Raw genomic sequence first — 72,089 nt, forward strand, 5'->3', positions numbered from 1 at the left:
TTTTTTTTTCCAGGGTAGGGAAGTGGACACCTCTGCTCCTCACACACAAAAAATGCTAGTACTTCTCACTCCAGTACCTGTATCTCTGAAAAGTGGCTCTCACTGCAAAAAAAAAGTGCAGTGATAAAATGGATGAATGTCTCTTAATTTGTGTGCCCAAATAAGATATAAAAGTACCAAAAAGTGAAGAGAATATGGCAGCATACACATAGATTCAGGAGAAAGTGCTCTCCTTTCTTTTAGATGTGGCGACAAACCTTGCAGCTCTCATCTACAATTCAAGAATGAGATATCAACCCACACCTGAAAATTCAAAAAAGCATAATCCAGTGACAGAAAGGAACAGAAGCACACCTGTGTCCTTGCTGTTTGTATGTATATATATATATATATATACACACATATATATATATGAAAGAAGGCTGTATTTAGCATCTTCCTGCCCACTGAGGTGTACCTTGCAGGCTCTAAAGAGTAGTTTCAGAACAGAAAAGCAGGAGTTATCCTTTGGAGTCTTTATGTGTCTTTCTCCTGTCCACAGTGTAACTCTCCACATGCTAACTAATGCCACTAAGGAGGTGGGGGCTCTGTAAAGATCATTCTGGTTTCTATTGTTCTCCATAGTCACAGGAAAATGAACACAGCCTCTCAAAAAGTTCCCTCCCACGGGAAGATACTCAAGGAGAGAAAATTGCTATGAATTTGCCCTCTACTTCAGATACTTGCTCACACAGTTCTGAAGTTGTCAAATGTTATTATTACATGTAAAATAGCAAAGGTTTGATAGTGCCTCTTGTCCCCTGGGACAGGGTTGTCTGCATATTGCTGACGGGGCTTTAGGCACCTGTGTAGGCATGAACATTACCTGACAACAGCAGGCACATCTGGATCACTGGACCTAAGCAGTGCCATAGGATAGTCTCAGACAGAGCTACAACTTCATGGCCAGCAGCCAGAGCGCTGAACTGCTCTGCAGATGTTATGGTCTGAGGCATGTAGGGAACAGCTGCACCCTGGTCTGCATTCTGTAGCTGGCTCCTAGAAAACCAGCATGGCAGTGCCTGCCTTTCCAGGGGAAATAAGTGCAAAAAATCATCTTTGCATTTTGTTCCAAGTGATCAGAGAAAGAACACAGTTAATTTTCTGCCCATCATTCTTTTTCTTATTTCCTTGAATCTGACATAACATGCTCATGCTCCACATGCTTAGAAACTGGCTGGGCAAAGAAACAAATTACAATTTGATGAGGTGGGAGAAAGGAAGAAATTCTGTTCCTAGTTGTTTGCAAAATGCTCTGTCCCTTCCTAGTTCCATTATGGTCCAACATTTTTCTGGCAAGCTCTGCAGAAGGGCTCACTTGCTGTGATGCTTTGTGTGTCACACCTACCTGGCAGGTACCTGCTGCAACGGGGAACGCAGAGATCTGCCTTGGACTTCTGGTTCTGCTCATGTGCTTGAAGAGAGAGGTCCACAAAGAAGAACAGTTCGGGAGATAAGGTTGGCTCCAGACCCATGAAATCCTGGTGACTGGACAGAAAGTTTTCTTTTAAATGTGGCAGGCATCTGAATGTCTCCATATGAGATTAATGGGGACCAAAGCTTTTTCAGTCTAAATCAGCATAGTTTAGTTAATTTTAATGTTGTTAGTCTGATTTTCAGCAGAAACTTTAGTCCTAAAAAGTATTTTCTTATATACATGGATCAAGGCCAGAATAAAATGTTATTTGTGCCTCAGATCAGGCCTTGAAGGAATATGAAGGAAATGAAGGGGGGAAAGGCTGGATTACAGTATTCTGCAATGAATAACTTTGCACACATCAAAAACAAACAAACAAACAAACAAAAAAAAGAAAACCTGAGTCCAAAATAAAGCAAGTACCTGTATAACAAAAGTGTGCTGAAGAAGGATGTATTAAATAGCATCAAGTACATTGCTGAAGCACAAAAAAGGGAAGAAGAAAAGCCTCAGCCCTAACTGGCAGCAAATAAAAGGTTGTTAACCACATGGAGATCTGTCTTTGGGCACTGCCAAATTGAAAACTGGATGGAACACAATTTTGAAGATTATAACTGGAGAGATGATTAGAGGCATGGGGGAAGCTTTTTCAAGGACTTACTAAGGAAATGGGATTGTAATTAGAAAAGGAAATGGAATCAAGAGAAGATTTCTTAAAGGTGAGCTGAAAAGGCTTTTGTAAATAGTAAAAACACGTTCAGAAGCCACATTGACATCACAACATTGCTGCAAGTTCACTTGTAATTTTAAGCCTGCAAATGAGTGAGAATTGCATTTTAAATCTAATTAGGTGAAAATTTGTCTCTCTTTTGCAGCTCTCTCAGAAGCGGAGTGTAAGATTCCATGCTCAACGTGAGAAAATTGAGATGATCTCTCGGCCCTGGGGTGGCCTGATGCAGCCAACACTTGCAGATGTGCTTAGTTTCATGTGCATATTTCCCCACTGATTTCACTGATTTGAATTTGAACAAGACTGGAACACCAAGTGAACCTCGAGCTCTCTTTTCAGCCCTTGCTTCTCCCATAAAGATAAAGCAAAGAGAAGAAAAGATATCTGAGATTCTGATAGGTTATAAATTAAAGATTTTTATAATTAAAGATTATATACTTATATAAAAATATAAAAATCTTATATAAAGATTATATACTTATATAAAAAGGTACTTTTACAGCAGCCATCCAGATCACCAGCCTACCCTGAAGGTCCAAATGTAGAGGTAATGAAGAGAGGTGGAGGTAAACTGCAACTTATGAGCAGTTCAACAGCTGGTCTTGCATGGGGACTGCATCACACAGGACATCTCCTCCCTGGAGCAATAGGACTTCACAGCTGTGGGCGAAGACAGACCATAAGGGGAACTGATGCTGAGATCCCCACTGTCATTTGGGATGCAACAGAGCCAACCCTGTCCATTATGAGCCTTGGGTTGCTCTGCTCGTCCTTTCTGGTTTGTGCTGAAGATAAGCATCTTGGGGAATCAAAAGCCAATCCATATATTTGTCTGGATAACAGCTGGGGAAAAACAAAACAAAACGAAACAAAACAAAATCAGAAAATGAGTTTCCATGACTCTGCCCTGGTGAATTTCACATCTTAATAGTGGCTTTAGTGGTCCATGGGATCTGCATAGGGTGTCTGCCCTAGAACAAAAGCTAGCTTCAGAGATTTGCAGGCTGGAGAACTACTATTTTCATGTAGCTCTAATACAAACTGTTAAGAAGTCAGGGTGACTGCAGTCTGTGTTCTTGTGAGGGCTGTGACTAGTAGTGGTCATGAGAGCGTGTCTTACAGGTACACCACAAAGAAAGCAAGATGAAAAGGCAAGCAAAATTCATCAATAAAGTCCGCAAAGCATCTCCAGTTCATACTTCATTCACCTCACCTCAAACTTGGCTCTTCAGGTACTGTTTGTGCAACAAAGACATTTCTTATCAGAAAGCAAATCAGTATTACTTGCCCAAGTACACCTTGCAGATTTCTTTCCCCCGGGCAGACGTACAAACGTGTTGTTTCATTGCATAATAGAAAGATGGAGGGGAAGGGGGATTTTATGCTTTTTGGCTTCAGCTGACATGCCTCTGTATTAGCGCACTGCAGATTCCTAAAATACATTTGGGATAAATTATGGGACTGAATTGAAGTGTGTAAACTTGTCCACAGCAAACACATTTCCTTGTGGAGTGTATTTGTAGTGAATATAATTATTGTTTGAGTTCAAAGAAAAGTGCATTTTTATTTGCAGTATCCTGCCTTTGGGGTGGGGAAAACTTCATAATTCAGTGAGTCTAACACAAGAGCAAATATTGGGAGGTTTAGGATTGACATGGCCTATCTTGGGCATATCTGGCCTTGAACACTGACCTCGGCAGGCAATATCAGACCATCTCTGAACAGGCTGTGTTGTCGACATCGTCTGCTGAGGTACCTTGCAGAGATACTAATTGGGTCCTGGAAGCAATATAGTTATGGCAGCATGTTGCTGTGTCAAGCTAATTAGCAGTGCTTCTAATGAGCGCAGGTGTGGTAGCAGGTTGACATGGCTCTGGTGCTTCCAGTCCAGAGTGAGCCTGGCTCCTCTGCCCAGAGCTTTGTGGCATGGCAGAGCTGTTGACTGCCTTACATTGGAAGGGCATTGAGCCTTTCAGGGCAAAACTTGGTTCCTTTGAAGTGAGAGGAAGATTTTGTAACATACATGCATACATATAGTGCCTTAGATTCTTCATATGTGAAGCTGGGCATAATGAAACACACCTGACTTTGCAAATCACTTCAAATCCACAAATGAAAAGTGCTGCCTGATGGCAGTGTCAAAGTATTTTGTAAATTTTTATTCTTTGTTATCATTCTTTTCTTTGCTATACAACATGTGTGCTGAGACAGAGGTTGTGAATTTGAACCTGACAAGAAAAAAGACACAAGGTAGAAAAACATCGGAAGGAGAAGCAAAAAGCCACTGAGCACTGAACAAAATATGAGCTGAGTTTGTATTATTTATACAGTTTTGTATTCTGCCTACTGCTGAGCACATGAAAGTTGAATATTCCTTGTGCTTTGGAACAGGGAGAAAGTAACAGCAGAAACTGAAACAGGATGGTTGGAAGTGCAGGTGGGAGAATAATTTATAATGGATAATTTATTCAACAATTTTTTCCTCTTATCTCTTCACAAATTATTCTAAAACAGATTGCTGCTTTCTCAAATTCACTTGTTATGTGAAATTATTTACTGAACAATTCTTTTAAGTTGTTTGTGAATTTAAATTGTAGAAAGTTGGTATGCTTTTGATTTGACAAAAAGGTTCCACTGAGCCTGCTCTGGTGAGCTGACTGGAGGGATACCTCCTTCTCTGGACTTTATCTGCCTCCAACAAGCTCCATGCAGGTTTGGGTCCTATTCCAGTGGGGCAGCTTCCTAGAAAGGAGCTAAATCAGCATTTTTGTCACCAAGTCCAAATTCCTGACCGTGCTGTTTCTTAATGTTTTCCAACCCAGGGAGAAAAAAAGCTCTTTTAACATTTAATGAGTGACTCCAAAAGCCTCCTGCCCAAAAGACTATTTTCCAGCCATTTCATCTGCTCTGACAGAAGTCTAGTCCCCCTTTCCCCAGCCTGTGCCTTCCTGAAGTCTTTCAGCCTTTGCAGGCACAGCCACACCATCCCTGGTTGCTCTGTTCTTCCTCAGCCACCCTTTACTCCTACCACAGACAATTGTCTGGGGAAGTTTCTGAGACCCCTAGGAGCCAGAAGCTGGGTGGATTGGATGTAGGAGTTGCTGAACGTATTGGTCTGATGATCCTGGAGAAAGCATTCGAATAAAAACTTTTTTCTCCCTGTCAACTGAACTGAAGTTGTTCCTTCCCTTATGGTACAGTACGAGGAGAAGAGGCTGTTAGCGGAGGCTCTAACCATGTGGCTAGCCCACGTGCCAGGTGGCTATTTTGTCACTGTGCCATCAGCATCCGAGTCCCCTTCCCCTTAAAACAGGAACAGTTGTGCCCATGCTGGCCTGGGGGTACATCCAATTTTCAGCAGTTGCAGTGAGGGGTAGAGAGGTTTTCCTGTGTACACGCTATTAACGATCTGTCTGCAGAACGTGCCAGTTGCTTCCCTTTGTGTGGGATGGTAAGAGATCAATTAGAGCAAGAAAGTTCACAGCCCACTTAAGAAGCAATATTCCCCTTTTATCTCATCTCTTTCTCAGATTTCTACCCTTTTACAGCTGTGTGGCTGGTGTGCTAAATGCTAATGTGAAAATACTTTATCCAGTGCCAAGCAGACATTCTTGTGGAAATGAGTTCTCCCTTCTCACATTCGCCTCCTGCTTTCTCACCTCCCTATCCTGTTGATCAGATCGTCCCTTGGTATTTAGGGACAATCTTTTCCGTATTTGGATGACTGCCCAAGCTGAGAGCTTGATGCTTTACCTGCTTAGTTCAGAGCAGGTTTGCCAAGTTTCCTTTATTTTTACAGGCAGGCAAGGAATTAAATTGAAATAGTTGAGTTTTTGATCACAAAAAGAGGTAAGTGTTCATTATTGGATCAGCAACTGAAATGGCTGAATAGACTTTGCTGGATAAAATATTCAGCATTTTTTTCCCTTTCAGTCATTCACATTTGTTTGTGATTTCCCTCTGCCCTTTTAAACTTGCTCTTCTCACTGATTATTAGTCTAATTGTATCTAGTCTACTTAGGTTCTTATATTAAGCTCATCACTGTGGTGTCTGAACATCAGATCAATGCCATGTAATTACAGTCACACAGAGCACAATCAACAATTATCAGTGATCACTTTTCAGATCTTGCAACAAAGAAATGTTATCTGAGACATTGCTGCAGGATTTCAGATTTCCAAATATTTGCACTTCTAATTAAGCAGATGGAAGACCTGCTGGTAATGAGAAAGCAGGTCTCAGAACTTCTTCCATAGCTAATTTCTGCCCAGACCAAAATAAATTATGCTGCAACAATTCTTTTCCAAGGTAAATAACACAACACGCCACTTGGCAAAGTGCCCAACAACAACAAAAAATCCAAAGACATGTTTAAAGGTATTGCACTCAGTGGGAGATTTTCACACCACAGTAATAAATGCAACACAGCAAAAACCTACAGCTAGCAGAAGGGAATGACTTCTTATCTAACTGCTCTGGAGGATATTTGCTGATCAATCCTATGAAAGGATGATATGCTTCTCTGTGTGTCCAGGGGATGAAATAACAAGCCTGAAGGCAATAATGCTCTCATATCATGTTTGAGAATTTTACAAATACAGCATGAGGCTCTGTGACTCAGTCTGAATGGAATTTTTCTTAGCACATGAATTTTACATGATATTTCAATACTAGTTCTTTTGGGCAGCTTTCCTAACGCAGTGAGATGTTAGCTTTTAGGTGCTTTTTTATCATATTGGTAAATACCCTGACACATTTTCTGAAATGTGTGAGGAAGACTAACAAACCTGAAAATTTGAAAATTACAAGGATATTTGGTTTGTCTCATTTTTACCTCTGCAAACTTTCCTGATTTTTTTTTTCTTGGAAGAAAGCATCAAAGAAAAAAAAACAGTTTAGTGCATTCTTCATATGTTTTCTTTTCTTTCCGTTTTTTTTTTTTTTTTTTTATGGTCTCACCTTAGTCTTCAAATTATGCTTCTGGTTAAACAAATATCCTCATGTTCCAGATTAATTAAAAAATATCAAATAGATAGGTAGCTTTTCTGCTTTTTAACAACAACAGAAATCCATTTCTTTTTGTTGTTTTCAGATCTCTAAAAGCAACAATTCTTGTAATTATCAAATTTCCATATAGAAAACTGGTATGCATGTGGGGGTGTAATAGCACAATCTGATATTCCTGTAGCACCAGTTTTCTATAAATAGGGAAATCTGTTATTTATCACTGGAACTATTCATTAAAATAAAAAAATATATATATACAGTATGGGCATCTGTTCCTAGATCTTTAGTTGATTGACAGTTTTTAATCCATTTACTTAATGCTAAGTGGAACTTGCTGGAATCGTAGCCTTTTTAAGGGATCTTTTCAACTTATTTCTGATGTGTTCGTATGCCCTTTCTCATGATCTTTGGAAATTTATCAATGTAGTTATTTATTTATTTATTTTAAAGCTTTACTCACAGAGTCAGGTGAGTACATGGAAACTGAAGTACTTTGTTTTTAAAAAGTGTTTTTTATTTTATAGAAGAAAGTTGTAAATGTGATTCTATTAAGGATCGAAAAGAATCTAAAATGAAAAATATAATATATATATATATTTCTATTTGTAAGACATTGGGGAGTCTGGCAAAAGGTTTTTGAATATTTGGATTTTGTAACAATTTTAACAATATGCTATTTTGGATATCTGCAGTACTGTTGAGATTGTACTGACCTTTGCCATAGCATTACATATTATTAGCTCTTTATGATAGGGGCTACAAGGGGGCTATATCACTTCAGCATGTTTACTGCACTTTTATTTTAAGCATAAACCATCCACTGTTACTGATGGAGGTACCTAAGGACAATGTGTATAGGGCACCTATGTGTTAGCATTTGTGTTTTACATCCATGTCTTAAATCCTCATCTTAACATTTTGTCAGGGATTTTCATTGCTGCTGTCTCAGTACAATAGCCAACACCTCAGCAGTGGAGCAGCACTTACGTTGCAGACAAATCCAGGTGAATACTAGCAAATATTATAGAATATTTTCGTATCTTGGTAATTTCAAGGCTTTCATCCTGCATTTGTCCTTTTAATTTCTCAGATGAAAGATTTTAAATCTGCCTGGCCTTAATGTCTGTATTTGCTGGTGTCAACTGGCAGACAAACTGGGAGAGATTTTGTCCCTCCACCTCTCCCCTGCTGATTTACGTGGATGGGGGTGTTGATCACTTTCTGTTGTCAGCATTTGTTTTCTTTTCTACTTGAGGCATATCTTAAGTGTAGAGTAATAAATAACATAATTCCAGCTCTTATGGCTTCAGATGGCACAGTGCCCTCTGCTCGAACTCTTTGGAGAGGGAAATACTCCAGCTTACCGTCAGAGTTTCATTTGCAAGCTTTACTTTACCTTAGTCTTATTTTAAAAATTTCAAAGCTTTGCCTCCACAAATCAGGTTAAACTGTACATTACAAGGGAACTGCTTGACCTTGAAGCAATCCTTTTTGAGGCAGAGGTGACGAAGGGGTTGGCAGGCAGGATTTATTGTGCTCTGAGGAATGCAGAGGGAGCACATGAACATAAATATACAGAGAAACAGGAGCGGGAATCACAGATGGATCTGGCAGATAAGGCTTGGGCCTGTATCCATAAGTAGGTCAAAAGTGTGATGGTATCATCTCCAATGGAAATACAATTCAAAATCTGGTTTGGATGGTATATGATGCCAGACAAGCTTCATTGGACATATGAAACATTATCTCCATTATTCTGGTAAGACTGCAGAGTAAGTAGGATAGTCAACATATATTATAGGCTTGAGAAACTTGGAGCAAAATATATAAGGTAACTGGAAATATTGCACAGAAAACCCTCCCACTGAACAGTGCCAAAATCATGTGGAGCTGTGCGCTAAAGGACTTGAAGAGCTGCTCACTAAAGCCAGTAGCAGCAGGAGGCGGCTGGTGGCAGAGTTATTTGTCCACTTAAGAATACATGGACCTGACACGTATGAGCTGACTCCGTTGGTTCTTGTTCCACAAAGCAAGAGGAATAAAAGAGAAGCATAAAGGTTGGATGTTTTTAACAGTTAGTCCAGGCCCTTGCAAAAAGGTGAGAGTCTCCTTGTCAAGGGTGAGTGGGAGATGTGTTCGTATGCACATTTAGGGAAACAATCTGTGTTTGCTGGATTTGTTTTTCCAGTGCATTCCCTAAAGTGATTATCTGACATTACTGTGATCAAGTCTTTTAGTGCTCTAGCACTTTTCTTACTAGGACAAATGCAGTGAAAGTCAGAATCCTTTATTATTATTTTTTTTTCCCAACTTGCTTTTTAATAACTTGTTGCCAGGTAGAAACCCCTAACAAGCCCTCCCCATTTCTAATCCGATTCTACCCCCTGTGCTGGCTGCCCATCTTTGCCTTCTGCGACTCTCTGATCTCTCTTTGGTCTGCAACTCTGTCATCCTTCTTTCAAGGTCTTCAGGGTTTCAGCTGGCCCAGAGAGAAAGGGAAAAAAAATCATGCTGAAAACATTGAAAGAGAGTAGTAGTGGAGAGAAATGAAAGGAGATAAGTAGGCGTGGGAAAAGGAGACAGAACAAGCACAGCTGAAGAGTCAGAACAGACTACATATTTATTTTCTTTAAAAAGGTAAGTGGTTGTGTTTTGAAAAGCTCCTGCTGTTGTTCTTACCAGCAGTAAAGCCTTTTGTTTGATTTTTTTCTCATTTTCCTGACTCTTTTTTCCTTTCTCTCACTCTGCATTAAAGGTTTAGGATGTGACCTTTCAGAACATGGCTGTTGGATTTTGGGGTCCTTGAATGATAGTGGCTTATTATGTACATATTTGCATAATGAGTTAATTAGGCATAATATGTGGTTAAAATTAACTACACTGCACTCTTTTTATAGGAAGTCAGCACAGTTTTCTGCCAAAGTGTCTCCTTAGACATCCTCTTGGGGGCCTGTTAGGATTCCCTGCCCACTTTCAGATGTCACTAACTTCTGGTGATTAATTTGTGAGCTCTGATACATTATATATGCAGAGTATACATATAACCACCTTACTCTGGAATTTTAGGATTATGTAACAATGTCAGTTTATATTTATTAAAAAAGAGGGGAAGATAAATTCATTATTATAATAAGGAATTTGATAATGTGATTAAAATTCATCCAAAATGTGCATAAATAATAATAATAAAATCCATCTTTATTTTTAGTGGTGGACTACACATAATGTTCATTTGGCTCCTATGACGGGTGTGTTTCCTGTCCTTCCTGTTTGGAGAAGCAATGCACCTGTGAGTGGCAGCCAAGCTCATGAAGTGTTTTCTTATAGGTATGTCCAATTTGTGATGTCTATAAACCTGTGTAATACCCGTCACTGTGGATCTGTGCTCCTCAAGGTGCTCCATGTTGACCCTCTTAGGTCTCCCCATCCATGCTGAGTTTGATTTCTAGTACTATGTTCATGGGATAAGGCAGGACACAAGTTATTGTCTTTTCTTTAATATTGTCTCTGTACTTTGAAGTTGGCCCTGCTTTGAGCAGAAGGTTGAGCCACAGACCTCTGGAGGTCTCTTCACACCTCAGTTATTCTGCAATTCAATGGTTATTTGTCCAGTGACATGACATCATTGAGTATTGATGTACTTGCCATTTCAGCAACCATTGATCGGAACAAGGCAGCAGACCTAGCTTCTCTGAAGCAGAGCTAAAGCTCCTATATTGCAGTTCCTTTTATGTATGATGATCTATTTTCCCTTAAAGGACAATCTAGAACAGCAGATTCTGTTGCCCTTTCGCACATGCAGGCTTACTCTGCATTTAGTACGGTATGAGACGTATTCCACTGTCTCTTCCATGGCATTGCATTTCCAGTGTTCTGTGTGCCAGGACTTTACATTACATTCACCTGCTATTATATTGCCTGCTCCAGGTGATGTAAGAAGAGCTTTGAGTAAAAGGAAATAACTTTAGCAGTGTGTCCCTTCCTGTTCCTGATCATACACCTGGCTAATTTCCCACCACCCCTTTGTCCCACAGGCATCTAAAGCTCCTCTTGAAAGCACTGGCCACTGCCCAAGACAGGATGCTAGACTAGATGGAGTGGCAGCCTAATACATTTAAACAAGATTTAGGTAAGAATTGAATCCAAAGTAGAATTTAGAAAGCAGCCCTAAAGGCATGATTGCTATTTTTTCTCTATTAAAATCCAGAAAAAGAAAATCTGCTTTTAGTTAATTCTCAGTGTTCAATGTTTTACACGGCAGGAGAAATAAATGACTAGTAACCAATGCCTGTATGTGCCACAGAGGGACACAAACACAACTCTATATGTTTATTTATACAATAACTGCTTTCCACAGCCCACTCTCTGGCCTCAGAACCAAAGGTGGATGAATCATGTCCTTTCAACACAGTGAAATAATTGAAAAAATATAAACTGGATTATGTTTTTTTTTTCTTTTTTTTTCCCCCCCCCAAACAATATATCACTATAATTATTAGCCCCAAATCTGGAACATATGTGCGTCTTCTGAATGAAATCAAGCAGACAAAAGCACTGGTCATGGAACAATAGTGTGTAGTTGCATAAAAATTAGGTATTTGCCATCCACTTTTAAAAAAGCTGTTGTTGACTTTGTAAGCACGTTGACTTTGCATCACAGGACCTTTATGGACAGGTTTAAAGGTGTGGTCATTGAGCTGCAGTTAGCTGCTTAGAGAAGCATAGAAAAAATTCATGAGTGGGACAGGGTGAGATAAAATCTGCAGTGGCTCTGAGGAAGACTAGTAATATGGATGATTTTTATATACCTGTTATATGTTTAATACAGTGTTCAAGTTTTTACTCAACAAATTCTGATGGGTGGGTCTGGGGGATTAGGAGGTTCTTTCCAAAGAATTTTATGGCTACTGGATAAAGCAAAGATTTTCCATTTTTCTATGTGAAAAAAAGGCAAGAGATGAAAAGGATGTGTAAGAGGTGAGTAATTCCAGCAGAATACTTTGGAGAAGAGTAGTCCATGGAGTTTCTTTCCATGGAAAGCAAATGTATGGTTGGCAAGATCAGGAATTAGTTGGAAAATTTCTGACAAAAGTGTTTTTCATTAAAACATGTTGATGGATTGAGATGGACATCTTTTGTGGAATTGCACCACTTCTGATAAAACTTCCATTGCATAAGATTTTCAAAAACAGCGTGGAAATTTTTGTCTCTTTTTCACACTGGGATGATAGAAATCTTTTCTCCTGCTTTCCTCAGCAGGTGTGCTGTTAGAGCTCTCATCCGCTTCACGTTCCTACTCTGACTAATTCCTACTTCAGATGTGAATTTCATTCTCCTGTTTCATATGTGATTAAAAGCATGTCTTCTGCTAGGACAGTTCCATGTTTCACTTAAAAAAGGGGAAAGAAAGGAGGTCTATAGCTCAGTGCCTGTGCAGTTAGTGGTGATTTTGATTCCTTATTCTCCTGTTTCCTAGTTACTATTATTATCATAGAAACCTAGGAGATTTCTGGTTTATCTCAGATATTTTTACTGGGCAGGAAAACCTTCTTTTTTTCTTTTTTTTTTTTCTATTAACATTTGAAGAAGTTCCAAAGATGCACTGATTGAACAGGATGTCCCAATGTCCTTTCCTCAACTCTCTATATAAAGCATAATTACTCAAGAAAGCCTCTCTATCCCCCTAGATAAAAGAATGGAAAGTGAATATTTTAATAATATGGATCTGGATACACACATGCTTCCCTATGGTTATGTGAATCTGTTCAGAAAATTGTGTGCTTGAGAGAGATGGAGGGGTAGTGTAGTCAACTGCATCACAGGGAGATAACCCCTAAGAGACATTTATGAAGGAAAAAACTGTGAGTAAGAAAAGCAGTTTTGCAGGAATCAACATGGAAACCGAGCCTGCTATAATCATTCTGAAAGGGACAGATGTTGGCGTTCCACCCTCAGCTTGTCTGGCCTATTATGTCTCTGAATGCTGAAGCTCACAATGTTTTTTTTTCCTCCAATTTCAAAAGTGTCAGACAGGAGACAGTGCCAGTGAAATACCTTATACCGATCTCTTGTTAGCTAACTGCGGTGTTTTGTTCCACGGTTACATGTCTGCACAAGCCGTCATTGTGTCAGTCATAATTACCACCTGTTCAGTGGCTCCCTTCAGGTTTCATCACCTTTGCAGTATTAAGCAGCCAGATGCAGGAAGCAGAGTTGGCTGCCCTGGAGCAGCAACCGTCAGGCTCAGGATTTCAGGGGATAATTGCTGCCTGAGCACAAACATCTCCCTCCTCCCTGCATAAAACACCCAATCCGCTCCTTTATTAGGCAGAGATCAGAGCCCCATCAAATGCACCTTTTGCCCAGGATAGGAAGATAGACCTTATCTTCTGCAGGGGCAACTCAGTGTGGGCTAGATGGGGGACTGTGCAGCTGCATGCCACCATGTGTCACCACATGAAAATGTGGTCCAGGACTCCTTACTGGAAAGGGGCTACACCGTTCCTGTAAATCCCCTTTTATCTCTTTTGTAGAAGGTATCAGCTGCTTCTGGCGTGGACGCCTAACATCCTAGGAATCTCCTGCACTTGGGGACTACTTCTGAGTAAATCTTAGGAGTATCCCTGTCTAAATGTGCCTCAGCCTTCAAGAGATATGCTGTGGTGGAGGGACAGATAGATGAGTCCCTGTTGGGGCCAGTCAGGTAAAAAGAAACGGAAACGCAAAAGTGGCAGGCAGTTGAAGATCATTCCTATCAGGCTAGTGTGTGGTTTCAAATGCCAGTTGCCTTTCCTCCCTTCCCATCCCCTGTTTACTCTGTTTTATAAATTCAGCTTTGGCTGCATGACCCAGACCAGCAGGCATGCCAGCAATCATGTTGCATTTTGTTCACTGCTTATGACTTCTGGACAGTGTGCTGCTGTGATTGTCACACAGTTTCACTTAAACATATGGCACACGGAGACACAAATTGCTCCAGCATGCAGCTTTCCATGATAGATTTTTACATACCAATTGCAGATGCTGTTTGAGGCTGCTGAGATTGGCATGGTCCAATCCTGGAAGCAGTGAAATTTTTCTGTTCTGAGAAGTACCTGGCATGCTGGGTTTCTTAGGCTTAATTAGGAAAGCCAAAGATGCTGTCAGACTTTTCTCAATCCAATAGAAATGCTACCAAGCTGGGGTAAGTACGTGTATCATGTCAGAAAGACAAGAATGACAACAAAAGCTTTAAAATAGCAGGAATAAAAAGTGTTGAGAGGATAACTGAGGAGAAAAGAAGCTATTTCATTTGTATCAGAAATAAGGAGATACTTAGAAGTTCAGAATTCTATCATTCTGTCATTATACTGGGATGTCTGAAGTATATTTACCAATACAACACATTTGGGTGGGAAATTTTCCAAGGTCCTTCTCTTATATGAGGTATCCTGAGATAACCTCACAAGAAGAAAACATACAACTGTTGAATATTAAAGTGAAACAATCAGCATAAAGGATTCCAAACTACTGTAAACGTTCCTCCTCATTTACATGTTGAGCGGGACAAACATGAGGAATGCCCTTTATTTACTCTCTTCCTCTAAGTTGATTCCTCTTTAGTTTTGAGTCTGAATCACAGAAAAAGATTTTAAGGGATTTTACATGAGTTTCTTGCCACTAAACTCTGAATTGTCATTCACCATTGACAAGTTCTGAGTAGAAGGAATTAGTTAATGGTCATTGTTAGTGCTTTTGATGATGCAGAACATGGCACAAATTTGAAGGAGGGAAAACCTGGAGGAGAAACAGATTCTAATTTTGTGCAGACATATTGCACTCTTCAAACTCACATATTTTCTGCCAGACTTGCTGGATTTGAAAAGATGCAGGAAATATGTTAATAAAAAATATGCAACTTCACCAAACTCTAATAAAGAAGAGTTAATCATGGATCTTAAAGCAGAAACTTTGAGCAGCTGTTACATTTCACCAACTGCCACTTGCAATACTGTTTCATACTGCTAAACTTCATTGGAGTGAGTTAGCATATGTAACATTAGTTTTGGATCCACTGGAAGCTAGGTTGTGGGAAATCTCTAAAATCTCTTGGCATTTTAAGCTTCTGAAGTGCTGTGATCCACCAGGATGTGCTGTTACATGGGTAGGGGTATATATGTATAGTCAACAGTGGCACCACTCTTCATTTTCCTTGGTCTCTTGACCTGTCTTCAGTCCTGAAACTCACTTATTTCCTTACTGTCTGTTCCTCACTATCTCTTTCACAAGTCCTTTGAAACAAATGTAGTTTCATTTACTAATGTGACTGCAAAGAACTGTTCCTATATAAAGTCACCTCTTCACAGCTGGCTCTTCTTCTTCCAGCCATCCCCTGCAAGTACAGTTTTACCCTAGTCTCACTTTAATTCCAGCTTTGGAACAAGCTGTGAGCTTGTTCATGAGTGTTATTTCACTTAGGAAGTTATTATACCAGAGTAGGAATTGACTCAGTACAGCGATAGAAATGGAATGGACTGGAAAAGAAGAAATTAGTGACTAACAATTGCTAAGGTGTCCTACTGATCTAAGTAGATTTCATAGCTGAAAAGCCTCGAGATAAGTGTGGACCAGAATCCCAATTGTGAGTATTCTCTATCTCTAGGAAAGCTCAATCTGAATCAGAACTTAGCTGTTCTTTTCTTGAAATATATCAAAACCACTCAATGAGACTAGTACATATAAAATGTTTGTAGTGAACGGTGCTCCTATCATGGGACCATAGGAAACTGTAATTAAATATTTCCAAGAACCCTCTTCCTACTAGTTAATCTGGAGTATGCTGTATACATACAAAACATTATTCTAAGCATTTTTAACTTGCTTTTACCAAGAACTCTGTTAGAAATTCCAGGATGGCTCTGAATGAACAGGAGTTGTTTGGAAACAGCTGGATGTTAGTGAGCCAAACCAGACCTGGATGCTGTGAGCTTGACTGTATGACATGCCTGTGTTTTCACTGAAATCTCATCAGGACACTGTGTCAGACAAATGTGTTCCTGGAGTACAGGTGGCAGGAAAGGCTTGGCCATATGGAGAAGCATTGCTCTTTCTGTCTGCCAAAAGCTGTGCTAGATGCCCCACAAAACAGAAAGAGGATTTGCTGTGGCCTAAGGGACTTGTTAACTCCATTGGACATAACATATTGATGGCAAAAATGTTTTTCTCCATTAGAAACAGTAGAAAAAAAAAGCGGTGTTAGGAAAATAGTGGTCAGTATTAAGTGAATAATGCAGTTACATAAGGAAAGAGCTATAGGAAGGCCTTAGAGTATTGTGGCAAAAATAAAGTAAGAACTTGCCACAGAACCTCTGTCCTCTCTGTTCTTTCTGAGCATATCAGTAGCAAGATCATGCCTATTGTAACTCTTACCAGGAGTAATATGATTCTCTCACTTTTGAGCTGGTCTCTGGCCTATCATGCCCTCTGTGTCACTCACAGTTACGCAGTAACTGAGTGAATCTGTATCTCAGGCACAGCAATGAAGACAGTGACCTGCCAGCTTTTCACTTCTACCCCCAATCTAAGAGGGATTTATTTCCTGATAAGAGTGTAAAATTTGGAGAAAATGGAGTTTAAGACTTGTCGTGTTGGATATCACCCTTATTCTAAACTCAACTGCATCCCAAAGATAGCCTGGATAGGCTGACCTGCCCCAGACATCCCTCACGTTGTACCACTGCACAGCAGTAACTTTCATCGGAGGGATAGAGTCCATTAAAAATCTTTCAGGATAGCTAGCAGGACTTCCCTGTTTCGTCAAAACTGCCTGAGTGACTGAAGGAAAGATGGGATAACACTCCCAGAGACTGTGACTATGTTGTTTCCTCATACCCATCCCAGTGCCCTCAGGGAAGGGGGCTTGCCAGGAGCAGACGAGAATGCCTTGCAGCTTCTCCAAGTAAGTGTGATGATTTTTTTCAAATTGCCATAGGTATCCAGCTCATAGCTGCTTAGGCTCCAGACCGAATGAGTTGGCTTGGCCCAAGAGAACTGCTATTCTTCCAAAGAGATGTATTCACTGCTGCTATGACCAAACTGGTGAGCTATGCTGGCACATGTACAAGAACTGTGAGCTTTGGTATCAGTTACTGCTGTAGCACCTCAAGAGGTCATCTGTACAGGGCCCACTACACCTAAGCTGACCTTGAAAGACATTTGTGCAGCCTGTTCATAAGAGCCACCAGGAGCAGAGATTTCACATCCCCTTCAGCAATTGATTTTTGTGCTAACCTCTCTCTACCAGTTCCCTGAGGTATTTTAAAATGCTTAATCTAAATCCTTAAGCCAATAATAGCTACATGGAGAGAATCCAAAAATAGCACTGACAATGGGTGTTAATACCAGTTCAGAAACCTTAAGCCCTGGATTGTCTGAATACAATAGTTTGGTGGTCACGCCAGATTGGGCCCTTACCAGGAGAGTGCAAGCACCAACCAGCAGGCAAAATTATGTGACGGCTTTCCAGGGGAAGTAAAGCTTCTCATCACTCCCACATGTTCCTAGAAGCCTCTTTGATAAGTGCACGGACAGAAAAAGCTGTGAGATTTCCTCACAGCAGTTCACATGGGAAGTTTTGGACCGGTGTAGCTCAAGGGAGCAATGTGGGGATGCTTGGGTGTCTTTTGAGCCCTGTACCAAATAGCAGAGGGGAAGGACTTTATTTGCCACGAAGGTTAGCTACTCACAGGGGGAGAGTTGTTCTTAGGTGGGAATATTGTTTCTGGTGATTACATTAGTTCACCTAGAGCTTACTAGTGCATCTCCACAAGGCACGGTGTAGCACCATGTGGATGGAGGTGTGTAGCTATGCCAGTGTTTTCTGAATCAGCAACCAACCCAGCAGTTTAATCCAAGAAACCTAATTTCCTTGCTAGACATAAACAGAGCCTAAATCTGGTTAGAATTAACTAGGTGAAGTCTGAGCTCTTTTCTTCACCTCCATGGCATTTTTCTGTATTTCCCAAAGGGCAGATAAAGTGTGGTTCTTCTCCCAAGTCTCTCTAGGCTGGCAGTCATGCAAAAAGAGATTCTCATGTGCTTACAAAGCTTCCCTCTTCCAGCTAGTTGGGAATATGAGGAAAACAGACTGTCTCAAAATAGACCAAGACTTCCATTTTCCATTCTGACTGAAACCACTACATGTGGGGAAAATAACGCTTCCCCCACTCACCTTAAGAACAGCTTTTTGAGGACTCTGCTTCCTCAGTGATTTGGATTCAGCTTGGCTGAAGCACAGCGCAGGGACAATATTTAATTCTTCCTTGCTATTTTCTGTAGCTTTGATTCACTGCAGTGTAATTTTGGAAGCTTAATCTAGTTTCATCAGCCATGACTGGAGCTAGAAAACAGGGCAAGTTATCAGAAGATACAGCAGGGAGATAACTAAAGGAAGTTTCATTTGGCACAAATTATCAGGAAATCCTCCCGAAATCAAGCCGTCAAGGAAATGATGGAAGTACATGATTTCACTAAAAATGAACAGGCACATACACCATAACACATACGCACAGATACACAGCCCTTTTGCATCTCTGAAAGTCAGCTCGCTTGCTTTCTGGGGCTACTACAAATATTTTACTGTATCCTGGCTCCAGCCCAGTCCTCTGCTGTTGCTGGCAGCCATTTTACATCCTCCCTGTCATAAGTTACATCAGAGCAGTGCATTGCGTTTTGTTTTTACTATGCCCTGATCCAAACCCGATGCTTGGGAACAGTTCAGGGTCTGCACCCAGGTCTGAGCACAGCAGCTGGCACATCTACCCCTCACGGGCCATTACAATTTATTGCCTGCATTGTGGGAGACCCAGCAGCCACCTCCTGAGGATGGCTGTGCTCCCAGAGAGCACTTTGTGCCACCAGCAGCTTGCACAGAGAAAGCACAGGCAGCCCATGCCTGGGGACCCCAGCACCGGGGGAAGTTGGGTATTAAGGTGGCAATTGCCAGTAATAAGTTTGCAAAATGATTTCCCTCGGGCATTGATACTGCTTAACATTTTTGCAGCCCTCAGAGAGCTGAGTGCCCCCAGGAGTCAAGGTCAGCTTGCAAGAGGTGCATTGTAGAGATTGGGACCAATAGGCTCTGACTCCATCTACAGCTTCTCTGTGTTTTAATAGGGTATGATTTCTGGCACACCTCAGTGCATCTAACTGTTGTCACTCTTAGAGCACAAGGACAAATTGCTGGCAAAGAGGGCTGCATAAAAATGCACTTGGGTGCAATAGCTATAGCAGTATTTCAGGCAACTTCCTATTGTACATCTTCAAGAGAGAACGTAAGTACTTGTGCTTTGTAATTGTGCATCCGTATCACTGAATATGGATAGCGCTAACAACTGCAGTGTAACATGTTGACAACTATGCACACATAAATATGTATTGCTTTTCAGGCACCACCCAGGCAAAGAGAAAAATGCAGTTTTTATTTTAATTTCATTTGCAATGTCTGAGCAAACAGTTACAAGACTTATAAAGAAAAGTGGGAGTCCTAATTACTTAAACATCAATTCAAGACAAAAGACCTCAGATCTCTAAGTCCCGCTCCCTAAAGCATTCCTATCCATTGCATTGCTCAGATTACACCAATTACATTTTTTTTTTTTTTAAGCTATTAACTCTTGAGCTCCTTGGTTTGTTCTCTATGTCTTTTGGATGACTTTTCAAAATTCAGATCATTCCAAAGTGAAAGCTTTAACCATCCTTTAAACTGAGATTCCTCTTTCTTTTTGACATCAAGACCTCTCTCTTTGATAACTTCAAATGCTTCTCCCTCTCTGCAGTGAGAACTTAATTCTCACCAATGGTTTTGCTTTTCTATCAAACATAGCAGTAGCACCCTGAATGTTGTTTATCTGCTTTGTCCACTGGTTGTTTTCTTTTTCTTTCTTTCCTTTTTTTTTTTTTTTTATAACTTTTAAACTATTTAGATATAAACACCATTGTTATTTGTTCAACATTGTTGTGCAGGTTTTTGTTTTTCCTAATTATGTAAAAATACACTTGCTTTTAAAACTCAGTTAAAGCTTCCTTTATGTGTTAGCAGAGCTGTACAATGGAGGTTTTCATCCTGTGCGCTGCTTTCTCAGACTGTGAAACAAATAAAAGCCAAGCTTTTGCATTTCATAACCTTGAAGTTCTCTGAGTAGTTTCACCTCCAGGGCTGGGTAACTGAATGTTTTCAAGCAGCTTAGAAAGGAAAGTGGGGAGGTAGGGTGGATGGAGGAGAATAAGGCAGTAAACAAGAATATGATTTCAGATTTTCGTGATTTATACTAAACCGAATAGCAGCAGGAAAAAGTAGAGAAAGAGAGTCTGTGTACATGATGGAATAGTTTTAGAATTCAAGATGCATATTGTATTAGACTTTCAACATGAAAGGGCAAATGCATTTCTCACAACATCCCCCTTTTTGTTAGTGTTTTTCACCCCATCCCTGTTCTAATGATACTTGAGCCTTGGCAGACTGAAAGGAATGTGTGTAGACCACGTTATCCATTGCTGGGGCATGGCTGGAGATACAGTATAATGTGGCAACTCTTCTAAAACTTCTCTGCATGGCCACACAACAGTTTTGGGATAGACCTGAGAGAGAGTTTTACTGGAAAAGCAGATGAACTGGAATGCAGGTAGTGACTCACAAACGATGATGAGCTGTACACCACTGCTAGGATCATGGGGCAGGAAAAAAGTGATTGCTCTCATTAAATCATCACCATCCCCTCCACACCAAGGGCTTTTTTATTATCACAAGTGGTCAAGAAACCTTCTGTTTTCCATATCTTCTAAATAATGGGTCCTCTAGCAGTACAGTAACTTTTCAGATTGCCCAGGCTCTCCTGCTTTATTAATACCAATTAGAAAAAGGTCCATCACATCTAGAACTGCCAATACTGCTTTCTTTATCAGGCAGGTTTACCTTAAAGGCTGTTGCTCCAGCACTGACCTTTTCTGACCTTGCTTAGCTTATGCTAGTTTTAGAACTGCAGAAAAGTGAACATAAACTTCAATAGGAGGCAGATTTTCAGAAAAATTTGGTAGCTATTTACACCTTGTATACACAAACTCCAGCCCAGACATGCAGATAGCCCTCGATTTGAAATGATACTTATCTGAGAGCTTGTTAATAAAATAAAATAAAATAACATAAAATAAAATAAAATAAAATAAAATAAAATAAAATAAAATATAAAATAAAATAAAAAAATAAAATAAAATAAAATAAAATAAAATAAAATAAAATAAAATAAAATAAAATAAAATAAAATAAAATAAATATGTATAAAAACTGTGGGTAGGGAAAAAATCAGACTTTGGTTAAAGTGAAGCCAGAATGTTCTTTAAATTTATCACGTTAGGTGTTACATCATTGGAGGAAATTTGTTTCTGGCAAAAAAACACTGGTGAGATAAAGTTTCCATGGTTGGAATAAACTCATAACATGCTGTGTTGTATTTTCTGTCTGTGTTAAACCCTCTTCATGACACTCATCATTTGAAATGGTTCCTTCAGATTCCAAGCCAATTTGTTAATGACTGTCTTCATACAGTGAAGTTGGTGGAGGGTGGGAGTACGTTATTAACCTTGCTTCTACAAAAACTTTTTTTTTTTAAAAAACTGTGTTTGTTTGTTTGTTTGTTTGTTTTTAAACTGTTATATTATGTGCCTATTGGACAGTGCACTTGCAGATATAATCTGCAAAATAGCAGCTTGCAAGCAGAAACTTCAAGCTGCACAAGGGCACAGTTCTCTGTCTATGACTTTCAAACACAAGCCTATTCTTCAAAGAGTTTGAGAAGAAAGTGTAGGCACTAGTAGGAGAAGCTGTTCATTATTCCTTGTAATTTCAGATACACATAGTGGAAATTAATGGCCAGTGAAATGCACCCTGTGCAGTCTAGAGTTCTTCACATATTTATCTGTAGCACATTTATTCACATGAATAAGAACTATTAGATTCATTTCACATCTCTGGGACAAGAAGGCACTCCAAAGTTTACAAGATTTGTCTCATGTGTGGCCTGTTTCCTTCAGGAGTTCTGCACATCAGGACACAGAAACAAGGTATAAATTTTAGAGTTGGGACTTACATGGAAACACCACGGCTTTTCATTTAACTGACTTGAAAGATGTCATCTGCTCCCGGACAGGATGGGCCCAGTCTCCTTCACCAAAGGCATCATAACTCTTTCCCTTTTATATAAGATACTGTGCTTTTAAAGTGCCATAGTCTGTGACTTTTCACAGGAGGAAGAATGAGGATCAGGGACCAGTCTTATTTTGTCATTTTGGTATTTTGGTATTTTATTGATGATATGAGGGCAGGAGGATTTGTGAACACATAAGGGTTAGATGGCAATATAGAAGAAGCTGAAGACTTTGGTGGTCTGGCAAAAGGAAATATGTTGACAATTATAGTGCAAGAAGGCTTATTTAATTAAGAAGTAACAGAGGAATTTTCTTCTATAGGAGTTTATTCGTTAGAAATGGCAGAGAGGAAGAAAAACCTCTGTGCACTGGACAGTTTATTCTGAGAATATGATGCAATACAGCTATGGAAATACAAATTTGTCTGGGATGTCTTCCATGCAGTATTTTTGATAAGAAAGTGCAAGGTATTGGACAGTCCATATGCTTTTCAAGAATAGGAATCTAGAATAGAGCCAGTACACAGCTATTAGGATGATCAGTGCCCGTAAATCTTGGTTTGTGAGAGGAAACATACTCAGGTGGCTCAGTTTGTGAAGGGCTTCATGTAATGCCCCTGACCTTAGAATTAAGACAGGATGCATACCTGTCCTTGAATAGTGGGCATTATATTGGGCTTAATGTTAAGTGCAAAGCATAATGGAACCTCTGTAAAGGTAAGAGTAGGAGGGATGATTATTATCTTCAAATTGTTTAATCTGCATTTAGTGAAAGATGATTAGAAAGGCTGCCCATTCAGTAACGAGTTTCTGACTCTTTTAGTTAATTGACTTATGACAGATAACATTGAAAGAGATCTTTTCGGTTCAATCCCACTTTATACTACAGTTTGTTTCAAGTTAAATAAAGTTTTCTCTGAATATTCATATGCTGTAAAATATTAGTTTGTTTCAATTTGCTTGTAAGTTTTCAACTGCTTGGGCAGTCAGTTGAAAGTGATGGAGTTTTCTAAGACACATACCTTTAAACCTCTATATCACAACATGTTGTGATGCTGTGGACTGAAAGTACTCTCCTGGCAGAAGAAAACAAACTTGTCATATTTTAATTCTAGCACAAAGTTCATTAGGACGAATGAATTCTCAGACTTTCTAAGAACACAAGGTGTGTAGCAGGAAAAAAAAAGGCAAGAATAGCAAAAGTTTCTTATGTAATCCTCACTCATTTGCAGACTGAATATTTAGGATTGCTTTTTCTCTCCCTGCACATATGAATGATGAATTTAACATGCACAAAATCAAAGGCGATTGAGAGTACTCCATGCTGATGGCTAGTGTTCATGTGCACATGATGCCTGTTAGATACAGAGATAATATTAATATTGCTTCATGTTTCCCAGCTCCAACTCCAATCACTCATGCTCCTTTAGCCTGTGCCTGCAGTAGTACACAGGCTGTATTCTATCAAGTGCTCCTCCATTTTTTGAAGAAAAGCCATGAATTTGCTGGGGTATAAAGGGGTACGAGAGGTCTTTTCTTTTGTAAAAATCTGCTTCAATTTGTCTAAACAGCAGATTTTTGAAAATTGTCTCATTTCATTCACATTATGCAATGTTTGCCCCAAGATGCTGAGTTTGCATAGTCCAGGCAGCTGACAAGACTATATGCAGGGACTGAGTACAAAAAGCAGCCCCACTGCTGTGCTAATAGCTAGTGTGCCAGCACCAAATGAGATGAAGAAATAGCCACTGTTTTATGGAGATGGATGAGAGCTTCAGCTACCTGGGAAGTAGAGGAACGAGGCCCAGGTGTTAGAGATCAGGCTTGGGAAAGGCTTCAAGAGCAAGGGGGCACTCGCACAAAAACCTGAAGCAAGCTCAAAGTTCTTCAGTCTTAGCCTCTTGTTAGCAAATACCTGTGAAGCTCACTGGCACTCTTATAAGCTTCTTTTCTGTCCACTGCCTGCCTCACAGAAGGATAGCAGCTTACTGCTCTCAGGGTCCCCATTAGCTCCAGGAATGGAGGCTGGTGTAGTGATATTACTTCATTAATACGGTGCCAGAGGATGGAAGTTCCCTTCCCTTCCCTGCTGCAAACTGAAAAGAAATAAATACAACGTGAAGGTTGAGAAAAATCAACTGGTCCAAATTAACAAATATATTTCTGAAGGTTGTTAAGTTTTAGATTAGCCTCTTTCAATACATGCTTTCCAATGCTGTCTTCACTTCTGTCATGACAAGGGATCTAAAACTGCCACCTCAGCAGTGGAAAAGGGCTTAGTGGAGCCACAGTCATGTTTATATTCTTGCTGATGGTAAATCATTGGATTCTGCCAGTTGAAAACCCCAAGTTCTGTAAAAGGAACCTTTCTTGTATGTCAAACAAGGGAAAAACTTCAGGTTGTTGTAGTTTCAGGCACAATTTTTTAACAGGGAGAACTGCATCAAATTTATCTAAAATCCTACTTACCCGGTCTTTACTCCTTCACCAGGAAATAAAACTGTATATAACATTTTCTTTTTCCCCCTAGAGATTTAAAATTGTTCAATTAACATTTTTAGTGCAAATTTTAATTCCTTCCTGTTCCCAGCAATGCACGCAGAGTTAATGAGGTTTTCCATGTCCTGTGGAAAAAGCTATCAGAGATTGTCTTGTTTCTCATATTGTCTGAAATTACAGTAATGTCCAAGGGCCCTCAGTAAGCTGAGTCCCCTGTGCTAAATCCAGAGACTGTCCCAGCCTTCTCCACCCCTTGAGCTGTGACTCCCTTACTCACCAGATACTATAAAAGGACTTCTGATATAAATAATGGATTGTCCTAAACTGAAATATAATCAGCAGAAATGAATCTGAATATTAATGCATAAAACATGTATGCTCGTCTCTATTAGCTGTCTACAGCTGTCCCATACTTTCACTGGCCCGTACTTTCACCTCTACCACAAAACGGGCAGACCATCAGGGAAGTATTGGTGAGGTTGAAGTAGTCTTAATCGCAATACATGCCCAGCTAGTGGGGAGTTATCCTATATAATGCTGAATCTGAACGGTCTCCTCCACTCTCAGCCCTGAGCTGTTTACAACAACTTTCTGTCTCCCTTCCAGACTGGGGGAATTCACCCAGGTCACCAGCACTACCAAGGGAAGATCAGGCTCACTTCGTGTGATGGTGGTTGGGTGAACGCTGGATCTAACTGCACTTATGTTACTGTCTTTATGCCAGGGAAGAAACTATGCTACTGAAAGGGAGATTCTCCTGGGATCCTGAACTTCACTTCTCAGAGGCCATATTATTCTAGTTGCAGAAAGGGAGTCAAACACTACCTGTTTAGGTTGATTGCATGAAAAGCTGGCTTTCATGATTACATGAAAAGCTATGTACAGAATACAATGCAACAACAGAGAATAAAGAACCTATTTTTAATGTAGGTGTATGAACATTTCCTTCATGGACTTGTACAGCATCAGGCTTGACTGGAAGTTCACCAATACTAACATTTTGGGTAAACTGTCCTCTCTTACATTCCTGATAAAATCATAAACTCTATCACCTCTTCAAGGCCTTAATTATGCTGCTGCTGGAGAGAATATCTTCAACAAAGAAACCCAAACTGTATAGTGAATACCAAAGCTAAGGTTAGGGATCTATAACAAAAAAATCTGAGACAAAGTCATTCCACATGTAGTGGTAATTATTGTCTAAAAAAGCAGCACGAACTCAACTATTCAGAAGGAGAGCATTACAGAGCTCTAGCACTGCTATAAAAGACACAAACAGTATTTCCTGTAAGAGAGAGAAATATCTGCTTGCACAAACACCAGCTTACTCTATCATTTTAGACAGACTATGTAAAAGTAGCTATCACCACTGCTGGCTGAATGCAGAAATAATATCCAGCCCCTGAAAGGAGTCACTTTGTTCAGTGTAACATGCTACTCAGAGAGTTATTTTCTAACGATTCTGAATAAGTAGAGAACACAAATCTTACTTAATTTGTGGCTAGAGGTAAACTTAAGCTTGGCCTTACAGCCTGAGTCAATATTTGTCCTCCGTCTTCCTCAGCCTTCCTAAATCAGCAAAGACAGAGACTATCAAGAGCATATGGGATGCCAACCAGGACATAATCAGCAAAACATGGGACATTCTGAGCATGCAAGGCAGATGATCACTCAGAAAGACGCCGATGTCCTTATGCCTATTCATTTATCTACTTGAATCAAAGGAATGGAGGAGGAGGGAGAATGAGTATTAGGAAGGGGGGAGGGAGTCTAGGCATGATTAACAATAGGTGTGAGACAGGAAGAACTAGATTAAACTGATCCATATGCAAATGATCTGAGTCTGATTGCATCAAACCATGCACAGTTTAATGAGTATGGTGAGATGCCTTTATCTCTGCTTGGATGTGTTATGAAAAGGAGGACTGCTCCAAGATAAAACACAGTTTAATAAGAAGGTTTTTCATTGCGGGGTTGATCTGCATTTGCATTTCTCTCTCTGAGACACACAGCTTTCCTGAACCTCCATTCCTTTCAAAGAGATTAGTCAGTAAGCACTTATGTATTGTTGACACACACCTTAGGGCATGGAATACTTAACATGGATGTGAGTTTTAGTGTGGTCCTTCATGACCTGGCTTAGAAATTTCAAAATGTGGAATAAGTGGCAAGCTCTTATTCTTCTGCTTATCTACCCAGCACTCTTTGCCCTTCTGTTATTTTGAAGCTTTATAAAATCTTTTCGATATTCATACAGTATGATACAGAGACAGAACTTACCTTCAATACTTACAGCATTGAGGGCCAGATTCAGAACTGCATCACCATTGTGACATGGTGATAACTGCAGCTTCTGTGGAGCTAATCTGATTTTATGCTACTGTAGCTGAGGTCTAGCCCTCTATTTCAAAAGACTGTGCTAGCTTCTTCCAAGAGGCTGCCTTTGTATACTGAACAGGGTAGCTAGGCACTACCTTTGCTTTGTCTATGCTTACAGTCACAGATGCAGATGAAATAAAATAGACGCAAGTTTTTCTTCCATGTGCTGACAAGCCAGTGGGAAATCTCCAATGCTTTCAGGAAGATCATAGGAAAATATTTGGCCAATGCACGGCCCTCTGCACGGCCTATGCACGGTCCAGCAGCCATGTTGTTTAGTAGGTGTTAGTCTTCATCATCCAGCTACAATTAATGTTGTCATTAGCAAAAGCACTGAATCAGAGCAAGCTGGGGGTACCATATTTTTGCTCTGAAGCATAGCAAGTAGTGCATCTTCTTCCATGTTGAACAAGTCTGCCATTGTTATATTTTTGATGCTGTCTATGGATACCATGTCCTTCCTCACTCACGACAGAATATTCCCATTTAAGTGCCACGATCTTCTCTAAACCCTATGTGCACACTAACATCTGTATTCACACACTATGTATTTACACAAGTAACCATCCTGTTGCAGATAGAAAGTATTTCAGTCTCAAAATGCCGATGCTGAATATTAACTCTCCAAATAATGGAGGCAAATAAATATCAATTGTCATCCAAATACTTTCATGAAGTAGAAATCCCTTGCCACAGCAAATAGAATTTGTCTCTGCAACAGGGTTTTATGGAACTAGGCTGGGTGTTTAACAATGTACCTTCTCCACTTCAGCTTCAACTGATCATCTTCATCCTTATATCACAAAGATGAGATGTATTAATAAAAACAAGGCATTTGAATAAAAACATTTCCATTGATTTCAGTAGAAAGAACCATGGGTCTGAGTACCTTGAGGACTGGGAATCCTAACTTGTTATTGTATATCACACCATTATTTACATGGTTGATCTTTTTCCAACAGCAGACTGCTTCATGTCTTCAGGAATTTCTCTTGGTTTATATTCCTTTGAATACAATATGTGCTTACATAATTTCTTTCAATTCATTTGATTTGAGTTTCAATTCTGCATCTTTTAGCTTTCCTGACTTATTCTGAACTCTTTTCAGCTTCTTTGCATTTCATCATACATTCTCACTCAGCAGCTATAGAGTCCTCTCTTATCACAGGTTATGGTTTTTCCCTGTACAGCCACACAATCTTTCCTCAGAGACCAAACATCCCACAACAGCAGAAGGCTGGAGCTTGTTAACCCAGTCACAAAATGCAGTTTTGCCGGTAATTAGAAGAGACCTATGTCTATCCTAGTTTACTGTTATTTATTATCATTTATGGTACCACAATGCTGGGAGTTCAGAAGCACCCTGGGTAACAGAACAACTCAGTTATTTGTGGTGGTGACCTTACATCCTCCTGTACCAGGTGCATGCTCAGGGCAAGGTGTGAATGAGGTAGGCTGGAAGTAGGCACACACCTCCTTACCTCTTGGCATGTGCTAGAACCCAGTAGGGACAGATGAGAAACAAACAGGACAAAAAGATCTTTCCTGTCCCAAAGAACTTACCCTTGAAATAAAAGACAAATAGCAAATACTGACAGGTGAGAGATATAAAACTTTAATGGGAGACATTAATTGTTCTTAACTTTAGGGAACTAATTTGCTTGTCAACGTGATAAGCACAGTTGCACTGACAGACATTGTGGTCAGGCTCTTATGGGAGCAGTTTGAAGCCCTTCTAACAGTCCCTCAAAATATCTTATTTTCTTCATGGATTAAATGGAGAAATTAAATTGCTAATGTGGTGATTTAAAGTTGGATGCCTAAGATTAAACAATATAAATATTGCCTTTCCTCCTCCCCCACCCACAGGGATGATGTGTATGAGTCTTTAGGTGGTGGTGCCAGAGGGCTCCCAAGCTTCATTTGAAGGAAAGTGTTTTAAGGTTGAACTTGAAGAGAAGGGAAACTAGCTTTGTGACTGTGACAGGGAACATAAGTGAAATCATGGAGATGGGTGTCAAGAAGTGTAGTGAGTAGCTGATGGAGGCTGGCACCACCCTAACTGTGAGCCAGGATATGAAGCAACTATAAGAGATTCTGCCTATATCTTAGGCATGGTTCCAACCCTCCTTTGATTAGGTGTTGTCAGATGTCTCTTCGAAAGCTCTGCTCTTCTAAGGGTTAATCTGGGCTGGTATAAGCACATGAGTTCACATTGACATCCTTTGCCAGCTGTCTTTTCAAAGTAACAAACTCATCATCTTGCAGTGAAACACCTGGGGTGAAATCCTGACCTCTCTTGTAAGCCACTATTACGCATTGGGTTTCATTGACAAGATCCAATGATTCAGTCCAAAGCATTTTCACCTTTTCACCTCAGAGGGCATCCCAGTTCCAGTGGTGGTCTAGCATTTCCCTTCCCTTATAGGTGGGAAAAGTGAGTCTGCTTGATTTCAGTTAGGCCACTTAGCACTATTAATATCCTTGCAGTCCTTTCCATTGTCCAGTTACTTTTTCACTTTTTAAACACAGGTACTGCCATTCACTACCACTTCAGAGTTGTTATGAGTATTTAAAGCCTTGGTAACTTTTTGAGTTTTAGTTGCACTACGGTTGTGAAAAGGGTCTCATGACTACAGTCTGGGATGCGTAAGGGCTTGGACACTGCCCATGAATTAATGGTAGGAAGCAAAACCACCACAAACATCTGTTGTTAAATCCATCAGAGTTTTGCTTCTACATTTTACCTGTAATTTTATTCTGACGTCTTTGTCCCAGGTTGTCATTTGTACTTTTGCCCCTAGGATCAACACTGGAGTATGTATTGAAAGTTGAGAGCAGGTACTTATGTAGGCTTTGAGACATATCTAAATGATGTTTAATCTCAATGCCCTTATCACAGCATAGCTGTCTCTCTCTTTTTTTTTTTCTTTCCAACTATCTTTCATTCATATTGCTGAAAGAACTTTTAATCTTTATGCAACTTCCTTTGCTAGGTCTAAATCACTTTGATATTTGGCAGCATTGATTCCACCTTTCCCTTCTTGATTGCTTAATATTAGGAAATTTCCTGAATAATAAAAATTATGTCCATATATGCAAAAGTGGTCATGAAGCCTCCTTCAGCACTTTATTTATTATATTTGGTTTCTACAGGATTTATATCAGTCCAAATGAATTCTTTAGAGGTCTGATCCAATTTCTGTTTATGTCAATGGCACTTTTGTGATAGATCTCAGTGGTAGTGGGATTTAGCCCAAAGCCTAGTGCATTTAAGTCAGTTCTAATCTGAAAGGTGTGTAATAAAACCAATTACTTTGATTTTTTTTTTAATTTTTTTTTTCTGGGAGTACAACTGAGTCACAGACTTTCATTTTTCTTTTTAAACCTCAAGCAAGTTCATGTAAGGTGGGTGACTGTCTTCCTCTGCAGTCACATTTAGAATAGTGCTTTGGACTTTGGACTAAAATAGAAGTTATTTTCTGTAAAAGGTAATACTGTGGCAGTGTTGAATGGAAACCTAAATATAAAAATAATTATCTATTTCTACTAAGTCCCAGTAATAATATGTGTACATATATGTACAAATATATAGGGTCTACATTAGTGATTTGAATACAATTTGTTTTTCTAACATGACAGTAAAGCAGCACTTGCCCTCTTCATCCTTAGCGGATTCTTTCTTGGGCTGAGTCTTGATGTCTTTTAAAATCTGGGCTTCTCAAATAGCAGATGTGATGGGATTTTTCCATCTATCTATCTATCTATCTATCTATCTATCTATCTATCTATCTATTTTCTGATATGCTCATCTATCCAATAGCAATTGAATTTAGACCACCAAACAGTTACCAAGTGGTAACAACTTTCAGATGATGTCAGTGTGGGCCTGATTTGAACTGGTGAGCTAGAGGTGAGGCAATAACCTATTAACCATTCTTTCGAGCCATATGCTCCTCAGCAGTGACAATTTAACAGAATTGCCAGAAAGCTCATCTATTACAATAACAAATCATGTGTCCAGCAACATCACTGTTTTATACTTAATCTGTCTTTGCTTCTCCCCTCATTTTCCCTTTCCCCTCTGCCCCTAACAAATATAAACACAGAGACTTTCCCCTTTTATAAATACAATGGATGTTGTTGTCAGTTCAGATAAGAGCAAATGCCAGATAGGATGGCAATATTTTCAGTCCTGGCAAATGCAATCATAAGTTCAGTTTATTAATATTGCAACAGTTGCACTAAATGAGATCACTTGGATAACAAAACATTTATCAACAAAACGCTGCCACCTACTGAAGTTTTGCAAACAGCCCAGATGATTGGATAAGATCACAAATTCACTCTGTCACAAGCTTATGGTCTTTGCTCAAATCGTTCTGAGGGGAAAAAAGCAAGAATGATAACCAGCAGAACAAGACAAGACATCTCTTTTATGCAGTCTGTTCAGCAAGTGTCAGGGTAAATCCTGGAGACCAACCTCCAAAGAAGGAAGGAGGTTTGGCTCTTTTTGCTCAGTATGTCATGGAGTTTTCAAGTACAGCAGCCAGGGAACACTTCCTATCAACTGCTTTAGCTTACAGCAGCCCATTATAAACTTACAGTTTTCTTGTCATGCTGATCTTCAAAGTTTCCATTCAGCCCATAGCAAACTGAAAGATTTTTCTTGCCAGCTTTTTGCGTTCCTTCACCCCAGGTTATAAACGCTTTCTAAATAAATATAAATGAACTCTGAGTTATTATATCAAATCTTGTACACTCTCTGTTCTGAGATTTCGGCCAATGTAAAATTTTAATTGTTTCAGTACAGCTCCACCAAGCACGCATATGGAACAAGGATAAGTACTGCACACCATACAGAGAAAGAGCTTTACCTACCCATGTTTCATTTCTTTGGTGTGTATCAATGGATGATCAGATACATAAAGGGCTGGCAAGGCTTTAGGTAGGAATTGTGCCTATTTGCAACTGTAGACAGCAGTTCTACACAGTGTGGTAACCTCAACTGTCTTTTAGGCAAGAATGTGGATCCCATTTCCTAGTGTCTTGTGAGAACTGTTTTGGAGGTTTAATTATTAGTAACTCGTAGAAGTATTTAAATGAAATCCAAACAAAATTACTCATGTTGAAACCATTTTTTTATCATTATTATTATTTTTTACCCTATGAATAGAAAGGACCATTTATGCTAACCAAGAAAAGCAAAGTTAAGGATTCAAGACAGCATAATTTAGGAATGAAAATCTCATTACGATTATTTCATGCAATGGACGACCCACCTTTACCCTTGCAATACTATTTAGTGGCATATTTTTAATAATCAAAAAATTAATACATACCCCTGGAACATCCATGAATGCTAAAATTATAGACAAGTCACAGGAAAAAGTGACTGATCTTTGACTACAGTAAAACAGGGTGTTTAAACGTGCATAACTTTAAGCATGAGAGTAATTTCATTGAAATAAACAGGACTACTCAAACATTTCTGATTTTGCAAGTGCTTCTGTGCTCTACTAGCTTGGGGGCTAAGAATGGATATGCTTATTTAATACAGTGTTTATCTTCTAAACCTACATTCAGCATTACTGATTCCTTCCCTTTCATCAGGCAGAGACAAGGAGTTCTCCATTTTTCTAGCCTCCTTCTGGGCCAGTTTCAAACTTCATTGTGCCTTCCTATGCATTTGCATTTTATATCCGATGTAGAAAATAGCAGCTATAAAACCATACCCTGAGTCCTGAGGGAGTGAAATGGATAACTTGAAAGGAAACACTCAGAGGTTTGTCTAGATTAGGGGACGTGATCAATATTATGCTGGGGCTGTCTCTTCCTGACCTAATTCTGGACCTTGTTGCACTGAGAAGCATTATCTCCTTTCTTCTTTGGATTTAGCTGTTTGCAATTGCCCTTTGTTTCCCTTTCATGACTGTGACCAGATGTATTGACTAACCCTGGCCTCATTCTTTCTTCTTAATTCTGATATTGCCCTTACTGATATGATGGCATGTTTTTGTTTAGTGTGGAACATGAATATATGCTCATTACTGGACTGGAGAATCCCACTGGTGACAAGGCAGACCCAGAATCCTTAACTTGAGTTGGCCATGCTGCTTAACTCTTTTGCAGTAAAATTGAAATTTTTAAGTCCTCAGTTGGTTTTTAAAACTGAATTGTTCATGGTAGGTTAGTTATGCTGCTGTATCTGTCATGTGTATTGAGTGCTGGCTCTACCACCTTCCTTGCTGTGCAAGGAAAACCCTAAATCCCCACTGTGGGCCACCTGGAGCTGACATCGCTGGATATAAACCCTGACTAGTTTAGGTAGGCATGAGCTTTAAGCTCTGCTTTGCTGCAGCTGTTCTTCAACACAGAGAAACTTCAAAGGGATTTGACTCCACTCGGGGACACTGGAGCCAGCACATCTGCTAGTTCCTATGGAGATGAAAGCGAGTGTTTAATGCACACCATTGCCCTGACCAGTTTGCAGGTGCTAATGCTGGCTGGAGCTCTTCACACTGGCCTGTCCATATTTTACTTTTTCTGTGAGGGTTCGTGGTTATTTCTGAGCTCAGACCTGTCTCTCAGTGACACCATGGCCCTCTAATAGTGTCTGTACATTGCTTCTTCCTCTGGTACCATGGTGGCAGCTGCATGTTTTCCAGCGTGAGGCTAACAGGGCAGGCTGCTCCAGCCCGCTCTCAAGTGCAAGACCATTATAAACAGTGCACCTTGAAATTTACCTTCATCATCTGGAATAATAAAGTAAGATTCCTGGCTACTAAACCAGTGTACTGACTTCAGCCTGAATTTTCTTTCACCTTTGTGAACTCCCATCTGAGAATAAAGGTCTGGGAGACTGGGAAGGGGTTGCCTCTTAGAAGGTCTCTGGGCTAACATGGAGCAGGCTTCAAACACAGATAAAGCAGACAGGGAAACAAACACGGACAAGAGCTAAGGCACATGGTCTGAGGTGTGACTTCAGATGAGGGAAAGACCTGCTGGAGGAAAGGAGAGGAAGTGAAGGGACGTTGGTGGCCTGGAGCTTTCTCAGTCTACTTCAGCTCTGCCTGTGTTCCCACCTTCCCCTAACTGCTTGCCTGAAGAAGGGGTGAATGACTCCCTTCACAACCCATGTGAGGAGCTGGATGGATGGAAAGGGCTGCCGATCTGTGGCTCCCTATGCCTTGGTGATGGACCTGTGATTTCACAGAGATCTGGAGAGTTTTCTGATAAAGCATATCAGAAAAGTGGGAGGGCATGTTGACTTTTGAGGACTATCTCTTGCTGTGTCATGACTATTGATCAGTATTGTATCTTCTCTTACACAGTAGTGAAACTCTGTGAGAGGGCACTCCGTTTGTGACAGAAAATGGCCCAGAGAAGAACCAAGACAACACAGGATTCTGAAGAGAATCTGTTGGTAAAGCTAAGAATATAACAGTGATTTAGGGTCAAAGTCCCACTGCAAGTTTTTGAGGGAGTGCTTCCCCAGGCCAGTGCAGACCCATGTGAGCTGCTTGCCGGAACAAGTGGGGTTTTTCAGCCAGGCTGCTCAGCCCTCCCATGAAACACTGCTCACAACACCTCATCGTGCTCCCTCATCAGGTGCTCCAGGGTGACCTACAGGCCCACCCTGAGGTATGTGTCCCTGCATACAGGCCTGGAACCAAACAAGTGGGTTTGTAGATAGGCTTTCAAGCACAACCTGGAGCCGAGCAGGTTTCCTACTTTCAGAGTAAGTTGAGGTGAGGTGGGATGAGAGTTTTGACACAATAAATTTATTTTTTTTTTGGAGTTTGGGGAGACAGCATGGTGATGAACCAGGGCGTGAGCTCCTGCATCCTGAAGAGAGGGGTCTCCCGTGTTGTTAGCAGAAGCTGCAGATACCAGGCAGAATTTTTGCCCTTTCTCTGACCACTGCTTTGCTTTTCTAAACCACTGGTGGGGTGGAAGGCACAACCATGTGGAGCACTGGGCAGCACTGTCCTGTTTGCATAGTGTTAAAATAAATGCCTATGTGAGCCACAGCTCTCAGGTCAGAGAATATCACTACAGCAGCAAGTCCGATATCCTAGATGCATAGGCACAGGTGTCATCGGAGTTAACAGCTATCGTCTGTGGCCAGTTTTGGTTTCCATGAGGGTTCCTGGTACCATGCTTGCCTCTAATTTATGGGACTTATGCACTCTGTAAATGAACATCTCTAGTGTGTTGGTGCTGTTCTGGACCTGCAATCCTGTTTATTCAGCCCATCTGACTGCAAGCAGTCAGAAACTGCTTACTTGTTATCTCTAACTTGCAACTCTGAAGTGAAGAAAACCTGTGGAAAATTCATGACTGTCCACCTCTTGCTATACAAATATGCAAGCAATATTTAACACCAAAAAATTCAGTCTGAGTTTTAGTAACTTGTCAAGAGAGTTTATATGTTAGGGGACTGCTTTACTCATCTTCAATGAAAAGAGCTATTTAACATTTTAGTCCACCCAGATACAGTTTTGGAAGGCATTGCATCTAGACATTCTCTCTTGCATCTCACTTGGATGTTTTACATAACTTTCTGTATCTGTTAGGTTTTCTAGTCATACCTATTAAAGGAGTTGGCCACTATGTTATTAAATTTGCAATGCTTATTAGTTTACATTTTTGTGGTCAATAGAACTTTACCAGTGAACACCAGAGCATGATCTTGTCTTATGTGTGGACATTTAGAGTGGAATACACATGTAATCACCATGTATACTTTTAGCACAGGAGATCCTGAGCTTTTCCAGTGCAGAGGCAAAATAGGGAGATTCAGACATACGGAGCTTGGCTGATCATGGCTGGTGGGAATAGCCCCTGGGTGGCCCCTGAGCAGAACAGCTTTGAAGTGTGTAACTACAGAAGCAATTCCAGGTTCTCAAAAAACTGGTAAATAGGTAAAGTTGTCAGAAGGGTTTGAAATCCAAGAGCACTGTCACACTGCCTTTTGCTCTTAAAGGCAAACACAACTACCTCTTAAAATATCTGTAAATGCAAATTCAAATTTAACTTTTTAAAAGGCAACAAAAACTTCTTGTTGTATGACCTTCATAGATAAAGGAGAAATCCTCTATCATAATTTTTAAGATAAATAATAAACTACATGCCATGAGCATGGCTTTTTTACTTCTAACATTACGTGTTTTCAGGTCCTCTAAGATGCTTTTAGAATGTGTATAAATTAACTCCAAATATAATAACTGCAAATATTTCCTAGCTAATGCTTTGATCATGTTACTTAAAATTCCATTTTATTTATCAGCAATGAAATGAACAACACTTGTGCACCTTTACTGCCCTTTGTACATTCTCATTTCTTTCTGAATGGAGCATAACAACAAACGTGGATATTGATAATCAGAAGCTATTGCAAGCAAGATGTATATCTCATTTCTGGAATCACATTACACCATTATAAGTTAATTTCACATTTTCCCTCGAAAGAATAACCAGCATTAGTCTGGTCCACACAATTGATTCAGTGTCACTCTGTAACAAAGTCACAGACATCCTTCTGCAGACTGTATCTGTTTTTGTTCATTCAGATAGTTAATCCATAGCGGGTCAAGGCTGTGTCCTACCAAGAACGTATGAAATGTCCTATGTGGGGGGTGAAGCTATTCCTTTGTGAGTGCAGAGGTCCACATTTGGAAGGAAGCAGTACAATACAACAGGAGGAAAGGAGGCTGGGTCCTGGCTGAGAAATCTGTGAGATGCCCCAGCTCTTATAACACCAAGGAATGAGGGCCTAGGAATGGCTGAACAAAGGTGGCCAGTTTCATAATCTTTGAGATGGGAATAACATTATTCTGTCTTTTTCATCATAAAGTGTGGCAGTACCCATCTTGCTATTTGGGGACACAGAGTTTACTACCCACAGCTGCAGAGAAGCATCACCACATCAGGTAAAGCAGCTCAGAAGCTGATGGCAAAAGTCCTGCTTGGAGTAAGCCAACACGGTGCCATTGGTACAACATTAATTTGCACCGACTGTCAGGCTTTCCTGTGCATAGGACTGTACATGTACCATTTGGAAACCCAAACCTTTCCGTTGGATTTCCTGTCTCTTCTCATTACAAATGTTCCAACTTAGCTACAACAACATTCATATTACTTTAGTGAGGCGTTTTGTTTACACTGTGCCCAGTTTTCAGCACTTGGCCCCAGATGTGTTTGTTCCCATTTCATGAAGCCAGCGACTGAGGAATGCACAAGCCAGGACTGTAACTTCCCGTCTCTTTGGCATGTGTTTAAAAGTCACACTACGCAGATTTAATGCTGGTGGATGGTAAAGAGATTAAATTCTCAAGTGCCAGCTCATCACATCAGGTTAACACAACTCCCACTGTGTTGCTGAATTTACATGAGTCCTTTATTACGGGTGTGGGGAGAGACGGTTGAGGAGAGTTTGAGAAAAAAAAAAAGGTTTATTTACCAAGACAGCAAATAAGGAAATACACATTTTAAACTGTGAACTGTCTACTTTGAAAAGTTTGGCATTGTGCCTTGTGTGCTGTCTGCCCTGTCTGAAAATTACATAACTATGAGTGTAAACTATGTATGTGTGGATGTGTTTTTATGTATTTGTGGTTTTATTACAGGCAGCTCAGAAAGATGCCTGGAAGAACTGAACGCCAGTGGAATCTGCCTGGGTGGAAATAATGTTCATGCACTATCTTGCTAAGGAGTTAGTAACCCACAAAAGTGCCAGGAGCTCATTAATGTGGTATTCTCAGACTTTGCTTTGTCAAGATGGGGAGAAGGACACGTACTTCTGTAAATGTGCTCCCTTCCCAAATTAATGGCTCATGGGACATGACCAGCCTTGCAACATTTCGGCTCACCATTTCTTGGGAAGCACTAGTGGCTTTCAACTGTTTTTCATACTGGAAGCTTAAAGGGATAAAAAAAGCCAACAACAATATCTTCTACCCCCTGCCTTATCCTGCTAACAGCTCACTGTTGGGATGGGGAGAGGTGGTTGAAATGGCAGAGCTCTTCTGGTCTCCACTGGGAACATTGCTTAGCCAGAGGACAAGATGTAGGGCTTTGACTGAGGAAAGCTGCCAGTCAAGTCTGGGTTCATCTCTTGCATGTACCAAAGACAAATGTACCAACGGATGCTCCTGCTTATGCTATAGCACTTACAGTATTTGTAAACAATTAAATATAATGTATGTATATCCTGATCCTTCATTAATCAGGAAAAACCAACGTTAGAGGAAGCATCAGGGGCCCAGTTCTGTTTTCCAACATATACGCACCATAACCCCCATTAATTTGAGATGGAGTCATATGGGTGTATCCTGAGGGAGTGATTACATCCTGCCTCAGCTACAAGTGACCGAAAAAGGGAAAATAATCGGCCCAATACTGGTCATTTGGACAATGTGTATTTGATGTGTCGGAGTCATTCCAACCTTCCAGTTACCAGATGTCCGTAAAAATTCATAGCAGGCTATTAAATTTAGCAGATCCCGTCTTAATTAGATTAGCTTCTGCTCAGCATGACAGCAGAGTATTTCACTGATGGAGGATTTATAAAGATTTCTGGTGGGAATTCTTTATGGAAGATGTAGTCTTTTATCCAGTGGGATTTACAAATGGAGAGGGGGGAGGGAGGAGAGGAAGCCCTGATAAGGACACACAAACATTGTCATGGCATGTTAAAACATAAATGGGAGCTTTTATTTTATGGATGTTCTCTTTTTATTTCTCTTTCAGAATATGGATAGGTGGTGTGAGTGTTTTTTGTGTCCTTGCATTATCAGGCCCAGCTAACATAATGGCATACGGGTGGTGGAAAACTACAAGCAAATTCTTGTTGTCAAATTCCCTCCTAAAACTAGCACCAGAGGAGTACTCAATGTTCAGTTGCCTGTCAGGTCATGAGTTATTTTTTCACCTACAGGAAACAGAATTGTACAGTTTGTCTTGGGCTGATTTTATGTGTTGCAGCCCGGCGTCTATCCATTCATTGCCCTTATTTCTTTAAGGTCACCGCACACACACAAACAAACAAACAAACAAAAAAACCACTAAACCCGTTTTCTTATTATTTGTGCCCCAATGCCAAGGACTCTCTGTTTTTTCCTGCACAGATTTTTATGGAGGATATATACTGTTAATGGTGACATTGGTGTCAGTAACAGAACGTGAACAGCAGCAATGTCTGTGCTCTATTCCCAGTGTGTAGATAACTTCATAAAGAAAAAAAAAAAGGTGGGTGGAGGGGAGGGGAGATCTGGATAATTTTTCTTGTCATTTGATTCACCATTGAAAAGGTCACTCCCTGTAAGAAGAGACAGTCTTCCCTCTGAGATGTCTGGGGGAGGAGCAGAAATGGCAGAGCCAAGATGGGGGGTACTCCTTGCCACTGTGTGGCTTTTGTGAGGTGGCAAAGCAGCCCTTCTGAGCACAAGGGCACGCAACGCCCAGAGAATGCATGCTGGCGGCTGATAAAAACAGAAAGGGACCATCCTTTGCTCACGCCGCGGGCTGATAGCATTCACATCATACACCGTTTGTTACTAGGCAACTGATTAAATATACGTGCCGGTCCTTCAAGCAGTGCTTGCAATTAATTAACCAAACCATTTTCATTTTGACTGTCTTCCGCCCTCCCCGCTCCACCACCAGCCACCTTCCCAAATGCTGACATCTGACATGAGTGCAAGTGATTTGAAGCTCCTCCTGACCTGTAGTGTAATAAAATAAAGAACGGATCCTTTGTATAGTAGATGTGGTCTACATCCAGGCAGTGGACACCTCTGTGCATCCCTGGTGGGTCTAGCTAGCAGCTGGCATACAACAGACATTTTGCTTTGCTCTGCCAGGGCCAATGTAAACCAAACTGCAAAAAACTGCAGGATAAAGTCCAGAAGTTCTCCTGGCAAATCTATTTGAAGTGCAGTTGTATCGAAAGATGGAGGATGGGTGTCTTTTCTTGCTTTTAAAATCGGGATTCTTTACTCCTGAAGCAGTCATTCTCAAATCTAAAACTACTATGGAGCACGTTTGTGTGAATACATATATAGATACATATGTCCTGTGAGAAATATAAATATTTATATACCTACTAAGATATATGCGCACAGTGTTAATGGCCAGGGACACTAAGTGCACACTTCTCTGTGCTAGCTATTACACCGAGTCCCAACAACAGACAGTCCCTGCCCTGCTCAGCTCACAGTCTAAATAGCAGTGGCAGGCAAAGTGGAAGAAGGGGTCTGGACAGCAAAGGTTGTTCAAAGTCATGCAGGGGTTCAGCAGCAGGGCTGGGAATAGAAAATGGCTTTTGTCTTGAGATCAGATTCTAGAATAAAAAAAGCAGTGAGTCATCTCACCCCAAATCCTCCCTCTAATTTTGTAATACAGTTGTCATATTAAAGTTGTATGAAATAGACTGGAATTACACATGGAAAATGGGTAACTACAAGGATCCTGGAAGATCTGACTGTTCCTATTACACTTGATCAAATGCAACTGTCAGCTGCTTTGGCAGAGATCACCTTTGATGATTAAAAGGAGAGGACTACATTACAAGAGGGTTTGAGCACGAAACCACTCGCTGCAATCCACAATTAAATAGGAGAGGCTATTGTTCTCTTTCTGACCGGGAAGAGAGTTACAAATTTATTGGAGTTCACAGGCTTGCTGCAGAGCTTGTCTTTAACAAAATTGTACCCCCATTTTATATCAGAGCTTCCTACCCTGCTCAAAACCTCGAGTGCATTAAAGAAGCAATTTAGGGTTTATTTGAAGGGGGAAAAATAGAATGTTGAGTTGTGTTTCTTTTTTTCCTCCTTCCCGCTGGCTTTCTGCAGGGGAGGGAGGGATTTGAATCAGCAGATTCTCAATGGTATCGCGGCCTATTGGAGCTGGGTATAAAATCACTAGAAATGTAGAAGAAGCAAATAATGAAGCACAGATTGACAGACAATTCAAAAAAAATTTTTAAAGCACCGGCCAGCAGCTGATTTGGTGTGAACTGTCTGTGGAGCCATGCCGCTTTGCACTGCCTGACTGCCGTGCCTTTGATTCAGAACCGGAATGGCTTCTCTGAAAAAAGCACTCTTTGGGTTTGCAAATCTCTTCTATGAGCTAAGGCCATTTTTCACTGCTAATGGGACTAGATTATCTTGGCCTGCTCTGGTCTGATCTTACCTTGCCATTTTTTGGACTGTACTCTGATATGAATAAAGAAGGGTTCACAAACCCACAAACCCCTCTTACAAACCTCGAGTGAGCTGGGCAAAGCTGCACCGTGGCAAAAGCAGCCCCCCAGGTGCCCTACTGCCTGCCACAAGTGCTGATGGTCTGCGGTGGTGACAACCACCCTGAGGATGGAGGAGCAAGCACAGGTTGCTCTTTATGAGGTGTCAGACAAAGTCCCCCTTCTCAGAAGGTGGCTGGCTGCTGTCAGTAGTCCCATTAGAGCCATGCACTACTCTTTAACTTTCACTGTTGCTTTGCTGACCTTTGAATGAGAAAAACATTAGTAAAGAGCAATTTTATGCCCTCATAAAGGGTTATGTGTTACCAGGCAGTAATGGAAGCACAAACCAACCTGGCCAAAAGATCTCAGCCTCCCGTCACTGCTTTCTTTAATGGTGCTGCTTTGTCGCTAATCTACCTGGTGCTTGTCAATGGCTGGAAATCCCACCCAGCAGATGTGAAGGTTGTTCACAATGCTGGTGCAGACACTGCTCCTCCGCCCTGTTAATCCACGGGGCGGAGGGAAAAAATCGGAGAACACCTGAGTATCTTGCAGGTTTCTGCATGCTGTTCCTTTCCTCTTATCCCTGTAGTGATTTATATTAAATTGACTTGTAATTATACCCATGTTTCTTCTTTTTTGCTATTCTAGTTATTCTTGGTTGTTCCATGCCCGTATATGGCCTGTCGCTAGCCTGGCTTTTTCTTCCACCACAATGAGACAATAAATCTGGTGAGGCTGGACAGGAAACCCAGCTTGCCAAGGAGAGGCAGGATGAATATCTCCTTGAGACAGTCGGAGGTTTCATTGCATATTGTCCATATAGTCTATTTCAAGGAGTGCCCAGGGCAAGCCTGGAAAAACTTTTGTGTTTGCAACAGTATTTCTCTCTGGAAAAACAGAATTATTTATTTTTTTAAAACCCACCATGTATCTTTTGCACTTTTTATGTGAGTAGAATCCTGTACATACAAAAGATGTCTCGTTTCAAAATTTCAGCCAGGGCCTGTGTTTTAGAGGCAGAAGATAATCACACAGAAATGCCTTGCTTCGAAAGCCTATGTTTGCTGTCACTGCTCTCCTCAGCTGACCCAGTGTGGATATGTGCTTTTTCCTCAAGTGGGAGGCAACTTCTACATTCTTACTGATCCAAACAACTTCATTAAAAACACTGAGCAGGCATTATTAGTACTTTCTTGGCCTTCTAAGCATGTCTAGGCTCATTCATGTTTATGCTTCACTGCAGACACTGGTGAACTTGCTGATCGCACATTCCACCCTGGTGCTTGTTCCCGTGAAAGCAGCAGAGATCTTGAGACATTGGGATATGGCATCAAAACATAGACCAACTCAGTAAAATAGCAGTAGATGGCATATCAAGGACACCGTGACCACTCTGCATGTTCCATATGAAAATACACATTCTGGAACTTTTTTCAAAGGATCATTTCTGTAGGTATTCCCAGTATTTGTAGTCCAGGAAGATCACTTCAGGCCTTGGAAAAATGTTATCTTGTGGTAAGAACCTTACAGTGTTCAGACACAATATGATCTTACTCTGCTTGTAGTGACAACGAATGGCATCCTGGCACACAGATGGAAAATCTCCATGCTTGAGAAAAAACTTGTTTCAAACAGAAAAGAGAGGTTATCTTAGATGCTGCTAGTGTAAGTGCACTCAGAAGCAGAATCCTTTGTGCCTTATTATAACTGGTTACATTAATCACTATGTCTTTCAAATTAACTGATGTACTGACACGTGGGCTAGTTTGTGAACATTAGGAGAACAAATGGATCCTTGGTCATAAGTACACGGGCAAACAACATCACCAGACATACACAGCCCTGTGAGTACAGCATCACTCAGCAGTGCTCTCTCACTTGCACACATACGCAGTCAAGCTCCTTAAGGGTTTGCCAATGCAATGTAGTGTTGAATTATACAGGCTAACTCTACAAGCAAGCTTTGCAAGAATTAGCTTGGGGACTGGAATTAGTCTAAAAGCAGTAGCAGGATACATTAGCTTGCATGGCTGAGTTAGCCTGTCTGGCTACTGCTATGATTAGATGGCTTCTGATACCCAGGCTAAGTCAGGAGAGATATCCTGGGTCTTTCAACATGATACGGCAGACCATGGCTCTCTCATCTCCCACTCCCCCCCAGCCCCCAGCACAGTGCACTTTGCAGGCATAGGCTATACATACTTGCATTCAAGATCTGAGTTCTTAATGGAATAAACTGGCCTAGCTTCACAGAGGCATAGCTGCATTGATTTACATTGACAGACTCCTGGCTGAGATGTTTCGGTCTGTCATTAGTACTTACCATGCTCTACCCATCTGGGGGGCTGGTCATACTCTTATTCCTTTTAATGATAACTCTGCTGCAGTCATCTTTTTTTTTGCTTGTTGCTGTTAAGGCCAGCAGGCACTATTATGGTCTTCTAGCCTGGTCTTGCAATGATTTTAGCTTTAAGGGATAATTTTGAATAAGAGTGCAGAAGAAGCAGCAGCTTCTTTACCCTGGCAGCCGTCAAGGCTCAGTCCCTCACTCTGCTTCCCCCATGTTTCAACCTGCAGAGTGCTATGCTAATTTTGCTCACAGCTTCAAGTCATCTGAATTTCCGGCTGGCTTCAACTTAAGCTGTTTTTATTTCAAATAAGGTAAATTACCAGCTTCAGTCCAGGGCTCAGTTTCCAAGCTTCCGTTCTGCCGGTTTTCAAGCTTCACTTCCAGCAGCTCTGCATAATCCCAGAGGAACGCATGTCCTCCACTCCTCCTGTGCCAGGGACACGCCGCTCTGCCTGGCTGCTCTTGGGGCCTGGAATCCTCCTCTTCCTCCTCCCTGCTCTCTTTGGGCTTTTTGTCTGAAATAAACACGAGTTATTTTTTTACCTTTATTGAAAGTGCTTCTGCTAAGAGCTGCTTGCTAGTTCCTGGTCCCCCCCTCCCCTTCTTTCCAGACTTTACAGAACCTTTCACTGCAGGAGAGGAAATTGTACCCGTGATCGTCATCTCCATGAGTCATACCCCAAAGGGGCTCAGAGCTCCTCAGTAGGCCAGTGGTGTCCAGCCTGCCTTTCCTGAGACTTAGGTGGCTTGTGGAAAATTCAGTAGTAACAAAGCTACGATGGTGTGGAGGCTTCTGAGTAATCCTAAGACTGTGGGAGAAAGCAAAACCAACAGCATCTGTGGACGCCAGCTTCAGTGGTTTGCCATGGGACCCAACTGCATACCCTGCCAGACTTCTCTAGCAATGGGGAGAGGATCAGGAAGATGTCAACAGCTCTCAGAGCTCCAGCCACTATAGCGCACTGCAGTATGCTGTCTGTGTGTGTCTCTGCAACCAGTCACTGCTGTCTGAGAGGTCATCCATCTCTGGCATTGTGCCAAAAAAAGAAAAAAGGAAAAAAACTGAGACAGTCTCTGTCTGAAGGGCTCACATTCGAATTCATAATCCAGACAACAGGTGAAGGAAAGGAGAAGAAAATAAAGTATAGATACGTGGGATGACATGCTTGTGGACACATAGCAAATCAAAGCTGGGACATTAGTGTCCTGTGCTACATTAAGTGCCACAGCCCTGTGGAGCAAGTTACTGTATGCTCCAGCTTCAAAAACTTCAGCAAGCCAAACACAAACCAAGAAATACCTACCTTCAAGAAAACTGCATGAGGCACCATATTATAGCATAAAGGAATAGCATTTCTTTGCTTGTCTTGTAGAAAGCTGACATTTTCCATGCTGTGCATTGGCATTTCCTGTGATATTGCCACAGGCACAGCACTCGGATTGCTCAGGAGCACATTAAATACAGCTTCATAGATATGACTTTGGACAAGAATCTCTTCTTTGCATGTGGAATGGATAGGCAAAGCATCATCGGATACAGAGGTCATGAGAATCAGCAAAACATTATTGAGGTGCTCTGCCAGAACATCCAGTTGATGTAGGTAATTTAACGCTCATTTCTCTATTATTTCCTCAGAAGTTAGCATTTTTGTGTTGTTTTACTCCCAGTTTATGTGGATCACATTTGACTTGTTTCTTCTTTTATATGTTTCATTTCGGAATGTAGGACAACTGCTACTGTGATGGGTTGATACCCTCCAGTATGCAAGCACCCACACAGCCACTCTCTCACCCCTACCCCACAGTGGGATGAGGCACAGAATAGGAAGAATGAAGGTGACAGAACACATTTAACAGCTAGATAAAATAAAACAAATTAAAACAACAACAACAACAAAACAACTTAAGTAATCACTCACCATCTCTCACAAGCAGACCAGTGCCCACCCAGTCTCTGATGGCACTGGCAACCTTGGAAGTCCCAAACCTCCTTCTTCCTCCTCTACCCCAGTTTTCATCGCTGAGCATGACATTATATAGCAGGCAATATCCCTTCGGACAATTCAGGACAGCTGTCCTGTCTGTCCCTCCTCCCAGTCTCTTGTTCACCTCCAAACTATTCCTTGCAAGGACTGGGAACAGAGTGGGAAAAAGGAAAAGATTTGATGCTGTGCAAGCACTGTTCAGCAATAGCCAAAACACTGGTGTGTTATCAAAACATCTTAAGCCACAAACCCAAAACACAGCACCATAGAGGCTTATATGGAGAAAGTTAACTCCATCCCAGCCAGAGCAGTACAGGTACCTCATTTAAGGTACCTTTCTTCAGAGAAGGTTGTAAGTGTCTCTGAATCAGCAGACTGATAGACTGGATAACATGGTGAACATGGAAGGAGGATGGTCCGTTGGATGTGTGTACATTTCTTTGTTTTCACTACAGTGGCTTCTTGATACCTAGCTTTTAGACAGCTGAAATGAACCGAGATGAAATTCATTCTTTAGTGATCAACCCTGAGTCTTTCTCCTGTTCTCCTGTATTGGTTATTATGTTATACCTACCAGTGTGGATGTTATCTGTCCCCTAACAAGTCTGACGTAGCTTATCATTTTATGTTTTAATACAGTGACCAAAAAAACATTTGAAATCTTCCTTTTTTATAGTTCTTCTCAGCACTGAGTCCTAGAGATTAGTAACATATATTTTGTCTTAGTAATGTATATATTTACTCAGTAAGCCTCGGTTTTGGATGTTTCCTGTCTGTGGATCCTACCTTCTTAGATGCAGAGCACAGCATCTCTGCCTACTGTTAAAAATGACTGAAAGACTGAGCAAAAGCTCTAACTTGTGATAACTGTCAGCCCCAAATAAATATTGATTTTAAGTGTCAATTTTTAGTAAAGATAGATGTCAAAGCCCAACAAACCCAATTACAGTGCAATAAAATATATTTCATAACTCTAACTTAAATGTGTGCCAATGCTTTTATAGCATAACGTGGAAAGACAGAGCATCTACCTGGCCTTCTTGGTACAATATATCTAGAGAGATATTTATTAAATTTATCTGATATATATTGTATCAATATAGCCAACTATATTGTATTTCTGCCATAGTTTACTTCACTCTTCACTTTTCTGGCTGCTTTTAATGAACTTTTAGTGTTGCTTTTCTCAGCTCAGCTCAGAAAATGCTGTTTCTATGTGTGTGTGAATGTGTGTTTCTGCCTTCGCTGTGGCCAGTAACCTTTGAACTAGTTGGCCATTTCTAACCTGTTTGGAAGCAAAAAGGTCTCAAATAGACTATCTTCCCCAAAATTTAATCAGACCAGGCAGCTGTTCATGGCCTGCTGACAGGAAATGCTGTGGTATGAGCTCATCTCTTTTAGATAACAGTGAACAGCAAGAGAGCTGTGCTGACTACCCTCATCTCAGAAGAAAACTCCTGCTGGAGGCTGTGCCTTTTGAGCCTCGCATGTACCCAAGCACGAGAGGCAGAGCCCGAGGACACCCAGCCTCACCAAGTCCCTCACCAGCCCATTTCCTCGCTTCTCCTTTGTGACAGGATGGGCTGCAACTGAATGTAATGACCAAGGCAAAAATAGATCGTGCTGTCTGCTAAAATGATACCACAGGATTATATTATTTTCTTTACTGTTTTTTAAACTCTTTTTCGTAAAGACTGATGCCTGCCTTCTTTCCCAACCACCACTGCATAGTCAGCAGCCAGTTTCCTTGAGCTGTCTATACTGATGTGTTTTGAGATGTTTAAAAGTAATTCAAAACCTACCCAACTGCATGCACAGTTTCTAGTGTTCTCCACATAACATTCTTCTCTTGCCTGGGTTTAATTTCATCCACTATCTCTCTTTTCTTCATTTTATCACCCTCTGCAGTTTCTCATACTTCTCCATCTGACCCACCTACCTAATTTTGTGTGACACAAACTTTGCCACCTTTGCTCTTCACCATGGTCTTCAAATCATTAATAAATATCCCACGCACACATCTTGTTTTTAATCTCCGCTGCACCCTACCCCTAACCCCTTTCCATGCTGAGATGGACCATTTGTTCCTACTCTTTGTTTCCGCTCTCTCAACCATGGGCTTTTTTCTCCCCCTGTCCATGCAGAACTTTACCTCTCACCTTGTGGTTACTAAGTTTCCTTTACAGCCTCTTCTCAGGAACTTTATCAAAAGCCTTTTGAAAGTCTAAATAAAATATAGCCATTGGTTGTCCTTTATCTTCTGTTTTGTTAACTCTTTCAAAGGCCTCTAACATGTCGGAGACACACAGTTTCTTCTAAGACAGAAATCATGCTGGTTTGTCCCTATCATATCACCCTCATCTATAGCACCTGCTTTATAGCAATCTTTAATGATTTCCCTGTACCAGGAGTGTGTTGCTTAAGAAGAGAAAGCAGAGGGAGATACTCGTCTGTGGAGACTTTCCCGAACAGCCTTCTAGCTGGTTGGTTTATGTAGCCTTTAAGCCCTGAGGTAAGGAAACAGGAAAACAGATTAATAGACATAGCAATCTCCCCCAAGATACTTTTAGATAAACACAGCCTTGGGCATTTAGAAAGTCGGATTTACTACACCTTAAAAGAGGTTTGTGAAAACCACGGCTGTTTTATTTTAAAGTATGCAGCCAAAGGCATGCACTTCTTTAATCTTTGCCACTCTTCCCCGAAAGACAACCAAAAGCCCAAGTCCCAGGGTTTAGAAACAGTTGTGTATAAACTGGAAACAATCTCAGCAAGTCTTTATAACAATGAAGATCTCTTTGGGGGCACTGAAGTGGATTTGAACCGAAGCCAAAACACATTTCCAGTGCACAGGCTGTACAGAAACAGACACAAATGCACAATTGATATTGGTAGGGTAATACAATTGCCAATATTTTCCTGGAAAAATGAGAATGCAGACAGTGATGTTTGAAGGTAGGTGTGTTTTATGCTCAGAATAGCACTGAAGAGCAAATCCAGGCCTCCACATTTGGCTAACGCTCTAGGTCTGATATCCCAGCTGTGACCCCTGTTGCCTGCCAAGTGGCATTGCCAATGTCCTCACTTCAGTTCCCTGGCTTTCTGCATCACAAGGTGCCAGCACCTCCTCCATATTGTTGGTGGGTAACTCGCATGTGCCCAACTCAGGAAACTCAATGGTAAGTATTTACTTTTGAGTGCTGTTGGAATTTTTCATTCATGCCAGCTCAGCCATTTTTTTTGCAAAGGAGGGTTTGACATTCAGGTTTCATCTCCTTCTTTATCCCCCCCCACCCACCCCCGCCCCCCAGAGGCAAGACTGCATTGTTGTTGATTTGCTTCTGAAATGGGAAAGGAGGACTCATATTCCCAGCCACTCTAATTTTTTTTTTTTTTCCTGAGAGATCTTATTCAGTCCCTCCCCTCACTTCCCAGAAAACTGGTAAGCACTGTAATCAGAACCTTGACTCCTCAAAAGGCTCCTTTTTCTTTGAGTTTGTGGTCTAGGCTGTTTTTTACATGGTGCACCAACGTAATGGACTTACTTTGTTACTTGGTGAAAAGATGCAGGACTAAGTTTAGTTCTCAGTGTTGTTGTGTTGGTGGATTTTTTTTTTAAATATATATATATTTTAAGATTTTTATATCCTCCAGAGCGTTCTCAATTCTGCAAGGAACTGCAAGTCCCTCTGGAGAGGCTGAGGGCATCTGGACAACTATAAACCCTGCACTGTTTATAGTCAGAATTGCTGAAATGGGTATATCACCCTTGGACTATAGCATTTGGCTGAGAAATATAGGATTCCCTTTTTGAGAGATAGTTCCTGCCACAGATGTACCCACCTGCACACACAAAGGGACTCACAGAGGCAAGTTGCTGATGTTGTATGTTAGGAGCTGGGGCTAGCACTCTAGCAAAAATCATCCTGATTTGTGATTTTTTTTTTTTTACTTTTTTCCTCTGCCTGAAGCACAGTTTGCTCATGCTTAGGTGATTTACTAAAGGCTGCATAACTGTTTGGAAATATGCAAGGCTGTTTTGGCAGTACTGGTGTAGATATTTCAGTGCCCTGCCTCAGATTGATAGTGTTTCTCAGGGAAGAGAAGGCAGCTCTGGAAAATGTTTGAGTTCAAAAGGAAGAAGAATCTCTTTAATCACTCAGGCTCTCAGGAAACCCAAGACCCAGTGGGACAGTCTCCTCATAGTCGAGACTGTCCCAGAAAATCAGTGGCATTTGAAAGCAAGATCACAGCCAAGGAAGCCTTTGCAATACTGGAGAGGGCCCCAGCAAATGTGAATGAAATGGCTACTGCCTCTGCTGCAGCCAAAAACTGGCAGGATGCTTGGGGTTCAGTATTTCAGAAAGAACTTCATATTTAGCAACACCTCCTTTTCTGTTTGAAATATCTGGGAGGGTTTGGATCAGATAATTAGTATTTAAAACCAGTGTAACTCAAGGATCTATTTAAAGTCTCCTCAGATAATATTTAGGGACTGATCTTGCAATTAGTCTTCCTTCCTTCCTTCCTTCCTTCCTTCCTTCCTTCCTTCCTTCCTTCCTTCCTTCCTTCCTTCCTTCCTTCCTTCCTTCCTTCCTTCCTTCCTCTTTCTTTCTTTCTCTTTCTTTCTTTCTTTTTCTTTCTTTTTCTTTTTCTTTCTTTCTTTCTTTCTTTCTTTCTTTCTTTCTTTCTTTCTTTCTTTCTTTCTTTCTTTCTCTTTCTTTCTTTCTTTCTTTCTTTCTTTCTTTCTTTCTTTCTTTCTTTCTTTCTTTCTTTCTTTTTCTTTCTTTCTTTCTTTCTTTTCTTTCTTTCTTTCTTTCTTTCTTTCTTTCTTTCTTTCTTTCTTTCTTTCTTTCTTTCTTTCTTTCTTTTCCTTCTTTCCTTTCTCTCTTTCTCTCTCTCTCTCTTTCTCTCTTTCTTTCCTCTTTCCTCTCTCTTCCTTCTTTCCTTTCCTCTTTTTCTTTCTTCTCTCTCCCTTCTTTCCTCTTTCCTCTTTCTTTCTTCTCTTTCTTTCTCTCTTCTTTCTCTCTTTCTTTCCCCTCTTTCTTTCCTCTCTTTCTCTCTTTCTGTTTCTCAATATACGTATCCTGACTGACTCCTATGAGATTAATTCAAACAGAGCAACTGCTGGATTAGACCTTAATCCCTTTTCCATCCATTTAAATCATCCTGAATGGTGAGGGATTGCGGTGTGTTCCAGTGCTGGCCTAAAACTCATTTTATTCTGGCATCTTTTTGTTGTTTTGCATCTGTTTTCTGTCATTTTTTTTTCTTCCTTTGGCAAATTCTCTGGCTTCAGTTGTATTTGTAACTTGCAATCTTACCAATATGGTCTGGCAGTGATATCTGTCTTGAGGGGATCACTTTTCCCCCCTCTTGCTCTGTAACAGGCAGTTGATTCTTATGAAACATCCCTCTCCCATCCGCTTGGCTTTGCTCGGCAGCTTCATGGGGTGTGAACCTTGAGTCAGCTCAGATTATCCCCGTTTATAGCTGGTTTTTTCCACAATGCCCCACCACACCAGTCGCTGACTCCCACATACGACAAAAAGACAGTGCCGCCCCAAAAGCAGAGGGCGGGCTGTGATCTGGAGGAAAGCTACACAGAAAAGAGTTTCCTCGGGAGAAGCGGAGGCTACCTCCTGGTGACCAAAGTCCTCCTGGGGGGGGACAGTGGGCGAAGCCCTGGGACCACCAGGCCGGGGCCCGGGCCGGGGCCGGGGCCGGGGCCGGGTCTCCCGCCCGAACGCGGGGTCGCGACGCCCTCTGGTGGGGGGCGGCGGCCACTGCGGCGGGTGGGGGCTGCGGCGGGGGCTGCGCTGCGGGAAGGGGCCTGGGGCGGCCGTGGGTGCACCCCCAGCACTGCTCGCCTCCGCCTGGCCGGGAGCACGTACCGGGCGTGCTGATCCTGGCCCTGCCGGTCAATAAACCGGCCGCCCCTGCCGCCTCAGTAGATAGGAGCCCAAGTCCCTGCAAGGGATCTGGCCCGGACCCTCCCCACTGCCCCGCTGGTGTGTGGGGAGGACGTGGCCTTTGGTCCCCCGTGGTCCAGGTGGACCCGGCACTGGAGGTATAGTCACCACACATTGCTTCATGTGCCGCCTCACGGGGTGCTGCACCCTGCTTCTCACGCTTGCAGGCTGGAGGAAGACAGTGCAAAACAGCACTGGAGCAGCATAGGCACCCCCGCAGGAGCCCCCATTAGCAGGCAATTTAATAATTAAAACACCTAGATCCTTCCAGCAAGAACAGATACCCTCATTTTTCTCTCTCCAGTTCTCACACATGACTTTCCTAGGTCATTCTCTGCTTTCTGTTTCGTGGTGTTCTACTAAAGCAGTAAGAGGTGAATGGTTTGAGATATGGCTGTTGACCTCTAAATTTTGGCCAGTTGAGGTCCACTTCCTGTGTTTTACTGACTTAAGCCATGCTTAAACCCACTGTTGGATTACACAGGTCAGCAAGAACCTATGCATCAGTGCTTGAGAGTCAACAGAAGAGAAATGTCACGTTGGCCCCTCGAGCAATGTGCAGGAGGCAGTTACGGAGTTCAGAGCAGAAAGACTTTCTAGCAATGAGCTCCTAGAGTAGGGAGGGTGCTCTTTGGTATCTGGCGTCAAACATGTTTTGAAAGTGTTGTTTGCTCATTGTCACTGGTGCCAGCCCAGATCTCCGTTTGCCAGTGCTGGTGGTTTGGCATCACTGATCTAGAGCGAGATCAAACAAGGGGGAATACAGAGCCAGAGCCTCAGTTTATTTACCCTAGTGTGAATGAATGGAGACATGCCAGTGTTAAATGTAGGTAAGCAAATATATAATCTGCCACTTGGGCTCATTTTGACACTTAGTAAGAATATCTTACAATGCATCTTGTTGGACTACACTTAAAAAGCAAAGACTGTGTGCGTCTGCATTATCCATAAGCTTCTAACTAAAGAGAAGTATTGTAATCCATTAGCAAAATGAAACATAAATGTTGCCTAAATCCATATCCCCATTACCCTGGGTAACTTGCATCTCTGTAATTTCCCTTTTGGGGAGTTTTTCTCCCCTCTGGCAGAAAGAATAACAAGTAATATATGAAATACCCTAATTCTCTTAAATTGTTAGTAAGTGTCAAGTAGAGATTGGACTTAACCAAAATAACATCTTAAAATACATTGTAATGCACCAAATGTACCATTGAGCAGTGTAGAACAGCCTAAGATGATACATGTACTTTCAATATTCTTTTATCATGCATAAGAATTTTTATTTTTTTCCCCCATTGTTACATGCTGACAATGTGCTTAGTAGCTTGGCACAGCTGAATTTTTCTGAGGAACATTGAAAGAGGATAAACAAGAAACTCAGTCCATCAGGAGAACTGAGAGGGCTGATCTTTTGTTCCTGGTGAGGGGGATCAAGGTATATGGCATCCTATATTTCACCATTGCTGATTTATATGTGTAGCTGGGCCTCTGTGTTTCACAAACCAAATGAAATGGGTAACTGAAGTTATTCTGAGTTCAAAATTCCAGTTTTGTTCATTTTTGTGAAAGAAGTAGTAGAACTAGTTTTAGCTTGTAGCTGTAAACCACTTTCTTTTAGCTTGCATTTCAAGGTATGTCTTTTACAGTCTGCTTCATGCAACTGTGTTTGCAAATAGGCAAACATTACTTAACCCCCAGATAATGCTGTGTTTAAATGATTTAAACAGTTTGTTTGATTATTCATGTTGTATTTATTTATTTATTTATTTATTCTGCCGCCTTTCAAAATACTATATACAAAATAGTATATTGAATGAATTTACTACTGGCTATTGAAACAGTAACATTTAAGTAAATATTAAGCAGTGTTTACACAAGGCCATTTTTTTTTGCTTCAGAAACTTAAATATTAAATCAGAAACTTGATTCAAAATGTCTCATTATCTAATCAAGGAAAAGAAATACCTGATCTCTGTCTGATACTCTGAATTTCAGCATTATTTTGCCTAATCTTGCAAAGAATTGCTCTGGACAAAGAAAAACTCAGAAAATAATTTCAACTGAATAACTGAGAAGCTCATGACATTCTGTACCGAAAAAGAAAAAAGAATATTTTAATTTAATAAGTTATTCACGGCAAATTAACCCAGCCATAACTGTGAAGTAACTTATTCATATGGGGCTTTGGAAAACATTAGCACCTAACTTGTCTTTCGTGGTCCTTCTGCATGAATATCCCTGCAGGATACACCTGGCTTGTTGCATTGGCAGTGAATGGTTTCCAAGATTTTCCTTCTAGACCAACAGTTTGTAAACAGCCTTTCAAAATGCTATAAAAATTGTTCTCTTTCCCATTGGCCCCTGGATAATAAATAGAGGCAGTCCTGAACTCCGCTCTATCTCTCCTTCAGTTCTTCTCCTGATTTTGAAGTCCACGGTTAGAAGCCAGTTTCTCTCGGATTTCCTTCATGGCTGAAAGTCGTTAACAAGGACTTTATTACTGTAGTGGATGTAATGTGGGGGAAGAAATGGCTACTTCTGGCTATTCGCTGAAGTAATCAGTTGCACTAATCATACACCAGCAATCCCCTGCTACTACTTGAGGAGTTCCTCCAATTTCAGTATCATTTTCCCCCTACAGAATGAAGGATCTGGTAACAAAATGCATCATGTTCTCCAGCCATTTTATCAGGTTGTTGGGTGACAGTGTCTTTGTTACACCTCACACAGGCTCTGCAGGATATTTACAGCCTTCCTCAACTTCAGAGCTGAGTCCCAACTCTCTGCACGTCTCTTATTCTTTGCTTGATTTGGGCTGCCCTACGTGTGAATGTCACAAGCGTGTTGAATGCAGTTGTGTTAGGTTATGGTAAGTGCCTTTGGCTGTTGAAGGGAGCAAACCATGCTTACTGTTTTTAGGACTTGTGCTAATGATCAGAGACCATGGCCAGAACTGGGACTGTATTGCTGTGTAAGCTATGCAAATGTGAAATCAATTGTCTTCCCCAGTACAAAGGCTGTAGGCAACTAGTTGTTAGTTCAAATGAAGGGCAGGGAGGTGATAGTCAAGATCATTTTTCATTTTAATGTATGTCTTCCAGTTGGCTAATCCTATGCATTTTTTTGTCCAAAATATGTTTCATTTTCCACTTCCATATATTCTGTAGATATTGTGTAGCACAAGCTGCCACATTTCTGTCTTGCCTTCCAGGTGCTGCCAAAGGTAAATGACCTTCATCATCAGCATTTTCTCTTGGTGGAGGGTGGCTGGGATTAGAGGAAATAAAAAATTGTAATGAACAGCTCAGTGTGACCATGCGGCTTGAGTCGAATCATGTTAGATGGCAAACTGTATCCTTACTGTTCCTCCTGTGCAGCCGACTCATGTTCTGAATAGGAAGGAAACCCTTTTTCTCAGGTGTGTGCTTCACCTTCACAAGGAGGTTTGCTTGGCCTCTTTTGCTCTCACTGATGCACTCATTCCCTCATGTTTTTCGTGTGTTCTCTGTGCCAGCAAAAGTAGTGGATTTCACAGAATGAAGACAGTTAGGCAAACAAGGTAATCACTGAGGATTTTATCAGTCAGTTCCTCAAAATTAAACTGAGCAACATTTATCTGGGAAAACATAGCATTGCTCTGCCTGGCGAATTTCCATTACTCTTGCATAATGTGGATGCATTTGGCATAGACATACCATGAGGTTCAAGTCTCAGGAAAGAATGCCAAGTAGTCACATCTGCTGGCTTGGGTGCCAGAGCAAACACTCAGTGTTGCCTGAGTCAAGGCTTATGCTTCTCTTGGAGTTCAAAAGATTAGTGGAAGCAAAATTATCTGTGTAAAGGAATTTTAGCTGAATATTCATATAGCTCTCAAATTTCTTCATGCTGCTCTGGGGTTTCACCACTGATTATCACCCAGATAACTCTTCTCCCTTACAAGACCAGTAAGACTATATACTGGGAAAGCACTAGGCTGATGATTTAATGTGGCTTCTACATGAGAAAGATGTGAAATTCTTGTGTTGTATCACTTGTAGTATTTCACCTATTCTTAAGTCATGGTGCATGCAAGTAGTTGCTCAGACATCCAAAGAAGTTAAGGTCATATTTCTTTACAATGCCAAGAACAATTCTCCAGTGGGAGGAAAGGCTTGTAGATTGCTCTCATTCACAACTGCCTTGTTAAGCTCACGTAGACATGTATCCCAAGGTAGACCTTCCATTTTCTCTTCCTTGGGAGCAAATATCTGAGATAACCAATCAACCAGCAATTAAATTCCCTGTTTGATTTCATAACTCTTGGGGAATGGCTTGCCTTACAGATAATATCAACATTTTCCAAGGCTAAATGGGGCCTCACATCTCTTGACTGCTGTTTAATGCATAAATGTAGTTACACAGTTCAGTATGATAAACTCGATGCAGACAGTTGATGATGAGAAGGGAGATAAATTTTAGTTTTCTCTGCCAGTGGTAGCACAAGGTATCTGTTGCAGGGTTCTGGGGTCAATACAGAACTCAGTCCCCCATCCCACTCCAACAGCAGCAAGAATATATAGGGGTAAGACTGCAGGGAAGGTAAGGTTGGGCACTTGTCATAGTCCAGAACTGTACAAGATTCCCACAAGATTGCTGCAACTACCTCAAGATATGGATATCAGGGATTATTTTTAGGTTACTGAGTGCAGACTGAATGGTGTCACCACACCTCTAGACAGTCAAGCCAAATAATCCAATTACAAGAGTAATGTAATGTAGTCTGTTGTCTATTCTGTTGCTGTCTACTCTGTGTGATGATTTTAAGAGACTCTAGATGCTAGAATGGGGTACTGTAAGTTACATTTCTTAAATTTGGAAGAAACAGAGTTTTCACTGCAACAACATCCTACCCTTTCTGTGTCCTGCAGAAATCCCACAAACCCCAGCACACACTTACATATCATCTTTAAAATCAAACCATTTTAGCATAATCCAGCAACAGTGAAGTTGCCTTAATTGTACTAAATAGGATTTCAGTTATTTCTTATATTCATAATTGCTACATTTACAAGAGGTCTACCAGTCAGAAGCCCCTTATGGCAGGATTATTTTATCACATGGGTAGTTGTGGAAAAAGGGCAAGCACAGTCCACCTGCAAAGCCGCATTCTCAAAATAATCTTACAATAAGCTACACTATGAAAGAGCAGCCCTAAAAGCAAAAGCCCCCCACAAGGACTGTCCCTCAGTCATTTATCTGCACAGGTCTCCTGAGTATGAAATGCCACCATGGCTGAGCACAGAGAGCTGATTTATAACTGAAATGAAGCCTGCAATGGCTAAAGGTCTACATGAGACTGGAGAGTTTGTTTGCTGAGTTACTATGCAAATTTAACAATTAAATCTTCTCTCAGCTCCTGAGGGAGTGAGGGGGATTACTAAGGAGAAGGAATTTGACACGATGGAAAAAAAATAGAGATGAAAATGGAAGGATTCCCTGCAGTTGATCAGCTCTGCCCTGCACAGTAGGCATCAGAGCAGTTAGAGAGAATTACTACAGAGATTTCCAGGAAGATTTGTACAGAGCAGGGGAAATACAATGAGGAAATATAAAACCTCCACCATGTAAGTCAACTTTTATTTGTTTGTCTGTTTGCAAAACTGAATTATGAATTTATCTTCAAGGCCTCAAGTGAACTCCACACTTCTTGCTTCTGCATCCAACCAACTAAAAAAAAATACTAAATAACCTCAGAAAGAAAGAAAAAAAATAAAAAAGAAAACCAAGAAACAGCAGCTCCCTTTGGTTTGACTGATCTGAGTCTTTAATTTTTTTTTTATATATATATATATAATTTTTTTTTTTTACTACCCCCACTTCCTAAGCTTGCTGGTTTGAACAAGAGACTTCTGTTTTGACAGCCTGTCTCCTGGGTTCCCCACTGAAAAGGCCAAAGCTCCCAGTGAAGCAGCAGTAGCTGCCTTTAAGAAGGAGATGAGCACTCCTTGCTTCCCTGTACTGCATGCAAATAGAGACAGATGCCGCTCCCCAGCTCTGCCAAGCTTTCCCGCAACATGCCTTCTGCACGGCAGTGGCCGGTACAAGTGATCATCCAGCAGCGTCTTCTGAGTGCGTTAATGTCTCTGACCCTGGCCCACTGATCACCCACTTCGGCAGGGGACTCGTCATCTATACAAACAGCATCCACCGAGCCCACAGCCCCCCGGCTGTACGTGACAGGGAGCGCTGCTTTGTGCTCTGGCTGCTCAGCACAGCCTGGTGTAGGGCAGCTGCCCCTTCCATGCTTGTAAGTAACACTTCCATGACAACACCTTCACCTCATTAGTTTTGTTTGTTTGTTTCTAAAATGGCAGTGTGTTTTCTAGTTTTTTAAGTATGCTAAAGAATGGGCCATCATATCTGTTACTAAGCTACCCACGGGGTAATTCAGGAAAAGGCTGGAGGTATTAAAAACAGAGGAGAGAGGATCACAAGGCAGAAACTATATTTACTCCTCCAACCTCCATGTCACCACCTGATCCTCTTCTGTTGTGCCAGAACCAGAGCCAGCTACATATATTTGCAGTCACACATGCACAAAGGTGTGTTTAATCAGAGCAAGGAACTCTAAACCTCCAAATAACAAAACTTCAAGCAAAGGCAGTCAAGAAGCTGTTCTCTTTCACCTTGTTGTCTGTTTATTATTTTGGTGAAGGAAAAAGTGCCTTCTGTCTGACAAGGGAAAGCCAGGTAGGCAGTGAACCCCAGAAGAGCTAAAGGGGGATGGACTGTATGGGAGTGGGGAACCCAGTGGGTCTTCAGGGCCGTCATGAAGGTGGTCTTAGGGTTGAGACATGTAGTGGTTTCCCAGGGTCATGTTGCAGGTTGTGAAGGCACCATCCACATCTCATTTTTGACCCGGCTGTGTCCCCCCTAGCCAGAGAGCTGATGATGCAAAATTGATATCACTATTAGACATTAGTGCCATAGATGGGGAAAAAACTCATAGCCATCTGGTACCATGAAACATGCCTTAGACTTGCACCCTAAAAGAAAAAAATATAGAGAAATATGCAGAGTTCATGTGAAGACTGCACTTAGTCATGTCAAAATCCTTTGCTGACTGCTCAACATACATTTACAAATCTTCTTTTTAAAACCAAATCCAGACTGGGAATAGAAGGAGATTGTAATGTGTGATGTAATAATCTGGACTCTGTCAGAATTTGATAGGGGGTGCCAGCACAATCCCTCATCGGCATTAATGGGGGGAAAATCCACAAGCAAACCATGATTTCGCTTTGTTGCTTCCTGCACAAATTATTTAAGGATCAGGTGCACAAGATAGCATTAACCACCAGTTTAAACAATATAGGTAGCTGGTACCACAGAGTAATGCTGAGTCTTTTTCATACAAAGGGATTTTTCTCTCCTTTCAACACTGAAAGTTATAGTATAAAGGGAGGAGAATTGCCAAAAAGCTACTGCAGAAGTCTATTGAGAGCTATCTGTAAGTTAGAAGAATCCTGTCATTTTGCATCAAAGATTGTTTTCCTCCCTAAAATCCATAAAAGCTAGTTAAATCTCCAAATCTCTATACAGAGATTTCTAATAACTTTCACAACACAGATATTTCAAGGCACTATTGTGTGGAAGATCATGCATGTGCAGTGGATATTCACGTATTTATGTTCTTGCCAAACTTGAATGCCTTTTTCTTTTTTCTTCTATTATAAAGACTGGACCTTAACTGGAACATGTGGAACGGCAACACATCTGGTTTTCTATTTTCTTCTCCCCCAGCATAACCACAGACACTTGTCATGGGTGTTATAAACTGTGCACATGAACAGCAGCCAGCCAGGCATGGCAGGCCAGGAATAAGGATTCATCCAACACACACGTACAGCACCACTGGTGGTGGGTGGAAGGAGGATGGGGTAGCAGTGCACCTCAGCTGGCCTGCAGCTAGGCAGTAGAGAGGGAAGGATGCAAAAGCCAGTGAAAGGAGAAGACACAAAATAGAGGACTGAGCACGGGAGGTTGGACCACAAAGAAGAGTATATGTCACCTTCAGGGAGGAGGTGGTTCTGTAAATGCTGATTCAGGTATTGTCTGAACCAGGACAGGGAGATACTGAGATGAAAAGGCTCCTGTTTAACAAATTACTGTACTGTGACTCTCTGCTTGGGTCTCTGCCACTTTCTTCCCAGCAGTTTCTCCCTCCTATAGCCTGGTTTGTTTTATTTGCAGTGGCAGTTTGGCTCAGAAGTCCTCCCTCCTTCTCTGCCAGATCACCTGCCACCCCTTCCATCTTTCAGAGTAGCCACAAATCCTCCACCATGCTCCTGCCTTTTGCTGACAGCGCTTTCTGCAGTAAGCAGTTCTGGTAGCTCAACTTCAAAGCCCCTGGACTGTAACATTCAACAAGTCACACTCCTTTTGTATGCCATTCATCAGTGTTCTCCATCTTGGGATGGGAATAAGAACAAAAGACACAAACTGAGACTGAAGTATGCTAAGAAGTCGAAGAAGCCTTCAGCATTGCAAGCCAGAATGCCCATCCCTTAGTTCTGTGAACATCATCTTAACTCACAAAATTGGAGAAAGGAAAAACTTAAAGTCCATCCCAAAGCATTTTTTCTTAGTCAAGTTAAACAATTTTCTCTTGATCAGCAGGGTCTATTAAGGAAATCGTCACAGAATGATAGAACGTCTTGGGTTGGAAGGGACCTTAAAGACCACCCAGTCCCACCCCCTTGCCATGGGCAGGGACACCTCCCACTAGAGCAGGTTGCCCAGGGCCCAATCCTACCTGGCCTTGAACACCTCCAGGGATGGGGCATCCACAACTTCTCTGGGCAACCTGTTCCAGTGCCTCACCACCCTCTGAGTGAAGAATTTCCTGCTAACATCTAATCTAGATCTCCTCTTTTTTAGTTTAAAACCATTCCTCCTTGTTCTATCATTATCTGTCTGGTTAAAATGTTTCTCTCCACCTTTTTTTTTTTTTTTTTAAGCCCCATTTATGAATTGAAAGGAAATGCTGATATAACCTCATCCTTGGCTACATGAGCACTGGTGTTGTGATAATGAATGTAAAGAGCAGTATCAGTGCTCTGAGCATTGATAAAAATCCTAGAGAATACTGAATAGAGTGTTACAAGCAGTGCAAAAATGGGTCATATCTCAACAACAACAAAAAAAGGGTTAGAATTTTTCCTTCAAAGGTTTCTCTCTTTAAATGTTATGAAAAAATATGGAAATAAAATGTTATTTGTCCATGTTCCTAAAAATGTTAAGACTTACCTGCATGCAGATTTTGGCAGCTTTAGGCCAGAATAAAGTAGCCATTGTAGATCTTGAGCACACATGTTACTACATATGTAGCAGCTGTGTGCCTGTGTGTGAGAACAGTTGCAATAGGGACAGCCTGTTATTAGGAAGCAGATATGCTGAGTTTCAGGTTCATGTTACCAGGAGATTCAAAAAAGTTGAAACTCAGCCTAACCAGGCTGCCAATGGCCTCTAATGAAAATTTCCATTTGGAAAGGCTTGATGTTGACTTGGCATAACACCAAACAAGCAGCCTGCTGCAAAATTTTACACCAATTGTATTTCTCCTAATTAAACCCTGTCTGACCTCAGCATTAAGAAACAATTTGTTTCAGGATATAACCAGCACACATAAGCAATTACATTCTGTTTGCCCTATTAGCATTATTTGGCTTCTATGCTTTCCAGTGCTCTTACTGTTGCAAATGCTGCCGGGGAGCCAGAGGTATAGAAAGTGTGTGGTGCTTAAACTCTTTTTTTTTTTTTCTCCTCTTTTTTTTTTTTTTCTTTTTTTGAAGGCTGGGAGAGGGTAGAGGGTAGAGGATAAAGGGATGAAGGGAAGAGTGAGACAAGCTTAAATAGAAAATATCGTCTTTTAGTCAAATCACAGGCAGCAAGAAAAAGTGATCAGACAGGGCCTTCAAATTTATTCAGGGACAGAGAAAGACAAAGTTAAGATTACTTATGCAAACCATTGAGAACACATATGTCAATTTGATCCAACTAAAAAAAATAAATATGAGAAATTAATTAGTTATTATATCTCCAAATATTCTTTTTTTTTTTTCTTCCTTCCAGTTCTTTAACTTCCGCTTCTCACCAGTCAGTTAGCGATATCAGAAAGGATGGACTTTGGTGTTCTGGCTATGAAACATTAGAACATAACCCTTGAGACAAGACAACTACCCCTAGCAGGACACAGGATGCACTTCTTGTCTCTGCCTTTCCGACAGCCAGGGGACAGCAGCTGTGGAAAGACAAGTGGTTTGGTGGTGGGGGCAAGGGACCCTGCTGCACCTCCAGTGCTAAGGGGCATCTGTGGAGATTTTTGTAGTCCATCGAGGGTAATTTTCACTGGCAGTTCAGTACTCCTCAGGCACAGAGAGAAGAATTATTTATATATGGGATGCAAGGATATAGAAATCATCTCTACATCTGGTTTGTTCATAGCCCAGAGCTCTGGAAGACCCCTGTTCCCCACAATTGCATTGGTCCTCTTTGAGGAGCTACCATGGTGGGGAAGCTGGAGAGGGGGAAGAAAGAAGGGGACATCCTGTTGACTGTGTTTTTTTGCCATATGCACAGGGTGACTAAAATGTGAAAGACAGTGGTCACAATGGGATAGGGCTAATGACTGAACCAGAAATTCCTTTGTTTCTTTGCCATTGTGAGGCCAAGGAAGGCTTTCTAGTGCTCAGATATTCAAGGAACTGACTGGAAAATAGCAGCAAGATGTGTCTGTGCCAAGGCCGTTAACCCTCTGTTCTTGCCAACATCAAATTAAATAAACTGAGAAAACAATTTGCATAACACTGTCACAGCGATATACAGTTGAGGCAACCTTTTGGAAAACTGAGCTTGTGAGGAGGTAGAGCAGAGCAGACACAGACAATGACTGTGTGGTCAGGCCTGCTAGTGATTGATCTTGACCTGTGGAAACCAACTCCACAGCTTTATGCACAGCCTCTCATGTGCTGTTGTCAGATTCCCATGAGGCTTGTATGGGCCATGAAAATCTCCCGTGAAGGTGTGCCTCCTCCTTTGTCCTCTGCTGCAAATTGCTGGTAAGTTTTCCAGGTGGTCTTTTAGAAGCTGATGAGATCCGAAAATGTAAGTACACAAACCACTTTAAAGCAACAAGAGCACGTCAAAAATAGAATCCATGATTACTGGAGAACATGGAATCAGCTAGCATGAAAATGTATAAAAGTGATCACTTCTATCACTGCCTGTACCTGCTCAGGCCCTAGGGAGGGACAGAAGGGAGGCACTTGCTCTTTACAAGCAGCTGAACTGTCTGTTCTGAGAAGCAGAGCAGCAGCAGCCACTTCCCTGGCTTGCTTACATGTGAACTGAGCATATCTGTGAGGCACACCTTTACCAGCTTTGAGTCCTGGCTGCTTTTTATGGCCATGCGGCAACAGAGTGCCAGGATTTGGGGTCCTGGATCCAAGACCTGAATCTATGAGATGAGACACAAGACAGTGTACAGCACGTCTGGAGACTGCAATCTTTATGCTGAATAAGCACAGCTACTTACAGATGCTTCAAAATTGCTATGGATTAGCAAAAATTTATGTATGAATAATTATCAAAGTATGCTTTAACTTGAGACATTCTATCAGCTCTCAAGGAAACATTTAAGGCTGAATAAATACAAATATGCATTTTACACATTGCCTAACTACCCTCACTCTTTTTCAATGTATTTGTGTATTTAAGTAATTGGGTGTAAAGAATGTGTTGTGCTATCCCTCCTATAAACCCAAGAGAGCATGGCTAAATCCTATGCTACCTCTTTGAAAACATAAAGCTTAATCTTATTTAAGTGCTAACTCATGTAGTTTGATTTTCTCAAGGTTTTGTTCACCCAAGTCAGCCTCATCAGAAACAAAACAACCACCCAAATACAACCTACCCTGGCACCCACAAAGTTAAGAAAAACCGTACAAAAAGGGAAGCTCTCCCTTTGGAGCTGTCTGTGGGCAGATACAACATGTTCTTTACAGTCCATTGTGTAAATATGAAAATATGTGGAAATGGAATATATTTAGGCAAGTTTTAAAATGCATAATATTTATTCAAATCTAATAGCTTCTTATTAGGAGTCAATAGAGTCTATCAACTAAATGGGTATTTCAACCATTTTCAATAGACACATTATTTACTCAATAGACCATAATGATTCTGAAGGAGGCATTAGGGCCTATTATGCAAATCTGTGTGTATTGTAGGTGTATTCAAAAATAGCGAAATTTTGACCCTGGCTGTTCTACAGATTCTGATGCCAGGGCTCTTTAGAAAGCAAATTTTGTAAACCTAGTTGGAAAGAAATAGAAAGGTTAGAAGTAGAACAGTGGAAATAATAGATTTTTTGGGTCGGGCTACTGAGAAGAGAATAAAAATATTTTTTTTTCCATTCAGCTTAAAGCATTCTTTTTCTTTACCAAGAAAATAAATAAATAAAATAAAGGAAGCAACAACATTGTATCAGAAGAAAAGTTTCTTTTGACACTTTTTTTTTTTTTTTACCAAGTAGCTCTACAAATAACTTCATTGCACTTTCGTCTGGTTAGCACATTCTCCCGGGAGACCTGTGGTGCATAACCTTCTTGACACTTGATGTGAGAGAGAGGGGCTTGAAGATGAACTTGGACCTTTGCTAAGATGGCAATGCCAGTCTCCCTGTGCTCTTGTTGGTCAGACCTCCAATTTCTTTCCAGCTACAATGCTCACAAAGTGTTTCAGGCTGACTGAGAAAAGATTATTATTATTTTTTAATGAATTTATTGCAGAAAAAACTATACAAATGGCCCATCTGTACTGGCATGGGGCAGCCTTAATAGCACTTGGCAGCTGACCTGATTCAAAACTAATAGGTATTAATGAAGCAGCTCCATCCGATTTCAGTGGGTTTTAGCTCTATGTTCCTTGTTGCATGCCTGATACAAAGATATTTCTTTAGGGAGCCTTACAAGCATCCAAGAAGAAACATATAACTAAAAAAAGATAACTTCTCACTTACATAAAGGCACACAAAACTCCCTCAAGTTCAACTGAAAGTGACAAAATAGATATCTTCATTCTTATCAAATATTGATTTTATTTATTTGTTTATTTATTTTCCTGAAAGAAAAGGTAATAAAAAGATTTGGTTTGGTCCATACCAAACAATTTAACATACAGCAATGAACCCTGGACAAAGACATCCAAACCAACTTGAGCACCAGAAGCAATATCATCAACAAAAGCAACATATCGTTGTCTTCCTCCTTTTACCGTGGGCTCCTCTCCACGGGCTGCAGCTCCGGCCCGGGGCCTGCTCCTGCGGGGGCTCTCCATGGGCCGCAGCCTCCTCCAGGCCACATCCACCTGCTCCACCGGGGGCTCCTCCACGGGCTGCAGCGTGGAGATCTGCTCCGTGTGGGACCCATGGGCTGCAGGGGGACAGCCTGCTCCACCAGGGGCCTCTCCACAGGCCGCAGGGGAACTGCTGCTGTGTGCCTGGAGCACCTCTGCCCTCCTGCTGCACTGACCTTGGGGGCTGCAGGGCTGGTTCTCACTCCTCAGTCTCCTAGCTGCTATTGTGCAGTTTATTTCGTTTCCTTAAATCTGCTCTCACAGAGGCACAAACAACACCACTTACTGCCTTGGCTCTGGCCAGCAGCGGGTCCCTTTGGAGTGGGCTGAAACTGGCCCTCTGGCCCTTATCTAACATGGGGCAGCTTCTAAACTCCTTTCTTCAGAGGGTGGTAAGGCACTGGCACAGGTTGCCCAGTGAGGCTCTGGATACCCCATCCCTGCAGGTGTTCAAGAACAGGTCAGATGAGGCCCTGATCAACCTGATCTAGTGGGTGGCATCCCTGCATATGGCAGGGGGGTTGGAACTAGATGATCTTAGAGGTCCCTTCCAACCCGAGCCATTCTATGATTCTATGAATCTATGACTAGGTCTGCTTGTATTAGGAACAAACACATTAATGTCTGCAGAAAAATAATCAGTTATAACATACACAGAACAACAGTGACTGAGTTGCATTCTTTACCTAAGTAAATCTAACAAGAGTTTTCCAGAAAGGACACAGTTGCTGGTGAGGCAGGGTTTGTGGAAAGAAGTAACATTTTGTATGAAATTGTACTGTTTGGAATTGTTATTAATTCATTAATGGACCTGAATATCAGCTAATGGACATATATTCTCGGTTGTGTACAGCTGGCAAATTTTGAAAAAAAAACAAACGGGCTTCTAGACAGTCAGACCCTTCATTGAAATTGATTGCTATTACAGCACACAGGACAACAAAGGTGATATGAATGTGTTATATTATATAGTATACTCTTCATATCATTGTCTGGAGACCTTACAGGGCAAGTTAACTGTGCTGCCACTTACAGCTGCCTTATTTTCAGCAGTGGCAGCAAGAAAGTTTACTTCCCACAAAAAGGTCACCAGTGAACATCAATCCAGGTCTCTACAAACAAATTCTGCAATTGATAGCAATGTGAGCCAAACAGCCATTTCATGACATAAAGCTGAGCAATTACTGTTGCTGGTTTGGAGCTTACAGGAGTGAATATGAGGTAGGCATGGACAATACATAAGGGTTAACTAGAATTGAGGGTGAAGATTTGAGTATCTTGACTAACAAAGTAAAGCAAAAGAACCCTAGTTGTGTTAAGCTTATCTGTAATTATTTATAGTCTCATACCAATAACAACAGCACTTCCTTTCTTTTTTTCTTTTTTTTTTTTTTTTTTTTCTTTCTGGGAAGAATTACTGAAATGAGTTTTGGGGCACATGAATACCCTGGAGGTGCTTTGGCCCATTACTTTCTCTTAGACCATTTGCCTTTAACTCTCACTTGAGCTACTGTTCAACAAAGTTAATAGCTGCAAATTCTTCAGGGATGGTTTGTTAAATCATGTCCAAGAAAATAAATATAATGAATGAACAATCTCAGGAGAAAGCCCTGACATTTAAAAAAAAATGTAAATGAGTCTCAGAAGTATCAAGTCATGAAGAAGGCAAAGTACATTAGCAAAAATGAGATATGTTTTGCAGCAATTAGAGGACAAAATAAGTCTCTAGGGGACCACACCCACGCTCAGCCAGAAGCCAATTGTGTAGTGCATCCTGGCATCTAACAGGACAGATCTGAATGTGCTTTGCTCATAACTTCCTTCGCACCCTCACAGCATTTCAATGTGCTTCAGCTTCCATTGAATCAATGGGCTTTGATATGAGGAAGCTTGAGCACAGCTTTGAACTCCGCTGAACCCAATTATATCCGGTCATTTCAGAGAGCTGCGGTGGTGTGACAGCAGACTTGTACTCTCTGAACTAGGAGGCAGAGAGTTCATGACTGACTCGAGCATTGCAGCTGCAACAGCAAATTCATACTGTGCTGTGGTATTGCAGGTTTTACGCTCCAGAAAAGAAATGGAGAGCTGAACTAAGAACTGCAGTAATTAATAGGAAGGTATTTGGCGACTGGTGTCTGGTGTGTGCTAGAGTTAATGCCTTTTTATTGTCATGGCACAAGTGGTAGTTTTTACCTCTGAGAGGTCCTGGAGATGTGTAGGGGATTTAAATCTTTTGCTGGGGGGAAGTCAGCCTTTTTGACTACCAGTATAGTGCATACCTTTTGCCTTTGAAAATGACACTTGCTTTTTAATGCTTGAGAGAGGATGAGCATACCAGGGACCTTAATTTCCTAGAGATACAGGGAATACCACATCAAAATGATAGTAGAAAGCAGACTTCGTTTCGCCTGTGGCTCGTGTAATTAAAACCTAGCCTTGTGACAGAGTACTACACATAGAGAGAAATACACCCTTGGGCAGAAGACTGCTGAAGTCTTATGCATTGCTAAAGTCCTATTTAAGCCTTTTTTTGCTTGGCTTTATTAAAACCAATTTCTTTTCTCAGTCTTGAAAATGCACCTATGAAATGTTTCTGTGGGCCTTTCCCAGCACTGACAGCTTTCAAACACTTATTGCTAATTCTGTTCTCACATGGACAAAGCCACCAAATCAATCCTGATCTCCACCACATCAAGCAAGTGCAGCTTCTACCTGGTTCTCATGGCTGCCAGTGATTTCCTCAAGAAAAGAGGAGGGGATCAAGAAGACCTGCATTTTCAGCTTTTTCTCTGGTGGAAAAAAAATTAAAAAAAAAGTAAACCTTTCACATGTGAACGCATAAATATTTTAGTTCTCTTTCCCATTAAAGAAGCAAAATTCATGTTAACTGCTAGCCATTCCTTTCCTATCGTATATTTCAATTAAAGATAAACCTTTGCTTTACCTTTGAATATGGAAGAGATCTTCTGAGACCTACTGTTGCTTTGTGGTCAAGTAGTGAGTTTGGCATTCCCTAAATCTCTGCTAAACCCATATTTTTCTTATGCTTTTAAGACTGAAGTTTGGGCTCTTTTTATTGTCCCTTATGATTGATGGAATATTTTTTACTCTTTCTAAATATAATTTTAAATGCAGGAAAAATCTTCTTGGGATGGATTCTGACTAATGCCAGTTGGAATGTAAACCCACTGACTTGTTATAATGCACTGCTTTGCAGTTCCGATTACTCCTTTTATTCCTCCTGAAAAGCTGCCATGAAACAATAGTGAAAAATGAGTATTTTCATGTTAAAATCATGCTGAGGAATCTGTGGTAAGAATGGTGAAATTCTCTGGTTTCTATCCATTCTCTTGATCTTTAGGGATCATTTTCAGGTAGTCATACTGAAAATGGGACAGCAGTAATTTAAAAAGCATATTATGAGAGGAAGAGAATTCAAGATTTTAAGTGACTGGAGAGCTAACCCAAGTTCTTGGTTATTATAAGCTGAGACAAAGTTCATGGAAAGTAATTGTAACAGAATGAAGGGGAAATAGTTGCTCAAAAAATAGAAGTGGGAAAGTACTGCTTCTCAAATGTTAGCAATAGTCACAAAAGCATTATCTAAGTAGTGTATCTTTTTTGTCTTTTAAGAAAACATGAAAGATACTCAATTTTAAATGCTAAATAGCATTAAATTTGGCAAGAGTAACAAATGGAAAAAAAAAAAAAGTATCATTATATTACCTCCAGAATTGCCAGTAAACTACTTCTGATTACTCTTCAGATACTAAGGACAATTGTTTTCTGACTTAATATCACATCTTTAAAAATTAGTTCTGTTATTTCTAATAACTTTCTTAAACATCTTTTTAAAGACATTTCATACATAAGCAAATGCTGTTATTCAGCTATGAAAAATGTACAATGGCAAGAAGAAGAAGCCAACTGCTAGAAATGTGAAAATGGACTTTGTTAGCGATTCATATCTCTTAGGTTACTTACATATTTAAAGATTTCCAAGACCAAGGCTTCAGGTTTTTGCCAGAATACCTGAATAAATATCATCTACAATACTACAAAGATTAGTTGGATTTTGAAGCTCTGAAGAAATTTCATACTTCTGATATAATGATGTTAATTTAATTGCTTTAAGCAAAGCAAAATAGAAACTTCAACAGAGTATTAATAACCTCAGCCTCAACAGAAAGGCATTTCATCATGTAGACTCAAATTTCTTCTGAAAATCATAGAGAAACCTCACTGTGGAGTAATCTGATGCTGAGATTTTCTCTCTGTGGTGATAACATTCAGTGTAGCAACAGATTAACTTTCAGAGACGAGAAACAGATCTGTTTGGTTTTGTTGGTATTGTTATGATTAAGCTGCAGACACTCTGGTATATTTAGTAAGACTCTGAAAGGCAACTGATTTTTTCTATTCAGGTTTTAAATACACAGGATTGGCCTCAAACATTTGAGCACACTATGTGTCCTTTGTCCTGTGGGTCTGGAAAAGTCACATATGGTCTCATAGAAGTCCGCACAGTCTGAGAATGCTGTAGAGCATGACATTTTTTGATGAAGATCATCTGTGATTTTTTTCATCCATCTGTTGCTGCTGTCCAGTTGATCAAACCAATTACATATCATTCAGTTTTCCATCCACTATAGTTAGAGCTGATGCAGAGGACAGAACTCCTACAGGGTGTAAATCCCCTGAAATCAGCTTAATAAAGGTATCATTTCAAAATGGTTAGTGCCAAAAATTCCCACTGAGAACAACGAGAACTGATGTTTGCTCATTTAATTGTCTTCTCTAATGTCTAAGCAGGCTATGAAGTCCCAAGGACTTGTAAAAATATAAGCCCCATGTTCTAGCCTGGGAGCATGTAGCACTAGTGATCTTGTTTTCTTCCATATGGTTATGTGAGAAGGTCTTTTGGTTTCCTATCTATAAGCAAGGTGTGATGCTACCTTCACTAAATCTGTCACCTTTTTTCTCAGCCTGTGTTTATGCTCATAAACACTGTATCTTTCTGTTTGCAATATTTAAATAGGAAAAATATTGTGGATCGGGTCATTACAGCAAATATATACAACACTTCTGTTGCAAAATTGATTACTCTTCTCAGCATGTTGTCCTAATCTCTTTCTCTTCAAATTCACCAAAATACTTTAACTGTAACTCATGAATTGCTAGACAATGACGGGTTAGAGGGCTTCTGTGCTCTTGTTTCTTTTAAACAAATTGCAATTTTCTGCTTCCTTTTCAAGAAGGGGAGAGGAGCTGCTGCCCTTCTCCCTCTGCCAGGAGATGTGTCCCTCTCACCAGGCATGGGAGCTGTGGCACCGTCATCGTCGGGAGCTGCTGTTGGTGGCGGTTCCCCATCCTGAGGCACCTCTCTGCTCTTCGCTGACTTTTCATAGTGGCAGACCGATTTCACAGCTGACTTCAGGTGTGCAGTTTGAATGCCACTTTTCCGACTGCGCCGTGGTTCAGATAAGTTCATCCATCCCTGACACTTGCACCGAAGCACTCTGGAAATGCATTATTTAAGGCCTGCCTTCCTTGGTGTTTTAGAAATAAAGGTGTAAACTTCCTTTAGAGGTCTGAGAAAAAAAAAAAAAAAAAAAAGACTTCTCGGGCAGGAAGAAGTGAAAGGCCAGCCTTCAAGCCACACGCACCCTCAGAGGGCCCTTCCACGAGAAGTGAGAATTACTTGAGCTAATGTTGCCGTATCCCTCTCTGCACCTGAGGATGGTGAAACCACGGAGGCATGCTATGCTGACACCTCGCTGCTACAGTCGCCAGAGGGGCGGCGTAACGTTACCACAGCAACCACACGTCTGGCCTAGCTCTTTCTGCCAGGCTGGGGAGGGAGGCAGGAGCTCGCTTGAAAGTTTTATCAGGTTTCTTAAAGATTTATGATGCTTCCTTGCCTTCTGCTATTGCCCGCTTGACCAGTTAGCGTGGTTGAGAGCAAACAAGGAGACTGAAAAACGCACGGCATGGTAAACATATTTTGAAGGGTATTGTGAAGGGCTGGGGTCTGGAGCTTCAGCATGAAGTGTGAGGGCAGCTGGCTGGATCTTTTTTCTGATTTTCATCAAATGTGCTTTTTCCTTCTCCCAGAAGTGCTTCACAGAGGGGTGCCCACTTGAAGACTTCTGAGGGCCAGGACTCTTTGTCTCTCAAAGGTGTCAAAATCTGAAGTTTTTCCAGTCAAAATCTGGAGGTTTCTTTATTCTGGAAAGTCAAGTTCCAAAATATTAGCTTTTTGAAGCCTTTCAGAAGATGGGCTTTTCACTCCATTACAGAATGAAAACAAGTTTGAAAGCTTATGAACTAGAATTGCCGTTCTCCAGATAGCAGTGCATGATGAGTATTTCCCTTAAATAAATAAATAAATACTCCAGAAGACTGCAATAGCAATCCCAAGTAGAGCAGTAAAACCAATGTACGGTGGATGTGTTGGAGCAGGATGGTGACAAATGGCAGCAGTTTAAGGAACGCATCTGTGCATGTGGCAGTGCGTAGTGCAGATCCAGGCGGTGCACGACGCTCAAGCAGCATCGCTCCTTGGAGCCACGTCTCTGTAAAGCAATAGAAAAGAGCTGAGACTGTTGAAGCATGGGATGTAAGAACATCTGCCCTTCAAAACAACAGTAATGCATCAGGTAAATGGAGGTGAGCTTGAGCCACATGCTGCATCTAACATAATTAAAGGTGATGGAAGAGTGCAGCTGTTGGGATTAGGAGGTATGGTTTACTATATCCCTCACAAAGAATGCCTTTGTACAAAGAATGGAGCAGGAAATCAAGATGCACTAGATTTGTACCAGCAACAGGATCTCTCAGTACATATTCTGCAGCTTTCATCAGGTACTTGGTAGCACCTGC

At 41.1% G+C, this 72,089-nt stretch overlaps 2 long non-coding RNA genes across 3 annotated transcripts; one reads left to right on the forward strand and one right to left on the reverse strand.

Moving 5' to 3' along the window:
- Positions 1–8,536: 8,536 nt before the first annotated feature.
- On the forward strand, positions 8,537–37,995 carry LOC310897850. Its single transcript, XR_014582642.1, has 3 exons — positions 8,537–9,831; positions 10,403–10,521; positions 37,883–37,995. It is a non-coding gene; the product is annotated as an uncharacterized lncRNA (long non-coding RNA).
- Positions 33,917–46,465, reverse strand: LOC310897849. 2 transcript variants are annotated; one of them, XR_014582640.1, is made up of 3 exons: positions 45,772–46,465; positions 43,826–44,367; positions 33,917–43,123 (listed from the first exon to the last, which is right to left on the reverse strand). It is a non-coding gene; the product is annotated as an uncharacterized lncRNA (long non-coding RNA). The 2 variants fall into 2 exon arrangements; XR_014582641.1 differs by having other exon boundaries at positions 42,186–43,123; positions 44,173–44,367; positions 45,772–46,455.
- Positions 46,466–72,089: the final 25,624 nt, after the last annotated feature.

This window comes from Anser anser, assembly GCF_964211835.1.
Source record: "Anser anser genome assembly, chromosome: 3".
Taxonomy (NCBI): domain Eukaryota; kingdom Metazoa; phylum Chordata; class Aves; order Anseriformes; family Anatidae; genus Anser; species Anser anser.